At 36.1% G+C, this 72,089-nt stretch overlaps 1 long non-coding RNA gene across 1 annotated transcript; it reads right to left on the bottom strand.

The window, feature by feature from the left end:
* Window positions 1–28,442: 28,442 nt before the first annotated feature.
* Window positions 28,443–48,757, bottom strand: LOC116565905. Its single transcript, XR_004275649.1, has 3 exons — window positions 47,707–48,757; window positions 31,086–31,091; window positions 28,443–28,454 (listed from the first exon to the last, which is right to left on the bottom strand). It is a non-coding gene; the product is annotated as an uncharacterized LOC116565905 (long non-coding RNA).
* Between the last annotated feature and the right edge of the window lie 23,332 nt (window positions 48,758–72,089).

Here is a 72,089-nt window from a genome sequence, read left to right as displayed (position 1 = left end):
GAAGTTCAGAAAGCAATAACCCCATTAAAGCACTCTTTTTTATTCTTCTCTACCCTATTTACTGATACAGTTCCAGCTATCTGATTAACTTTTATTAAAATTTAAAAATATTATTGCCATAAAATTATCATAGGTTTTTATTTTAAACATCTCTCTCTCTCTGTGGACTGTAGAGAAGAGATTTCTGGGGAGATGGCCTAAAAAAGATTTGTTATATCTCTATATTTAAATCTGCCTTTTCTTAAGACAGTGGGCTGCAAGTGATACCTTGAGTGGTGCAAAGTTCTCAACAATGAGAATCAGGATAGGAGAGGCTGGACACCAGCATTGAGAGTCTTAGTTCTCACCTTATTGATTTGGAATATGTAGGGTTTGAAAGAACTATCTTTATGGGAGTAGGTGAATTTTTTGTTAGGAAGAGAGTTTTTAACCAGCAATATTGAAATACATGCTAGATTAAAAGCTCAGAGAACACATGAAAATATTTTAAATGGAAAATTAAAATAGAATTTCCAAATTATCAAGAGAAAATTTCAAATTAATAGCAACTTAATAAATCACCAAAAACTAAGAAACTGCAGATCATTCCAAGATGGCCAAATAGGAACAGCTCCAGTCTACAGATCTCAGTGAGACCAATGCAGAAAGCAGGGGATTTACTTCTTCATTTCCAACGGAGGTACGTAGTTCATCTCATTGGGACTGGTTAGACAGTGGGTGCAGCCCACAGAGGGCGAGCAGAAGCAGGGTGGGATATCACCTCACCCAGGAAGTGCAGGGGGGCCAGGAAACTCTCTCCCCTAGCAAAGAGAAGCCCTAAGGAACTGTGCTATCTAGCCCAGATACTACACTTTTCCCATGGTTTTTGCAACCTACAGACCAGGGGATTCCTCCTTATGCCTACACCACCAGGGCCCTGGGCTTCAAGAACAAAACAAGGCAGCTATTTAGATAGACACCAAGCTAGATGCAGGAGTTGTTTTTTGTTTTTTGTTTTTTTTCTATCCCAGTGGTGCCTGGAACCCTAGTGAGTCAGAACCATTCACTTCCCTGGAAAAGGGCCTAAATTTAGGAAGCCAAGTGGTTTTGCTCAGCAGATCCCACCACCATGGAACCCAGCAAGCTAAGATCTATTGGCTTGAAATTCTAACTGCCAGTGCAGCAGTCTGAAGTCGACCTGGGACACTCAAGATTGTAGGGGAGGGGCCATTACTAAGGCTTGAGTAAGCAATTTTCCCCCCACAATGTAAACAAGCCACCTGGAAGTTTGGACTGAGCGGAACCCACCACAGCATGGCAAAGAGTCTGTAGCCAGACTGCCTCCTAGATTCCTCCTCACTGGACAGGGCATCTCTGAAAGAAAGACAGGAGTCCCCATCAGGAGCTTATAGATTAAACTCCCATCTCCCTGGGACAGAGCAACCAGGGGAAGGGGCAGCTGTAAGCACAGTTTCAACAGACTTAAACATTCCTGCCTGCCAGCTCTGAAGAGAGCAGAGGATCTCTGAGCACAGCGCTCCAGCTCTAGTAAGATACAGACTGTCTCCTAAAGTGGGTCCCTGACCATTGTGCCTCATGACTGGGAGACATCTCCCAATAGGGGTCAACAGACACTCATACAGGAGAGCTCCAGCTGACATCTGGTGGATACCCCTCTGGGATGACGCTTCCAGAGGAAGGGGCAGGCAGCAATCTTTGCTGTTCTACCCACTGGTGATAGAGGGTCTAGAGTGGACCTCCAGCAAACTCTGGCAGACCTGCAGCAGATGGGCCTGATTGTTAGAAGGAAAACTAACAAACAGAAAGTAGTAACATCAACATCAACAAAAAGGGTGCCCACAAAAAAACCCATCCAAACGTCATCAGCATCAATGACAAAAGAAGATAAATCCAGCTGGGCATGGTGGCTGACACCTGTAATCCCAGCACTTTGGGAGGCCGAGGCAGGCGGATCACGAGATCAAGAGATTGAGACCATCCTGGTCAACATGGTGAAACTCCGTCTCTACTAAAAATACAAAAATTAGCTGGGCATGGTAGCACACACCTGTAGTCCCAGCTACTCGGGAGGCTGAGGCAGGAGAATTGCTTCTACCCAGGAGGCAGAGGTTGCAGTAAGCCAAGATCACACCACTGCACTCCACCCTGGTGCCTGGCAACAGAGTGAGACTCTGTCTCAAAAAAAGCAAATGTAGATAAATCCATAAAGAAGATGAAAAACCAGTGTGAAAATGCTGAAAATTCCAAAAAAAAACAGAACGTCTCTGCTCCTCCAAAGTGTCACAACTCCTCATGAGCAAGGGAACAAAACTGGATGGTGAATGAGTTTGATGAATTGACAGAAGTAGGCTTCCAAAGGTAGTAACAAACTCCTCCAAGCTAAAGGAGCGTGTTCTAACCCAATGCAGGGAAGCTAGGAACCTTGATAAAAGGTTACAAGAACTGCTAACTAGAATAAACAGTTTGGAGAAGAACATAAACGGCCTGGTGGAGCTGAAAAACACAGCATGAGAACTTTGTGAAGCATATACAAGTATCAATACCAAATCAATTAAGCAGATGAAAGGATAACAGACATTGAAGATCAACTTAATGAAGAAAAGTGTGAAGTCAATATTAGAAAAACAAGAATGAAGAGGAATGAACAAAGCCTCCAAGAAACACGTAACTATTTTCAAACTAATTGTAGGTTTGGAAAAGACCAAACCTATAATTGATTACTGTACCTCAAAGTGACAGGAAGAATGGAACCAAGCTGAAAAACACACTTCAGGATATTATCCAGGAAACCTTCCCCAACCTAGCCAGACAGGCCAACATCAAATTCAGGAAATACAGATACTCCTTGAGAAGAGCAACACCAAGACACAAAATTATCAGATTCACCAAGGTTAAAATGAAGAAAAAAATGGTAAGGGCACCCAGAGAGACAGGTCAGGTTAATTACAAAGGGCAATCAGACTAACATCAGATCTCTCTACAGAAAGTGTACAGGCCAGAAGAGAGTAGGGGCCAGTATTCACCATTCATAAAGAAAAGAATTTTCAACCTAGAATTTCATATCCAGCCAAACCTAGCTTCATCAGTGAAGGAGAAATAAACTTTACAGATAGGCAAATGCTGAGGGATTTCATCACCTCCAGGCCTGCCTTACAAGAGCTCTTGAAGGAACACTAAATATGGAAAGAAAAGACCAGTACCAGCCACTGCAAAAACATACCAAAATATAAAAACCAACGACATTATGAAAAAACTGCAGCAATGAATGTGCAAAATAACCAGCTAGCATCATGATGGCAAGGTCAAAAATTCACACATAAAAATATTAACCTTAAATGTAAATCAGCTAAATGCCCCAATTAAAAGACACAGACTGGCAAATTGGATAGCATCAAGACCTACTGATGTGCTATATTCAGGAGATCCATCTGGTGTGCAAAGACACACATAGGCTCAAAGTAAAGGGATGAAGGAATATTTACCAAGCAAATAGAAAGAAAAAGAAAAAGCAGTTGTTGCAATCTTAGTCTCTGATAAAACAGACTTTAAACCAATAAAGATCAAAAAAGACAAAGAAGGTCATTACATAACAGTAAAGGGATCAGTGTAACAAGAAGACCTAACTAATCTAAATATATATGCACTCCATACAGGAGCACCCAGATTCATAAAGCAAGTTTTTAGAGACCTACAAAGAGACTTACACCCAACACAGTAATAGTGGGAGATTTTAACACCCCACTGTCAACATTAGACAGATTAACAAAACAGAAAATTAACAGGTTATTCAGGACTTGAACTCAACTCTGGACCAAGCAAACATGATAAATGTCTACAGAACTCTTTACCCCACGTCAACAGAATATACAGTCTTCTTAGCACCACAAAGCACTTATTTTAAAATTGACCATATAATTGGAAGTAAAACACACTTCAGCAAATACAAAAGAACAGAAATCATAAAAACAGTCTCTTATACCACAGTGTAAACAAATTAGAATTCAGGATTAAGAGACTCACTCAAAACTGCACAATTACATGGAAACTGAACAACCTGCTCCTGAATGACTACGGAGGTAAATAATGAAATGAAGGCAGAAATAAGTAAGTTCTTTGAAACCAATGAGAACAAAGACCCAACATACAAGAATCTCTGGGACACAGCTAAAGCAGTGTTTAGAGGGAAATTTATAGCACTAATTGCCCAAAGGAGAATCAGGAAAGATCTAAAATTGATATCCTAACATCACAATTAAAAGAACTAGAGAAGCAAGAGAAAATAAATTCAAAAGCTACCAGAAAAGAATAAATAATTAATTTCTGAGCAGAACTAAAGGAGATAGAGACACAAAAAATTCTCCAAAACAATCAATAAATACAAGAGCTGTTTTTTTGAAAAGATTAACAACACAGATAGACCGCTAACACACTAATAAAGAAGAGAAGAGACAAGAATCAAATAGACACAAGAAAAATGACAATAAAAATGATAAAGAGGATATCACCACTGACCCCACAGAAATACAAACTACCATCACAGAATACTATAAATACCTTTATGCAAATAAACTAGAAAATCTAGAAGAAATGAACATAAATCTGGACAAATACACCCTCCCAAGACTAAACCAGGAAGAAGTTAAATCCCTAAATAGACCAATAACGAGCTCTGAAATTGAGGCAGTAATAGCCTACGAACCAAGAAAAGCCCAAGTCCAGACAGATACATAGCCCAATTCTACCAGTGGTACAAAGAGGAGTGGTGCAATTCCTTCTGCAACTACAGAAAAAGAACGACTCCTCCCTAGCTCGTTGTATGAGGCCATAATCATCTTGATACTAAAATCTGGCAGAGACACAGCACAAAAAGAAAATTTCAGGTCAATATCCCTGAAGAACATAGATGCAAAAATCCTCAATAAAATATGGCAAACCAAATCCTGCAACACATCACAATCAAGTAGGCTTCATCACTGGGATGCAAGGCTGGTTTAACATACATAAATTAATAAATGTAATCTATCACATAAACAGAACCAATAACAAAAACCACATGATGATCTCAATAGATGCAGAAAAAGCCTTCAATAAAATTCAACACCCCTTCACGTTAAAAATAATAAACTAGGTATTGATGGAACATATTTCAAAATAGTAAGAGCTATTTATGATATATCCACAGCCAACATCATACTGAACAGGCAAAAGCTGGAAGCACTGCCTTTGAAAATCAGCACAAGACAAAGATACCATCTCTCACCACTCCTCTTCAACATAGTATTGGAAGTTCTGACCAGGCCAATCAGGCAAGAGAAAGAAACAAAGGGTATTCAAATAGGAAGAGAGGAAGTCAAAGTGTTTTGGTTTGCAGATGACATGACTGTGTATTTAGAAAAGCCCATAGTCTCAGCCCAAAATCTTCTTAAGCTAATAAGCAACTTCCGTAAAGTCTCAGGATTAAAAAGCTAATGTGCAAAAATCACAAGCATTCCTATATACCAAAAAGAGACAAACAGAAAGCCAAATCATGAGTGAACTGCCATTCTCAACTGCTGCACAGAGACTAAAATACCTAGTAATATAACTTACAAGAGACGTGAGGAACGTCTTCAAGGATAACTACAAATCGCTGCTCAAGGAAATGAGAGGACACAAACAAGTGGAAAAACATTCCATGCTCATGGATAGGAAGAATCAATATTGTAAAAATGGCCATACTACCCAAAGTAATTTATAGATCCAATACTATTTCCATCAAGCCAACATGCCTTTCTTCACAGAATTAGAAAAAACTACTTGAAATTTCGAATGGAACTAAAAAAGAGCCTGTATAGCCAGGACAATCCTAAGCAAAAAGAACAAAGCTGGAGGCATCATGCTACCTGACTTCAAACTATACTACAAGGCTACAGTAACAAAAACAGCATGGCACTGGTACCAAAACAGATATATAGACTAATAGAACAGAACAGGGGCCTCAGAAACACCACTTATCTAGAACCATCTGATCTTTGACAAACCTGACAAAAACAAGCAATGGGTAAGGATATATTATTTAATAAATGGTGTTGGGAAAACTGGCTAGCCATATTCAGAAAACTGAAACTGGACTCCTTCCCTACACCTTATATAAAAATTAACTCAATATGGATTAAAGGCTTAAATGTAAGACCTAAAACCATGAAAATCCTGGAAGAAAACCTAGCAACACCATTTAGAACATAGGCATGGGCAAAGACTTCATGATTAAAACACCAAAAGCAATTGCAACAAAAACCAAAATTGACAAAACAGGATCTAATTAAACTAACGAGCTTTCATACAGCAAAAGTAACTATCATCAGAGTGAACAGGTAACCTACAGAATGGAAGAAAACTTTTACAATCTATCCATCTGACAAAGTCTAATATCCAGAATCTACAAAAAAAACTTAAACAAATTTACAAACAAAACAAAACCCAATCAAAAAGTGGGCAAAGGATATGAACAGACCCTTCTCAAAAGAAGACATTTACGCAGTCAACAAACTTATGAAAAAAAGCTCATCGTCACTGGTCATTAGAGAAATGCAAATCAAAATCACAATGAGATACCATCTCAAGCCTGTTAAAATGGCAGTCATTAAAAAGTCAGTAGACAACAGATGCTGGAGAGGATGGGGAGAAATAGGAATGCTTTTACACTGTTGGTAGGAGTGTAAATTAGTTCAACCATTGTGGAAGACAATGTGGCCTTCCTCAAGGATCCAGAACCAGATATACCATTTGACCCAGAAATCCCTCTACTTCATATATGCCCAAAGGATTATAAATCATTCTACTATAAAGATATATGCACACGTATGTTTACTGCCCCACTATTTACAATGGCAAAGACTTGGAACCAACCCAAATGTCCATCAATGATCGACTGGATAAAGAAAATGTGGCTTATATACACAACGGATTACTATGCAGCCATAAAAAAGGATGAGTTCATGTCCTTTGCAGGAAGATGAAGCTGGAAACCATCGTTCTCAGAAAACTAACACAGGAACAGAAAACCAAACACCGCATGTTCTCGCTCATAAATGGGAGTTGAACCATGAGAATGCCTGGACACAGGGAGGGGAGCATCACACACCAGGGCCTGTTAAGGGGTGGGGGGCTAGGGGAAGGAGAGCATTAGGACAGTTACCTAATAAATACGAGCCTTAAGACCTAGATGGCAGGTTGATGGGTGCAGCAAACCACCATGGCATATTATACCTATGTAACAAACCTGCAAGCTCTGCACGTGTATCCCAGAACTTAAAAGAATAATAACAAAAAAAAGAAATTATAAAAGAAACTGTGTGGGATTGCGATCCAAGATGGCCGTTTAGGAAGAGCTCAGGATCGCAGCTCCCAGTGAAAGCGCAGAGGGTGAGTGGACGCCGCGTTTTTATTGCCCACAGACTAGGAAATTCCCAGGCAGAGGTGCTCCACGGTCGCCAGCGCGGCTGTGCCAGCCAGCGCCGCCGCTCTGCCCCGCGCGGCTGCTTTGTCGGCGCCCCGGAGCCGCGCTTCTCCGTACAAAATACACTGGTCCGGGGACCCTTTAGGCTGGCGATTGGAGCCACGGGAAGTCGCCCGTACGCCGGCTCAAAAAGGGGACTGAGCAGAGAACCAGGACAGTAGATTCCAGGGGAAAAAACAAAAGCAGGCGCCACAAACCTCAGTGCCGCTGTTTAAGCCAGCACAGTGAGTGGCCTCAGGGGAAAACAAACAGACCCCGGCGCCTCTTCAACAGGCGACTGGAACACCAACTTAAAAAAGGCTCTGAGGCAGGGAGCCAGGTGATCAGGCTCGGCTGGCTCCACCCCCACAGACTAACAGCAATCAGAAACTCTCTGGATTGAGAGTTTCACAGCAAGCGCAGCTGAACCCGGGACGGTCCAGCTCTGTGGGGGAGGGGCGTCCGCCATTACCGAGGCAGCCCACCGTTGCCAAGGCAACCCGCCATTGCTGAGGCAGCCCGCCGTTGCCAAGGCAACCCGCCACAGCAGACACTCCGCCCCAACAGAGGCGGGCCACCATCGCCAAAGCAGTTCTAACTACACCCATATAAACAGGACTGCAGGGAAGTTCACTCGGCAGCTGGGCGGAGCCCACAGCAGCTCAGCAAAGCTGCTATAGGCCGACAGTGACTAGGCTACCTCCTTGCTGGGCTGGGCAGGTCTGAAGGAGAATAAAAAAAAAAGAAGGCGGCAGCATAACGGAAACTCATAAATAAAGCCCTAAATCCCTGGGACAGAGCACCTGGGAACAAAAAGCAGTTTATGAGTTCTGCTGCAGCAGACCTAAAAGTACCTGCCCAGCAGCTCTGAATGAACAACAACAGAGCTCACAACTCACCATTTGAGCTCCTATAAAGAAAAGACCGTCTCCTCAAGCAGCTCCCTGACCCCTATATATCCAAAAAGACACCTCATAAAAGAGAGATCAGATTGACACTAGGCGGGTATCCTTCTGGGACAAAGATAGCAGAAGAAGAAAACTGGTAACAACCCTTGCTGTTCAGCAGCTGCTGCAGGTGAACCCCAGGCAAGCAGGGCCTGGAGTGAACCTCAGCAGACCTATAGCAGAGGGGCCAGACTGTCAGAAGGAAACCAAGAAACAGAAATAACCTCATCATCAACAAACAGACCGTCAATCTGAAAGATTTGAGACCCAATCTGAAAGCCAACAACCACAAAGTCGACAGGTGGATAAATCCTTAAAGATGGGAAGAAACCAGCGAAAAAAGGATGAAAACACCCGAAACCAGAACACCTCTCCTCCTAAAAGGGATCACAACTCCTCACCAGCAAGGGAACAAAGTTGGAGGGAGAACGAGTGTGATGAAATGACAGAATCAGACTTCAGAAGGTGGGTAGTAAGAAACTTCTGTGAACTTAAAGAACATGTTCTAACCAAATGCAAAGAAACTAAGAACCTTGAAAAAAGATTTGACGAAATGCTAACAAGAATGGACAAAATAGAAAGGAATATAAGTGAATTGATGGAGCTGAAAACTGCAACACGAGAACTTCGTGAAGCATGCACAAGTATCAACAGCCGAATTGACCAAGCAGAAGAAAGGATATCAGAGGTCGAAGATCAACTCAATGAAATAAAACGGGAAGGCAAGACTGGAGAAAAAAGGGTAAAAAGGAATGAACAAAGTCTCCAAGAAATGTGGGACTATGTGAAAAGACCTAATCTACGTTTGATAGGCATGCCCGAATGCGACGAAGAGAATGAATCCAAGCTGGAAAATACTCTTCAGGATATTATACAGGAAAACTTCCCCAACCTAGCAAGGCAGGCAAACATTCAAGTCCAGGAAATACAGAGAACACCACAAAGATATTCGTCAAGAAGAGCAACCCCAAGGCACATAATCGTCAGATTCACCAGGGTCGAAATGAAGGAGAAAATACTAAGGGCAGCCAGAGAGAAAGGTTGGGTTACCCATAAAGGGAAGCCCATCAGACTCACAGCAGATCTCTCAGCAGAAACCCTACAAGCCAGAAGAGAATGGGGGCCAATATTCAACATCCTTAAAGAAAAGAACTTTCAACCCAGAATCTCCTATCCAGCCAAACTAAGCTTCATAAGTGAAGGAAAAATAAAATCCTTTGGGAACATGCAAGTACTCAGAGACTTCGTCACCACCAGGCCAGCTCTGCAAGAGCTCCTGAAAGAGGCTCTACACATATAAAGGAACAACAAGTACCAGCTCAACTAAAGGGCAAGAAACTGTGTGAAATAAATGATGGAGCATAACTGAATAAGTAAAATTAACAATTTAAGTCATTAGAGTAAATGTGTATAAATTGAATTTTCCCATTAAGATTCAAACCCCAGCTTTAAGACTTTTTTTTTTTTGAAATTTATGAGAAGTAAAAGTTAAAAATAAAGGTGCACAGAAATACCTGGTAAATATAGCAAAAAAAAATCAATCCTAAACAAGATGGAATTTAAAGTAAAAACCACTAAATAGATTAAAAAAGCAATACCATATAATTATACCATATAATGATAACAGGGTACAATATACTTTTAACAGGAACATTATAAACCTCTAGGCACTAGCACTAAAAATTTTTTTTAAAAAAAAAGCAGCAACAAGCTATATAGAGATAAAGCTTTTGAAATTCGAGGTAAGTATTTCTGACAAAAATGATAAGCCAGACACACTTATTCTCTTGCCAAGAATGATTAAAAAGGAGAGAACAATGAGAAAAAAAATTTTTAATTTTAATTAACTAGAAAAAAACACAGAAGCCAAAAGCTAAGTGAACTTAAGAATTCAAATAGATAAACAGAGCACAAAAATGCCTTTCACTTTGATAAAATTTGCTTTACTAGTGAAGTTGAGCTTTCAAACTGATGGGAAATATGTTTAGGGACAGGAGACAAATCTTAGAACATATTTCCAGTGAAGAACCAAATAGATTTTCCCATCTACAGATAAAAGTGAAATCCTATGGCTGAAAGTATAATGGTGAACTGGAAACTTCAATGTGCATGCATGCATGCGCTAAGAAAATCACCTCTCTCAACAGCACATGGTTGATGGAAAAACAAAATATTTCATAAAAATATGTAACTATCTTCTAGTCTTTATGGGTTTTCAGCCCAAACTAACACTACCTACATAGTTTGAAAATAATTTCAAGCCAGTAACTTTTATTGAATCTCTACAAGTTGGTGATGCCCTAAGACCTGGGTGATATATTATCTTTGGAAATTGCTTTTACAGGGAGAAACAAAGAATAATGACAACTACAGCCACAAAATATTAAAACTTGCACACACAAAAAAAGGCACCAATAGTAAAGACAAACAGGAATCACAAAAAAAACACAGTAATATTCTTAATGACTTCAAATATTAAAATTATCAAACACATAAAGTAGGTGTGCTTTCTGGCTTTCTGTTCACAATAGCAAAGACTTGGAACCAACCCAAATGCCCATCATTGATTGACTGGATAAAGAAAATGTGACACATAGAATACTCTGCAGCCATAAAATAGGATGAGTTCATGTCCTTTGCAGGGACATGGATGAAGCTTGAAACCATCATTCTCAGCAAATTAACACAAGAACAGAAAACCAAGCACTGCATGTTTTCACTCATAAGTGGGTGTTGAGCAATGAGAACACATGGACACTAGGAAGGGAATATCACACACAGGGACCTAGTGGGGGTGAGGGCTGGGGGCATATAGAAAGGGGTGAGGGGATAACATTAGGAGAAATACCTAATGTAGATGATAGGATGATGGATGCAGCAAATCACCATGGCACATGTATACCTATGTAACGAACCTGCACATTTTGTACCTGTACTCCAGAACTTAAAGTATAATAAAAAGTACGTGTGCCTTATTATGTTTAAAATTTTAATACACTGAGAAAATGAATAAGCAGGAGACTATTTTAAATGATCAATTAAATTTGAAAATAAAGAAATAGGTATTAGGGGTAGCAATTTATTTATACATATATACATAAACACACACATAAATACAGAAACTTCATAGTAATATAGAACAAAGACAAATATACAACCTTAAAATCATCAAAAGTAATAAAAAAATTATCTCAAATAAAAGTTGAGAATTCAATTTTCAAAGGAAACAACGGAAAGTCATTGAATTGCATTTTTTAAATTGAGAGTCAAATTAAAAATTAATGTCAAAAAATCGTTTGTCGCCAACAGATCTTTACTAAAGAAAAATTTAAGTGATAAATTTCTAACTAGAATAAAGGGATTCCGTTGCATAAAGTAATACGCGGAAAAGAGAAGTGCTTAAGGAAAATGGTAAATATATAAATGAATATAAATATTGACTATATATACAACAAAAAATTTGTGGGACTAAAAAGAAGCAAAAGGTAGAATTAAAATATATAAAAGCAATAGAATAATAGGAAGAAAAAAGTTGCAAGCAGCAATGTTTTAAGGTCATTGTGTTGTTATACATGAGTTACACATGCAAATTTTAAACCACAAGTAGAATAGTAATTCACTGTACAAGTTCCAAACTCTAGCACAGACTTAAGGACTCTGTTATCAGATAAATACAATTATATTATGAAATTTTAGCTTATCTTTCTCAGTATTTCATAGAACAATTCGACAAATTACCTCAGGATATAAAAGATGAGAATAATAAAATTAATAGTCAACACTGACCCAAACCATCATAGAATATACATTGTCCCTAATCACAAGAAATATCCCTGAAATTTGACATTATCTGGGCTAAAAAGCAAACCTAATATCATACAGGTCATGTTTTCTGACTAAAATGCAATTATATTAAAAATCAAAAACCAAAAGGTAATTATAATAAAATATTTTGCCACAATTAAGAAATATACTTCCAATAAGTATATGAAATATACTTTGTATATTGAAATATGCTTCCAATAAGTATATGACATAAGTCATGAAAGATCAAGGAAGAAGCTACAATGAAAGATATAAGGTATTTAAAACTCAGTAATAAAATGTTTACACAAAAACCTATTTGATGCAAATAAATTATTAATAGTAAATACAGGAAAACTTATACCCTTAAATGTTTATATTAGTAAAGATGAAATTCTAAAGTTTATCATCTAGGCATTCCACTCGTGAAGGTAGAAAATAGCAGGACAAACTCAGAGAAACTGAAAGCCATTCATTAATATCAGAATAGACAAGCCTTCTTGACAATAAAGAGTAAGTTCTGTGTGTTGGGTTGGTTGGGGGATATTCTTCCAGGTACTAAGTTTTGTTAAAAACTACAGTATCTCATTCTATGTAAGGCACATAATTAAATATGCAGAGATAGATTCATCTTCTTGAACTGGAACATTATCTTGTATATATTTCAAATTCTGCCCCAATTGATCTACAGCTTCAATTCAATTCTAATCAAAATTACTTCAATTCTATTTTGTAAAATTTAATGAGCTGATTCTAAAATTTACATGGAAGAAAAAAAATCTACAAAAAAAAAACATTTAAATAAAACAAGGTGAGAGGATTTTTGTTTCCAGAAATGAAAAATTATTTTAAATCTGTAAGAATTAAAACAATGTTGCACAGACATACAGATTGAAAAATGATGCCAGCAAAACAAACTGCATAGAGCACAAACAAACCACACACAGAGAGAAACATGATTTATTGAAGGGTTGGCAATAAAGATCAATGGGAAAAGGATAAACAGTTTAACAAATTATGCAAGGGTAATTAGTTATCCACATGGGAAAAAGCAAACATACCTCTCCCATTAGGCCATATATAAAAATCAATTACAAGTGGGTCTTAGAAATGAAAGAGAAGAAAGCTACTTTAGCTGAGTATATAAAAAAAATTTCCCTATAATCTGAAGGTAAAGAAGGATTTCTTAAAATAAGGCACCAAAAATGTGTAACAATTTTAAAAAGATAAATGAGACAAAAATGCATTCGTTAAGAATTTTAATACCATAAAGAAAGAAGAGAAGCCAAGAATGGAAAAAGATATATACATATATATATACACACACATATATACATATATACATATACATATACATACACGTATACACACACACACACACACCCCCCAAAGATAAAGGATTACTACGCAGAGTATTTTTAATTCATATAAATCAATAAGAATAAGACAAAATGACCTATGGAAAACTATGCAAAACACATATATTTCTCAGAAGTAGAAATAAATGGCCAGTAAATGTATGGAAGTGTGTTGATTACTAATTAGAGAAATACAAAATAAAACCACAATGAGACACTGTTTTTCACCTGCTTTCTTCAAACGTCAAGACACCTGGCATAGTTCTAGCCGGTGACATAGGTAGTTACGTAAATTTTTACAGGCATAATTAATGGATTGCATGGAGATAAAGTCGTTCATAAATGTGAGATTCTTCTCCAGCCTAACTTTGACTTCCATTTTCTTATCTTATAATCTTGTCCTAACACATCCTCAGGCATCCTCCACAGAAGGAAGAGAGAAAATTGCAGTGGTAACCAAAAGACCTGGATTCCAGTCTGATCACTGTCACAAATGGAAAGATTTCAGTCAAATCCCCTAAGATCTTTGGGTTTTAGTTCCCACTTGTGAAATGAGAAGAGCTAGTTTTACCTCAGAAATTTTAAACTGGTAGCACTTGAAACCTGAAAATCTGCTTTGTTTGGCATGCACCATGCCTTTCTGAATGTTTCCAATGTAAATGTCAATACCTGAAGATTGCATGCTCTGAGACTTCACGGTCTCCCTCATTCCATACTGTGTTACATCCTAACTGCTTAATTGATATGATTACCCACTTGTCATGGAAGCAGTGGTGGTGACTTCTGTTAGATAATATCTGAATTTCCTTTCTGAAGCTCAAAACACATGTACAGTAGGCTCATATCCAAAAATGTACTTTCTTAAAATAAACAAGGCAAAGTAGGATGTTCAGTTCACATGTGTGTTTCACTTTGAGGGTAGTTTCATTTAGCTTTCCTAGGCAGGAGTTGTTTGTACTAGATGTCTCTCCAGCATTCTCATGTAGCACACCTGCTTACCTACCAGTACCTTCACAGCATTGCCACTTTCATGATCTGTTTCCAATCCAGACTGTTTGATACACCAGGATAGAAAGTTTATCTTGTTGATGCTGTTGCTACGTAGCTATTCCTGCTACATAGGCATCAAAAAATATTAATTGAATGCAAAAGGGTATAGATGAAGGAAGGAAAATGATTTAGCTCCAATTTCATCTGTGTCTAGCACAGGGGTCAGCCAGTCTTTCTGTATAGGACCAGAAAGTAAGTATTTTCAGCTTTGTAGGCCACACATTCTCTGCTGTAATTATTCAAATCTGCTGTTGTAATGTAAAAGAAATTCGCTCACACAATTGTGGAGGCTGGCAAGTCTAAAATCCATAGGGTAAGTCAGCAGGCCAGAAATTCTGGTAGTTAATGCTACAGTCTGAAGGCAGAATCTTTTTTCTAGAAAACCTCAGCTTTTCTTCAAAGGCCTTCGACTGATTGAGTGAGTCCCATCCACATTAATAAAGATAATCTCCTTTACTTAAAGTCAGTTCTTTCAAGATGTTAACCACATCAATAAAATATCTTCACAGCAACACCTAGGTTGGTGCATGATTAAATTACTAAGTACTAGAGTATAGCAGAGTGGACCTGTGAAGCTAACTATTGCATAATGTCAAGCAACCAGGAGCAATATGTAAATGAATGGACGTGGCTATATTTAATTTGAATATCATATACTTTTCATTTATCACAAAACATTATCCTTTTGATTTTTTTCCCAAACATCTCAAAATGTGAAAACTATTCTTAGCTCATGGGTGGGGCATGCAAAACCAGGTGGTGGCCGTATTTGGCCCAATGGCCATTGTTTGCTCACCCCTGCTCTAGCATAACATTATGCATGTTTTATTTATAGACATTATAAATGCATTACGCTTACTTATATAGCACTTATTTACATATACACTTATAAAGGGCTTTAAACCGGTGCTCATGACACCTATTCTCAAAACGGGGCTTAAAAGTAATTTAAGTTATTGTGGTTCTGAGGGTGGCGAAGTGAAAGGGAAATTGCAAAAATTCAGTTTTAGAGTTTTTTAATGATATTACACCTATTATTTTCTAGAAATGATTTTCTGTAATGTTTTCTGAGGAAAGAAGGATGCAATAGACGATCTACCGAGGTCTTGCAAGGTCTTTAATTCCAGACAGCAGTGGCCAGCAGTAAAATGATGATGAAATATCTAGATAAAAGGGAGGTGGAATGTAACACTTTCCTAATGTATAAGCCACCACTTTTCATACTAACTAATCCTCAGCACCAGCTTCTGAACATGTGTATATGTGCACACACGCACACACACTTTATTCTATATTACGTGCATTACTAATGTTATTACTACATGTCAGGCTTTTAAACAAGCACTGGTAATTTAAAGATCAATGAGACAGGTTTCCTTTTTTATTATTATACTTTAAGTTCTGGGATACATGTGCAGATCATGCAGGTTTGTTAGGTAGGTATACACATGGCAATGTGGTTTGCTGCCTCCGTCCCCACATCATCTACATTAGGTATTTCTCCTAATGTTATTCCTCCCGAAGACAGGTTTCTTTAAGAGTTCACAGGATTTGGCAGGAAAAAAAAAATTGTTGGGTATCCCCATTTTCAGAGCTGTCAGCTAAATTAACTGCTTTAATGCCCAAAACTGCTCAAGGTGCAGTTGTCAGATAAAAATACAAGACCAATTAAATCTGAATCTCACATGAGCAGCAAATCACTTTTTTTTTTAGCATAATATACCTCATACAATATTTGGGACATATGTTTACTAAAAAGCAACTGAAACATACTTATTTTTAAAAATTATCTGAACTTCACACTTGTATTTTTATTTGTTAAATATTGCAACCCTAGTTCAATGAGATGTAGGCCTTATTGAACCCAGTTTATCTCTAAGTAAGGAGATGATCAGAACGATTTAGTTTTTTAAGTCCCTAAATCTAGAATTCCATGCAAATTTTCTTTGAGCTAAAACCAGATAGGGAGACAAAATGTAAGGAAATGGAGTACCACTTAGGTATATTGGCAAGGCAAAAAGGATGAAATTAATTTCATCTGTGGAACTTCAGATAGTTAAATGTTTGAGTGAAGACTGAAGTGATTAAATGTAAATAAAAATAAGAAAAGAGGAAACAAATTTGGACTACTTAAATGATTATTTCATCTGAAAACAATTATCATTTTTTCAAAATTCTCTTTACAGTTAACATCGCCATCTCATTAGTATATGTTACAGATATATTTTCAATAGATAATCACATTTTCTTGCTCTTTTCAGAATATGCAAATAATTTTGAAGATGCTAATTCCAGTTAACATCAACATTAAAAAGAAGTTCAAAACATGTTATCATTTGTTAAAAAAAAAAAAAGAAAAAAAAAAAAAAAACTCTTAAACACAGAAAGCCAGTGAAATTTTAAAAGAAAATTTGTCTAGTTACTTTCTTATAAGGAGTTCATGGTAGATCAAAGGAAGAAAGCTAAAGAAGCTAAAAGTTATTTCATATATGGAGTCCTTAATGAAACAAGAATATCTATTGCTTCCTGGTTTCTTCTCTCTAGAAGATCACGATAATTGTAACTAACAGTTGAATTCTGATTACATGCAGTGTGTAATTAGTTCTTACTATTCTTGTTTAGGTGGGAAAGATTCTTCATTCCCCCAAACTGTATAACTGCACATTAATATAAACCTCTGCAAAAATTGTTATAAAATATTTTTTCTTTTATTTAAATTATTTAATTCTAAAACATTTCCCTTTTCCTTGTATTTAACCATTTAGTAATTTTAAGTTTGTATTTCAAATGTTTTTCAACACAAAGACAGACACTAAATCTCACCAGTAACCATCATGATTTCTCTAAAATACATACACAATTTAATTTTAACATGGTAACTTAAGAATTAAGCTGTTTTTATTTTCTTTTTATTTCTTATGACATCATTAGAAGGTTTAAAGGTATGAGATTTAAGAAAAGAGATTCTTCACTGTGCAATTTCTATATACCACAGATGAGACAGAAACAAGGCACAAAGTATGAATAAAAATTTTAAAGGTAAGAAGGGAGATTAAAAAGCACCAAGTACAAATGCACACTTTGATCCAAAAATGTAAAACTTGAAGCAGAAGCTAAAAAGGCGTGGCAAAAAATATCTTCATATCCAGGCAGAGTTTAGTCAGGTGGTTCATCTATAGACCAGATTTTCTTTAAATTATCACAGAATTACTGTTGCATAATTTCAGAGGGAAAACAACTACACGTTCGTCAGCCTCATTTGCTGACTTACTCAAAAGTGTCATGAAAAGAAGTGTGTGTGCTCCTCACCCCCATGAGTGGGAGGGGGATAAGAAAACGGTACAGTTAAGCACTCTGTAAGGAAAGCAGTCACTTACTATATCCATCTTCATACATTTAGTCACTGTTGCTATTCAGTTTTAAAACATAACTTAGGTTGGATGTGCCCATATTTAAAACACAGCCAAAGCTGAACTGTAAGAGTCCTTTTTGCCACTTCCAGTTTTCTTCATCTGAGAGAACCAATACCTAATAAGGGGTAGAGAGAGGAAAAAATGATCTACCTCTGACTACACAGCTTTGCTTCTGTTTAGTTGCTTTCAGTGCAGGACAGAAAGATGTCAAATTTGTTTCTGTTTACAAGAGGCCTCAAGTGATTTTCTAGTACAAGTCTTGGTCCTAGTGATATTCTTTTAAGGGGTCCAAAAAGTACAAAGCAAAGAAAAAGGAAGATATATAGAAATTGCTGTCCAAAAATATGAAGAGGTGCTGGAGGCTGAATTATACTCTCACTTTGCACAAAAGTTTTGAACATCTGCTGTGGTAATAAATTCATTAAAATTTATCCAAAATGTTTTAATCTTATTAATATAATGAAGAGGTTGCAAAATAATTCTCCCAGATATTGTGTATTACATTTGTCTCCCACATTACTTTCTTTAAACATGATTTTGATTGCCTTCCAAAATCAGAAATGTGTGTGTGTGTGTTTGTGTGTGTGTGTGTGTGTGGTGTGTGTGTGTATTGTAACATACATGTAAGTCTGTATACCCACAATCATCCAGGTTTCTGGCCTTTCCTGGAAAGCCACAAAATCAGAAACCTCACATGCACATTCACATGTGACAGCCCTTGGTAGGAATCGCTGCCCTATGCAAGAGGCTTGGGTGCTCTTCTCTGTAATAATCCAACATCTGCTTTGCTTTACTCATTTAAGTAACCTTCTTGGGCCTGAGAAGTATGTGATTATTTTAGCCTGATGGTTATTACCTGATATCACAAGGATACTTTTTAGCCAGGTTTTGTGAAAAGAGCCTTACATGAGTCTAGGGCCAGCCCTATCAATTTTTTAACTTTCTCATCTAAAATGAAAATGCTATGACTGTCAACTTTCCACATTTAGTAAGGATTAGACAAAATGTGTATTAAATGAAAAGCAATCTGGCATGTAGTAGCTCTCTGACAGGTTGTTTCCACAAAGATGATGGTAAGGATGGCAATATGATATTGACCATAAAGTCACTCAAGCTTTGAAAACCAGTTTTTTCCACGGAAAAGGAAAATGAATTTTATCACAACAGAGCCCTTTGGCACTTAACATCTCCAATATAGGATATCACACCTGCTCCTTTTGATTTTAAATTTCTATAAACTTCCAAGTCTTCATATTGTTTTTAAAGCAGGTTTATAGTAGGACAGTAGCCTTTCAATGTCTATAATAAAACTCAGCTTAAATAAAGTATGGTTAATTTGTCATTCACTCGTTGTAGAAAAAGCAGATGGACTAAGAATTGCTGTGAAATTCTGAGTTTTTCAAGAATATGACTTGTGACTTAGAGGAGAATTATATCTTTAAATAAAACAGGATGGAAAAATAATCTTAAGTGAATACAGTATCTTCTCTCTAATAAAGCTTTGTTATTTAGTTAATAGTGATGGTCAATATGTAGCTGACTATGGATTAGAAGTTAAATTACTTTCAGAACATTAAAAATGTCTTAACGTACTGGTGGGCAATGATTTAAAATACATAGTTGTTTCAGTCCATTTGACTGCTATTGAGGGAATGTGTTCTTTTACTGGGTCCATGAGGGGGCGTAGTTTCTAGGGCAAAAACTTGCCAGTGCCATATTTTCTCCTCCTCGCATTGGTCTTCATCCGGGAAATTTAAGGGTTTAAGTTTCACAGGTGCAGGAAGAAACTAAGAGTCAATCACACCAGCAGAAGTTTAAAGGAACTCCTTTCATTGACCAGAGGAACTTGAGGAGATGGAAATTTCTCCCAGGAAAAATTCCCCTGCTCCTTCGCCCACACTGGATTTCCAGCTCTCTGGAATTCCTTCCCACATAGTGGGAGCTCTCTTTCCCCTCCTGGATTTCCCATCTGGGGTCCCCCTTCCACCCAATGTGGAAGCTTTCTTTCCTCTCCTGGATTCCATCTTTCTGGATTCTCTTTTTTTTTTGAGACGGAGTTTCGCTCTTCTTACCCAGGCTGGAGTGCAATGGCACGATCTCAGCTCACCGCAACCTCCGCCTCCTGGGTTCAGGCAATTCTCCTGCCTCAGCCTCCTGAGTAGCTGGGATTACAGGCACGTGCCACCATGCCCAGCTAATGTTTTGTATGTTTAGTAGAGACGGGGTTTCACCATGTTGACCAGGATGGTCTCGATCTCCTGACCTCGTGATCCACCCGCCTCGGCCTCCCAAAGTGCTGGGATTACAGGCGTGAGCCACCGCGCCTGGCCTCTGGATTCTCTCACTCAGTGTGAGAGGAGTTTTCCTCCCCTGGTTTTCTCCCTCTGGGAACCCTTCTCACTCAGTGTGAGAGTGGCTTTTCTTTCTCTCATTCAATGTGAGAGCTAGCTCTTTCTTTCTCTCTCCTCCTCTTTTTCTCTCTGCCTAAATAAATCACTTTTCTGCAACACTTTTGGGATCTGGTATTTATTTCATGAGTGCACTGCACCTGGTCTCCTCTCTCACTCTTGAGAGAGTGACAGAGCAAGAACCTGGAGAAACGTCCTCTCAGGGGAACTGAGGGCTCCCCTGAACCCCAGAATCCGGAAACACTATGACATATTTATTACTTATTTCTCACATTTTGGGGAGCCTGACAAGTTCAAGAGCTAGGTACTGGCAGATTTGTTGCCTAGTGAAGGCCTACTATCTGGCTTATATATGGTGGCTTCTCACTGTCCTCACATGCTAGCCAGCATTCTAGAGCCTCTTTTATAAGGGCACAGATCTCATTCATGAAGACTCCACGCCCATAATTTAATCACCTGCCAGAGACTACCCCACCCCCATCTAATACCATTGTGTTGATGATTAGATTTTCAACCTACGGATTTGGGGGGAAAAACATCATCTGGACCATAGTAATGTTAGTCACAGACAATAACAAATTGCCTTGAACATGAATAAACGCTTACTGATGGACATAAATCTTATATTTCAAAATAAAAAATAAAATTATTCTCTAATCAGATTTATGAAATCATTTCAGATTTCACAACTGATTTGTGAAATCAGTTTAGATTTGTGAAATCAGAACAAGTACCAAAAGGCAATTTTCTATTTTCTAGCTAATATTTTCTGCGTCTTTTGATAGTTTACTTCTATTCAAGTAGTTTCAAGTGTTAGCCTTCCAGAAGAGAAAACGTGTAAGATGCCAGTAGTTCAAAGACTTTTTTTTTTGCATAATGGTGACTTTTTATTAAAATAGAGTTCAAAGAAGCCAGAAAACTAAGTGGCTTTATGGAGGAGCTCAGAGTTTTTTTCTGCTTACAGAAGTGAAGTGGGTATTTAACATGCTAGCCTTTTGCTACCTCAATGGATGGTATACCTACTTTGCTTTTGAAAAAGAAGAAAACTTTCAAGTAACATTTTATTATTATGTAGAAGGCAAATGGTTAGGTAGCTTTTTTGATCGAAGAACTAGAAGATTCATTTACTCATGTAGTATTTAATCAAGTCTCCATTACATTCAAGGCACTTTGGGATATTGTGGTGAGAAACACGGACAAGACACTTGCCCACATGTGGCTTATATTCTAACACAAGAGACAGGCACTAAGGAGCCAATGGCACAACAACCCAGTGCTGACAAGTGCCATGGAAGACAATAAAGCTGAGAGATGATAGACCCCAGGAACAGGACAAACAGGAGAGACACTGTGAGGGGAGTTTTATTTTAAGTGAGGTAGTCAGGGTCATTTCCTACAACTGTGCAATGAAATAAAAGCCCTGATCTAAGATGGGAATATTTTGCTAACAACTAACATGTATAAAGCTCAAGAAATTAAAATTTAAAATTGTGGTACCAAATTTTTAAAAAAGAAAAGAAGTGTTTTCCCACAAATTAAAGGGATATATATTCTTACAGGTAAAATTCAAGAGAGGAGACATGCCACACAAAAAGGAAAATTTTAGGAAATCAGGCATTGGTTTTGAAGGCTGTAAAATTTTATTAAGTTTTATGACCCACAACTGTTTCGGTCATCCATATAAAATAATTCTGGAAAACAAGGTGAAAACTTTGCATTTCCCTTTAGTTAAAAAATAAGTGTTTTTATAGTTTTTACATTTCAATATTTGAAATATTAAAAATTATGCTAGCCTGTATAATCTGAGTTTGTAAGTCATGTTTCACAAACAAACACTGTTATGATAAACTTTGTTTCTTCAATAGTCTGCTAATATTATTAAACAGTATTGAGTGTCCTCAATTTTCCTTCCTTTTTCCATTCAAATACAAATATTTTTGACTGCCTGACATGTGCCATGTCCTGTGTTAAGTGCCAGGAATACAGTGGTAAATGAGGTAAAGTCCTTACCTTACAGAATGTCCACTCTATTACTTGGACAGGCTGTGATAGAGAAGGGCACATACATGAGCAGGGCACTAATCTAGCTAGAAGATCAGATCTTATTATTCCATTCTCAGGCTGCTAATGAAGACATACTTGAGACTGGGTAATTTATAAAGAAAAGAGGTTCAACTGACTGACAGCTCAGGATGGCTGGAGAAGCCTCAGGAAACTTACAATCATGGTGGAAGGGGAGGCAAACATGGTCCTTCTTCACATAGTGACAGGAGGGAGAAGAATGAGTGCTCAAAGAAGGGGGAAGCCCCTTAAAAAACCATCAGATCTTGTGAGAACTGACTCACTATCACAGAGAACAAGATGGGGGAAACCACCCCCATGATGCAATTATTTCCACTTGGCCCTTCTGGTGACATGTGGGGATGATGAGAACTACAATTCAAGGTAAGATCTGGGTAGGGACACAAAGTGAAACTATAAAAACATCCCTGCAAAAGTGCTGTGTCAGCAAAAGCCTAAAGGATGCCTGAGAGGCAGCCAGAAACAGGAAAGAGGATAAACAGGAGTAGGATAGAAGGAAGGCACAGCGAAGTGTGTACCAGTCAGTGGCACAGCTGGTGTGAAATCTCAGGAGCACAGTGAGTAGCAAAGAAGTGAATTGAGAATGGCAGGAGCTTAGAGCAGAAGTGCTAAGGCTGAAGAGGTAGACAGCAACCCCAATGGGAAGATTTTTTCCTTGAAGTTAAGCGGAAGCTTGGGATGCATTAAGAGAAGCAGGACGTGTTCACTGATGGCAGTGGATCACTGAAGTAGCAGAGACAAGATAAATGACTTTTATTTTAAAATGAACAAAATAATGATATGTTTATATGCTGATGAAAATGGTACAGCAGAAACAACAACAAATATGAAAGAATGAAAAGAGAATGGAGGAGTGATGCCCTTGAGTGTGTTAAAGCAATGAACTCTAACACCATGCCCATGTGTTGGCCTTCCAGAGGAACACAGACGCCTCACCTCTGGTTGTTTGTGGTGTGACTTGTGGGAATTCTCCTTAAGGCTACACTTTTCTCAGTGAAGAGGAAGGTGATATAATTTTGAGGAAACAACAAGCATAAACTAGCCATCTGGGTGATTGGAAATGAATGGGTTAGAGAATAGTGTAATTGTAGGAGTGATTCTATATGATGATTTCACATGGGGATAAAAATTTGAAAAGTAGTCAATAAAAAACAGAAAATTGCTGTATGTCTAAAGCAAAATAGATATAATTAGAAACATTTTAAAGAAAAGCAAATTTTTTATTTCACACTATAATTCTGCATGGTTTTTTACATTAACATTAAATTACTGTGTTAGTGAAAATGAGTATTTAATACTGAAGGACGTCGTGAGTCTTCCTCAACCAGCAAGTGAAAGAATGATTGAATGACACATGTACAACCATAAATAGAAATAGACAGACAAAAATTAAATTCTGCCAGATCAGAAGTAACATCATAGAAGCCTTTTGCCTTTTTCAAGTGATTGAGAACATTTCTAACAAAACTGAATTGCTTGCAAAATCTGTGACCTATTTAGCAGCTAATTTTCTAACCCTTAGAAAAGTCTGCCATTTAACGTAAGTTGAATATTACAATCTTTGCAGAAGCGACAAGTAATTGCTTTTTTTATCCTATCTACAGGATTTTTGAGATAAAAACACATCTTTTTTAGTGGACTGGAATGCTACCATTTATTCTGTTAGTGGTAATTTTCTGATAATTAAGTAATCTAATGAAATGTTATATGTTTCCTCAGGCTTTGTGAAAATGTAATGTGCATCTTGTTTTCAAAGGTGATTCATTTGCATTACTCCACCAGAAATGTAATAAAGTAAGAAAAGTTAATAAATATTCATTGTGTGTTTATAAATAATAATTGCAGTTACTGTAATTTTGGAAAACAAAAATAGAGAATATATTTTGGCTTTTATTCTGCTACAGGGATTTCTGATTGGCATGCATGAATATATCCAGGACAAAACATTTTTAATAATGAATAATCATTATAGACTACATAATTTACTTTTATTATTTATTAAATAGTATAGGGCAAGGGCTGAAAAACTACCTATCAGGTACTGGGCTTCCTACCTGGGTGATGAGATCAACAGCACCCTAAACCTCAGCATCACTCAATACACCAATGTGACAAATCTGCACACGTATCCTCAAATCTAAAATAAAACTTGAAATAAAAACAACAACAACAAAAAGATTACACAGCCCATTAGGGCAAAGATATTTTTTGGAATCTTTTCTGATACCTGCAATACCCAACTGAATGTTACATTTTCAGTAAATACTTGTAGAGTTCTCTTATTAAGATGAGGTCTGTGCATGTTCTCATTTATAAGCTAGAGCTAAACAGTGGGTAAACATAGACATAAAGATGGCAACAACAGACCTGGAACTACCAAAAGGGGTACAATGGGAGGGGATGTGGTTGAAAAACTACATGTTGGGTAGTATGCTCACTACTGAGGTGATAAGATCATTTATCCCCCAAACCTCAGTGATAAGCATTTTACCCATGTAACAAACCTGCATGTGTACCCCAAGCCTAAATAAAAGTCAAAAAAAAAAAGAAAATGAGGTTTAAACCTAATCTTTTGGCCTATTTTGATTGGTGTTAGAACTATGACTATTTGTGAATAAGTAATAATTTTGCCCTTAGTTGTTCAATACAAGGGAAGATTTCACATGTATGGAACATATGCATTCGTGACAAGTTTCCTGCAATGTATAAAACTTTATTTTAAACTCTAAGATATCTTGTCCTTTGGGGAATAGGGGGGCATAATGTGCCACTTTAACATTGTTAACAAGGGAAAATATTAATCCAATTATTTTTTCCAATCGATAGTATTCTGGGTATTTTAATGGATCAAAAGTGTTATTAATAGAAAAGGCTTGAACCACTTTAGATTTATTCGAACCCATCTCATTTCTCCCCAGTACTTTATCCAATATTTTTATGCATTCATTTTGTTTTATCTCAAGCCTCAGATTTGATAACGCCTTCCTAGTGTGTTATCTGTATACAATTTGGAAAATAATTTTCTTCTGTCCACTTCCCACTTCATTCACGTATTTATCAATTTTATAGTGCATTCCCTCTTTGAACATGCTTAATTCACTGTCTGCAATGTGCAAAGTAGACAAAAATCCTAGCTCTCATAAAGACTTTGTTTTCCTAATCTGTCCTCAATGCCTTCAGAATCAGTTCCTAAGCTCCAGTGCCAATTTCTGCCTAAAACACAAGTGTAAATGAAGTCTATAGGAATAAAAAACAGGTCATTAATAACAATTAGCACTCTGAAAGCATAGAATTAAAAATTTTATAACAATTCACTTGGCACCAATGATATTTTATAAACACTGAAATGTACCTTTTTTCATTTAATTAATCACTAATTCAACATTTTTGGAAATGTGTGAATATCAATCTAGAATTTTATGGGAGATAACAAGCTCATAGTTTTATATCTTAAATCTCATCACACAGTTGATATTTTGCTTATTTCAAAACTCCAAAAGTTAGTTTGGTGGTTTATACTGTGATTTAAAACTGGCATTTTAGGTCTTTTTAAAAGTGTAATTTCTTGAGTCTTATGCTCTACCAGTTTTAGTGTGGAAGTAGCCCAAGGTAGTTTTATAGCAATAAGGGATGTCTTATTGAAGAAGCCTGCAAGTATTTTATGTTTTATTCTTATATTTCTTACTCCAAAACAATTGAAAAAGTACAAACTGTACCCAAGGGAACTAGCTCTCAAGTATTATCTGAAACTATTTGGACATACATTCTTTAGTTTTTAAATAAAATAATATGCATTCCATTCTTGCACTAGAAAAATTATTGAGTTGGTTTTAAATGAATCAATATACCATACCGGAGGCTTTGGATTGCTTTTTAATGCCAAGGAGATGTCTAGTAAGTCTAAAAGCTGACTATTACAAGTTTATTGCCACACTATGGGTACAATTTCAAATTACAAAGCAAGCAGAAAACTAAGAAAAAAAAAGCCAACATTCTTGCCTAGAGAGGCAATTGTGAACTTGCTTGAAGGCCAAACTTGGTTTATAAATTTTGGTCTCCTGGTAATAATGATTTAATATTATTTTAAGAGCATGAGCAAAGAACTACTGGTGTCAGGAGTAAGGGATTATATATTACTTACATAACTTTTTTATTATTGGTGCTTTTCTTTTGCTGCGTTTAAAGTGCTTTTTAAATATCCTCCTGACAATGCTAAAAACTCCTTTGTTCGCCATGTCAATTCCTTCCTTCAGAGTAGGAAAGTGAATTCAAAGTGTGTTATGGGCCAAAGGTCACATCTCTGATTCCTAGTAAGAGTAAGGGGATGATGCTCAGACACAGTGCTAACGTCTGTCATCCCCCTCTTTTCAATCTGTAGAGTTAAGCATATAGGCTCTAGCCATGATATATGTAAACTCATTAATGTGATTTACTACATAATGATTGGTCACCATGTATTTAAGCAACCCAAACTAATTCCACTCAGGTAGAAAAGTACAGAGTCAGGAGCAATTTAGATAAAACAAGGACTCTGTTGTCTTCATATCACTAAACCAAAGAAATGGCCTGGTACAGGTTAAATTCAAAGATGATTAGCTCCAGATCTGAAAACATCATCAAAATACCTTTTTATTCAGGATCCTTAATTTTGTTTTTATCTGCTGGTTATCTTCTTTTATCTAGGTAGATAGCAATGCAACCAGAAAACGAAATTAGATGGGCTTCCTAGTAAAATACACATCCACATTCACACTAAAGTAACTGTTTCAGAAAAAAATTAACAGCTGGAAAACTTATACCGTGTGTCACTCCTTTCATAGCATTGGTTTTTATTCCAAGGAAGAAAGACAAACCTAGGGAAGAATACTGATTGGCTAGGTTTGAGTCACATGCTTACTGCCATTGGCCAATGATTCTGCTACTTCAATTAACCAGCCACATAACAGCCACATGGAACCAAGGGTTGGAGTAAATGGAATACAGTAAAAGGAGAATTAAGTAGTCTGTCCTAAGGATGTGAGAGTTTAATATCGCCCCCAAAAGGGGAAAAGCTTCTGGACAGATAAAACATAGACAATCACTGAAATTATAAAGTGAAACTTCTACCACTAAAGACTTAATTGCCTCTAAAGTATCAGAGAAATCACGTTATGCCTGAGAGAAACAACAAAGCATGGAAAATTAAATAGATGTAGCAAGCGTGAATCATAGGAGATGAAACCACACAGGGCTCTTACAGCACCTGTCATAGTAGTATTTCATAAACATAAGTCTCAGTAAACATTATTTGATGAGGATAACCAAAAATTATCTAGGTGATTAGCAGTGCAATCAGCAAACTAAATTAAATGGACTTCCTAGAAAAATATGTCATGCATATTCATATGAAAGTAATTAATTCAGGGGTTAATGACATTTCACAAAGGGAGAACTAATTAGAAGAATAATTTAAAATATAATCTCATTAATGCTGATTAGCTTTATAATAGTTTATAAAGGAAGACTAAAGAAATCAAATAGTAAGAGAAATGGTGAAAATCATCTAACAAAGTAAGAAAAATATGTGAAATTGTCTCATTTAAAAGAAACAAATTAGCTTTCCTTCTGAAAGCGAATAGAAAACAAAAAAAAAACAAAAATGAGAAAAAATGGATGTTTTCTGGAAGTCAATAATTTCTATTAACTGTTTTATATATTAATTACAGTTGTTATAGAATACTTCAATAATTATGAACAAAATATACAGTTTTGCTTTCTTTCAGGGATAAAATTACCAAATCATGTAAATTATGAATAATTTAAAGTAAATTATTTGTAAAATCTATTCTTCATAATTTGATTTCAATTAAAATATCATTAATAGTGTAGCCACAACAACAAATAATAATGGAGGGAGAATTTTCAAACTATTACATCTTTCATATCAGATTATGAGGAATTTTATTTTTAACTCAACTTTGCCATAAAGTTAAATGGACAATATACTGAAAGCCTACGTTTATTTATGTAATCTTTTTCAATAATGGTCCTTAAAATATAAATTTCTTTCTACATAAAAATGTAACAGTAAACTTTAAACTCAATTTTAAAGCACTTTAAAAATTGAACAACAAATTAGATATTAGAAACAAACTGACTTTGAGAGGTATTTTCTTAAGAAAAATTAGCATCATATTTAAAGGCACCCACTTCCTCAGTTAGAGAATTCAGAAGTTTATTTTCCATGGTAAAAATCCATATTTTTAAAAATTTGAATGAAAAAGGATTGTTTTCATTATTCTCCAAAATAAAAATGAGTGAATCAGATTCCAAATTTCAAAACAAAACTTCCCACATATTTAGTACATACATAAACACACACAATCATGTGATATGTTAAAATTTATTCTTCTGTTATGCAAATGGTATCTTGATATCAAAAAGCTTATCAAATTATTTTTATCTTAAAGAGCCACAGAACTATTTGAAATTAGTTGAAATACTCAAATTGCCTTTTTTCTGGCCTTTCTGTTCCCACCCTTTACTTCCTTTTGTCTCTTCTCCAGCAAGAAGTCAAAATCCAATATATGTAATTCATATAATACTTTTTGGCTTGAAGCACTGCTGGGGTTCTCCCTTTTATTCAGAGTAAAAAATGAAATTCTTGCACAGTCCTCTACGCCCTGCCTTATCTGGTGTCCCCTTTCTGATCCCATTCCTCCCATCCCCACTGGACCATACTATTCCTGCCACACTTGCTTCCTACTGATTTGCCAACAACAAGGGACTGTGTGCCAACTGCCTTTACTCTAATGTCACCTTCTCAGTGAGGCCAAACCTCACCATCATATTTAAAACTGAATCTCACCACCCAAACATTCCTTATCATCTCTTACGTGCTCAATTTTTCCCATGGCACTTATCTTCTACTATGGGATATAAGTTATTTATATGTTTTATTTATTGCCTTTCTCCCTCTGCCAGAATGCAAACTCCAAAAAAGGCAAGAATGTCTGTCTGTTTTCTTCCCTGATATATCCCCCATTTTAGGTCCTCTTAGTTTTAGGTCTTCTGGAGATCTAGTCTCTGGGGATTTGGGCTCTTATACTAGCCACAGTTGCTATTGGAATAACCAAGTTTGTATGTCTAACTTCACAGGGTACAACCTGACAACACCTTACCTCATGCCCATCCTGTGCTCGTCTTACCTGCTACTCCCTGGGCTTCCCCACTGAAACTGATCCAGTGAGATGCTCCAGTGTTCTTTATGCTCTGGCATATGCAATTCAGAAATGTAGGGAAACTAACAATCTCGCTATAAAGAGACAGAAGCTAGTGAATAAATTATTTCCCCTTATCAGACTATCTGGAGAAGAAATTATTTACATATGCTCTCACGAAGCAGCACATAAAATGAAGCAAAAATTTATCCTTGACACTCAGCAGTAGCCAGATTATGCAGCCCTGCATTGGTTTTCTCTCCATTCCTTCTTTACTGCTGTATTCCCTCACCTCTGCTCCCTGGGATTCTATTTCCTGAAAAGGATAGAAGCACACTAGCTTTTGTCTGAGGCTTTGCTTTCTGGAGAACCTAGGTTAGGACAGCAGATACTAAATAAGTACTTATTTATTGAATAAATCAATGAAAATTAATAATACCAAATGGAGGCATAGAAATTTTGAGTGAGTTACATTTATGTCAGTATACATACCAAAGAATCAGACATTATATCAAGCCTGAAGAGAAAATACTTATCCAGGAGTAAATTTATAACAAGAAAACTAACATAAATGCACAATATGATCTAAATTTGTTTCTTTACACATGGGAAGAAAATAAATCTTATACTGTAAAACATAAAAAAATCCCTCAGTACCTTAAATGCAGTATTTTTGCGGTGGGTATTTCTAACAACTTTGCAAAGATAACCATCTTTGTCTACTAGTTTTAGAAAAAAAAAAACAACCCTCAAAAATCCAACATGAGTTCTTATGGACTCATGATTATGTGATTTATATATCCACTAGATATTTTACCTTTTTTTCTTAAGCAATTTTATCATCCATCTAAAAAATATGATCAAGACAGGCATTGAGATAATAGAATAAATTATTATATGTATTTTAGTGAGTTATTATCTTCATTTTAATTTAAGACAGAAGCCTTTTACAATAAATAATTGACTGAGATTTGTTAAACATACATTTCATGAGACATATCTCATTGTCTTCAACATCTTTTTATTTATATTGTATAAATTATCCTAATTGTTTCACAGAGTAAATGCCTTCATTATAAAAATGATTGCAATATTTTAGTCTAGGGTTATCTTTTACATATGAATGAAATGATTTTCTCTCTATATAACTTTAAATTTTTAATTTTAGAGCTTTAGATTAAAAAATTATAGTATCTTTAGTGATGATAAAAAGATATTACATTTTGAAATTTAAGAATTACTGTCATAAGTAACATTCCTCAAAGTAATACAATTTTGATACTCAACAAAAATATTTATTTAACAAGCAAGTGAGCAATTGAAAAGAAATTTATTCCTCTAAATTACATTTTACTTCTAGCATATGCCTAGAAATTTGGCAAAAATAGAGACAAGAAATTCATCTACATCTTTAGGAAGTTAAAAACTATCTTCCAGAGAGAAATTTTTGCACTTTCAGCTGAATAATGAGACTTTGCTTTTATTGGTCAGATATTTTATCTAAAGACATACAAACTTATTAATAAGGATAAATAAAAATAGATAGATTTGACTATTTTAGATGCCCCATGTAAGTATAATCATGCGGTATTTTTCCTGTGACTGGCTTATTTCACTTTGGCATATAGTCCTCTAGGTTCACCTATGTTGTCATAATGGCAAGATTTCCTTCCTTATTATGGCAAAATAATGCTTCATCATGTTTATAAACCACATTTTCTTTATCCATTCATCTACTGATGAACATTCAAGTAGTTTGCATCTGCTGTTGAGCATAATTTCATAATATTGGAATGCAGATATCTCTTTCAGATCTTTAATTTTTCTATTGTAGTTTAATATATCAAGATACACTGAGATGAAAATATTCTACATAAAAATTTTACCTCTCATTAGAGATTTTCTATTTTCACACATTTATGTAAAAGTAAGTATCTAGCAACAAAGTGAAATGACTAATCAAACCCCATTTTTTAAGTAAAAGTTCCCATTAAGGTATCAAACATAAAGGCTTAAAAGGATGAGTAAACAGATTTTTGGTATTGCCACTAAAAAATAAGTCCATGTGGCCTTTACAAAAATCCATCCTTACCACTTAAAATTCTGAACTGCAGCTAACATGGGGGATAAATGGGAAATGGGTGGAGAGAGGGAGAGAATCAAACAGTTTCAGTTTGTTTCAGTTTAAAGTTTTCACATGAAACACTGAAAGGACAATAAACTCCTGAACTCCAAGGACTGATTCCTACCAGCCTCTGGACCACTCAGGTCATTGTACTATGACAGGGCAAGTGATGTGTTAACATCCTCTAAATGAATGTCAATACTACTGAACTTTTTCCCACAGAGTTCTTTTGTATTCATATACTAGATAGCTTTCATAACTTTAGTTTTTTGGCTTAATCATATCCCATGGTCACTATCATGGTTTAAGTATTAAACATAATGGTAGGTGTTATAAGAACTTTACAGATATGAAGTCATTTAATTTTCATTAACTGTATCTTTATGAGTTAGCTGCTATATTCAAATTCCATTGGTGGTCAGAAGAATACTCAAGGCTATGGGTTCCTGTCATGGTAGGAACTACATGGAATGTATCTGTGTAGTGTCCCTGCTGCTCACCATACCTAGTACCTGGGACATACCAGATATTCCATGTTGGTCCCTTGAATAAAGCAGCAGTCCCCGACCTTTTTGACACCAGGGACTGGTTTCGGGAAAGGCAATTTTCCCTGAGCAGCAGGGTGAAGTGGAGGAGACTGGTTTCGAGATTAAACAAGCTCAGATCATTAGGCATCGGATTCTTGTAAGGAGCTTGCAACCTAGATCCCTTGGATACGCAGTTCACAATAGGGTTCGCATTCCTATGAGACTCTAATGTCACCACTGGTCTGAAACTAAAAGCATAGATATGATTCTAGATTCGACTTAAAAAACATCTCAGTTATGGTTCTTTTTTATTTTTTATTATACTTTAAGTTCTGAGGCACCTGTGCAGATCGTGCAGGATTGTTACACAGGTACACAGTTATGATTCTTTATTCCAGGGGTTCCCAATCCCTGAGCCAGCTCTGGTCCGTGACCTCTTAGGAAATGAGCCACACAGCAGGAGGTGAGCAGTGGGTGAGTGAGCATTGTTGCCTGAGATCTTGATTGTATTTATTTTTAATAATATACCCAGAAGTGAGACTGCAGTGTTGTAAGGTAGTTATGTTTTTAATTTTTTCAGGAACCACCGTACTGTTTTCCATAGCAGCTGCCCCACTTTATATTCCCACCTGCAGTGTTGATTTCACTCACATGCGGCATCTAAAATTGTCTGACTCACAGAAACAAAGAATAGAATGCTGGTTTCCAGGGTCTAGGGGCACGGGAAAGTTGGGGTTTCTGGTCAATGTGTATAAAGTTTCAGTTATATAAGACATACAAGCTTTAGAGATCTGCTGTATAAAATTATGGCTATAATTATACTGTATTTTACAATTAACAATAGAAGAGATCTCAAGTTGTGTTCTTACCAGAATTTAAAAAAAAAAAAAAGATGATAAAGAAAATAAGGTACAATAGTTTAATTGTGCATGCATTTTTTCTGGAGTGATATCCACACTCTGCAGAGATCAGGAAAGACTACTGAAAAGGTTGATAGGTGTATGTTAGAGACATCTATTGATTATTCTGCCATCCCTCTTCTTAAAACCTATTCTAATTTTCATTCAAGTATAGACCCTTAACCTCTGACCGAAGAATAGGTCCTAGTTTCTCTGGAGCCATCAGCACATTTCATTCCACCTTCCTGAAGAAAGGCTCAGAGTGAGTATGTGACCACCCTACCCACAAGCAGTGTGACTCTCAGACTTCTCAATATAAACACTGGAAAAGTGATAGACTGGCTGTGCATACCAGATGTGGTTCAGTAGCTTTCTTGCTTAAGGGTAATCAACCCTTATAAAAAGTCAACAGATAGAGAAGGAAAATTCTCAGAAATGATAGACAAATAAACCCTACTCCCTGATAAAACCCATCTAAAACTTTTTCTATCTGTGGAGACTGTTAACCTGAGACAATAATTCCTGTTATTACTTAGGCAAATTTGAGTTGGGTATTCTGTTATATGCAGTGGAAGAATCTGTTATATAGATAATAATTATTCAATATTATATTTTCAAGGATTTCTTTTGTTTCAAAATCTTGCTTTATCTAAGAATTTCTCAATGTTACTTTAAAAGTAAGTACATTCTAGTTCAATCAGTAAAAGCTAGGTTTGATTTATCAGTAAAGCATAGATATGGCTATAATTGAAATGTATTTACACACTTATTCAACCAACTCATTCATTTTAAGAATCCAACAGACAGCCTAAGGAACCTGAATGCAAGATTGTTATGACATTACATGTCAACTACTCCAGGCATTATTCTAAACTAAAAATGTTTTAAGGGTCCACAGATCCCTGTAAGATGTTTTACTGTCTTTATATTCCACTTACTTACTTTCCATATATAGATGTATAAATTCAGAGAAACAATCAAGAGTATAGATATTACCAAAATTATGATTTGAATAATTTTAAACAAATTCAATAACTAAACTAATAGTATCATAAAATCATGTCTAATGTTAGATACACAATTAAAAGAGAAATGTCATTTGTATCATAAAGTAGTGGGCAGGTTTTCCCTGCCATTCTAAACCTATGAAGGAATAAATTTATTCACAAGCAACATAGTAAGCAAAAGAAGAAAAGGTGTTCAGGGGCAATGGCTTAAAAGGGTCAAATCACAGCCCGAACTGCCGAAAGTAAGCACAGTGCCTTTATACTCCAGTGCGTCAGGATGTCATACCTATCCTGCCTTCCTCTCAACAGAGTGATTTTTTTAAAAGATGAGAAAAAGTTGGGATAAAAAAGGGAAAAATGAATATGAAAGTACTATGTGAAATGCTTCATAAAAATGAGATTACCTTTATTATTTTTATTATCATGTATTCGTGTGGGTTGACCTACGCAATTTTAAAAGATGTGTTGAAGTACTAATTCCTGCTATCTGTAAATGTGAACATATTTATAAACAAGGTCTTTGCAGATGTAAGAAAGTATAGAAAATGTCATACTAGTTTCAATAACTAGTGCTGCTATAAAGAGAGATTTGATACAGACAGAAACACACACAGAGAGATGACAAGGCAGAAATTACAAGGCAGCGATGCAACCAAGAAGCGTGAGAGAGAGATTGCCGGTAGCCACTGGGGGCTAGGAGGAAGCAAGAAAGAATCCTTTGCTAGAGCCTTCAGGAGGAGGATGGCCTTGGCGATGCCTTCATTGTAGACTTTTAGCCTCTGACTATGAGACAATACATTTCTGTTATTTTCATAACATAATGTTATTTGTTACCACACTTTGTGATAATAAGTTACCGCAGCCATAAAAAATACATTTATCTGAAGAAAAACAAGTTGCTCTGGAAATAGATACATTCTGTTTTGAACCCCTGCTTTTTCACTAGGCTATGTTTTCTGAATCAAGATTTTTTATTTTGTGTTAGTGGCTATTTATTCTAACTCTAGAAAAGGCAGTAAATGGTTTTTCTTTTTTCAGAGTGGGACAATGCAGAAAAGCAAACCTAGTGATGTTCAGAGCAGACGAGATCAGCACCTGCCTCTCCCAGCTCTTCGCATTGCAGCCCACTAATTGCCTACCTAAAATCTCAGCCTGGCCATACTTCAAAGACAACCCCAATATAAGGTGTATAGTATTGAAACCTCATCAGTCTGCATTGGTTGCACTAGTTATTTATCCAAGCTAGGGGTTAAAATACCTGGTGTTAATCATCAGCTTCTGCATTATGCTTAAATTCCTTCCTCCTTTCAGTTATGCCCAGCCTCCAGTGGCCTAAGGCTCACTCCCATGCAGGTTACATTCCATTTGCATCCCCATCTCCACTTTCCACCTTTCTCTACCATGTTTCTGTAGGAGAAGGCTGAGCTATCTGTCTACTTAGCAGGCTCCTGTGGGCCGACTTTTGTTTGGGTTGAGCAATGAAAAGCCAAGCAGGACATAAGAAAGAGGGAGGAGAATGAGATGGGTTATTTTCTTGTATTGGCTTTTGCCATGAGAAGTCATTACGGGCTAACACCTTAAGCAAAGGTCTCCATCCAACTATCTCCATCTGGGCTTCAGCAACACCCCCCCTCCTTTCCTGACTCAGGACTCTCTGCTGAAGCTCCTCCTGTTTACTAGCCCCAGCTTACTCTATCTTCATGATTTCTTTATATCTTGAGTATAGTTTTGTCAATAATCCTTTTTATTAAAAAAAAAAAAAAATCCTCCTCAAATCGTTCAATTTGGGTATGTCACTGATTTCCTGTTGGAATTTATTAATAACACCCCTCTCAGTCTCAGCCTTCCCTGTCCTTGTGTATCTCTGATCATGGATCAGGCCTTCTGCTACCTCCTGGTTTTTTTTTTTTTTTCCTTATCAATATCCACATGCCTGATTCTAAGCCCCCACTGAATCAGTGGGAAACTTCTCTAAGTTAACCAACTAAATGAGAATAATATCATTTGTTCATTTGTCAATATTTACTGAGTAACACCTCTGAAGTAGAAACTATCCTAAGTGCCAGGAAAACACTGATGAACAAGGTCAAGATCTTTACTATTATGGAACTCACAAATCTAAGGAGAGTAATAATTGATACACAACACCAAAATAAATTTTAGATAAAACTTTGCATATTCAAACTTTTTGAAGAATTTCTTCCTGGAATTACAGAAATGTTGAATTTTCTTATTTTCTCTGAATCATGTTTTAGCCTGCTGATTTTTACCTTGAAATTTTAACACAAGTATCTAAAAGTATAATTTGCTTTTTTAACAGCAGAATTCAAGTAAAACTGACATAGCATGAATTTTACTCATTTTAAGTAAATTTACTACCTTGTGCAAATATCACTACAATCTAATTTTAGAAAATTCCCATCTCCCCAAGAAGTCCCTTTTCGCCCACCTGCATCCACTCCTCATTGTCACCCCTAATCCCAAATCCTCATCAATCCACTTTGATGATCATAAGTTTTCCTTCCCTGCATATTTCATAAAATCGAAGTGTACAATATGCGGTCTTTCATATCTGGCTTTTTATTTTTACTTAGCATAATGTTTTTACTGATACTACTTTTTATTGATTTACAAGTTGGTGGACCTTTGGATTGTTTCAAATTTTTAGCTATTATTAAAAATGCTGCTATGAACATTTACATACTGACTTTATTTCACTTGCATAGATACCTAGGAGTAGAAGCTCTGGTTTGTATTGTGAACTTATGTTTAACTTTTTAGGAATTTGCCCAGCTGTTTTCCAAAATGACTGCCACCATTGTGCATTCTATAAGCAATATAATGAGTGTTCCCACTTCTCTACATTCTTATCTACGCTTATTATTATCTGGCTTTTGAGTTATGGCAGCAGTAATGAGTAGAAAGTATATCTTATTTTGTTTTTTTCTAATGACAAATGATGTTAAATATCTTTTAATGTACATCATGCCACTCATATATTGCTTTTGTTGTAATGTCTTATCAAATGTTTTCCTTATTTTTATTAGATTCTTGGTTTTTTTTATAAATTTAGGATTAAAATTATTTGTTAATGCAAGATTTGCAAATATTTTATCTCAGGCTATTGCTTATCTTTTCATTTCACTAATCTATCTTTTATATATGTGTGCATACATATATATACACATATATATAGTCAAATATGTGTGCATGTGCACGTGTGTGTTTGTGTGCATGTATGTGCCCTTTGGACTTTGTGCATTACCTGTAAGTCTGAAAGTCAGAGTCAGCCAGATTCTGAATCTTTTCTTGTAACCTGCCCTGAATTTGAATGAACAGTTTTAGATCTTTGGGACCTCAGGAGACACAGAATGTATACCTGTTTGCCATAAATAAACTCATGAGCTAAATTTGAAAGGAAAAAAAGCCAAGTGATGCCACTATTCTGAATATTGGCACTGTCATATTTGTGTTGTGAAAAGTTCATATCATTTTACTCTCATGAACTTAAATATCAGTAATCCATCATCACCATCACAATCCTTATTGTCTGACATTAAAAGAGCTCAAGATGCAAAAAGTCCATGTGGAAAACATGTATGTATAGTTTAATTTCATATCATAGGCACCATTTGACACACCAGAAACAGCTAAATAAATATATCTTAATCATTCCTTGTGGTATAATTTTCTTATTTAGGAGCATGACTTGCTACAAAATTTGCAGAACCATTAACTGAAAGTACAAGAAGATTTAGGCTATCTAAATGAAATATTTCTCACTTCCTCTATCAAAGTATTTTGGATCAGCCAGCAGGACATCTTCTACTGCTCATATAATTTTAGAAACTTAAAAAAAAACCTATTTGTGTACACATGGTGGGAAATCTAAATGAAGCTCTGTTATTTTATAAAATGCGATTCTACAACTTTAGCAAAATTTTTATGACATTGTGAGTTAAAAAGGAATATCACATTACTGTGTCCAGGAAATATGCCACTAAATTAAAGCATAATATTATGCAACTATGAGATTTTTAAGATACACTATCATTAGCTACTTTTACAGAAAAGGAGGTAAACTGGGATTCGTTACTATAAGCCCTATGATCTGTTCCCCAATTAGTTTTTGTAATTCGCTCTCAAAGTAGAATAAAAGAACATAAACGTTTTCTTTGTTTTGTTGCTATTGATCATGTCTTGCCAGAATGCTTTATTAGCACTAGCTTTGCCCTGGCCCTGCACACAGCTGATTTGGAGATACCCTCCTTTGTTCAAATTGGCAGGTTAATCCCTTCAGGATGGCAGAGTGCAAATTCTAGACCTGGACAGGCCCCAGCTATATCCTTCTGTATTTCTCCTACTCTCTCCAGATAATTTTGCTACAGACTATAAAATATCCTAATGATTGAAGTCTAAAGATTGTAAATGTAATTTATGAGCTGTATTTGATTAAATGTGTGACTGCTGTAAGGGACATAGACATTTCTTCCTATTAGTGGAAGCCCAGTGCAAATCACTTGAACCTAACCTGGCAGGTTGGAAGCAACTCCTTTAAAAAGTTGAGTCAAAATTGCAAGCTATGGGAATACTCATAAAGGAATGTAAGTAGCAGTCATACCACCAAATGTGTTTTAGGTGGACAATTACTGTTTTATCATTATTAAACATTAACTATGATCTATATTTATCACCTGATCAAACTTGTACCATTTAGCATTGTAGCAACTTGAGTATTTAAAGGGCAAAGTTTTTTTTGATGAAAGAAGCAACCGAAATGAATGATCACTACATTTGCCTCCCAACATTAAGATGCTATGAAAGATTCAGCATTAGCACCTGTGATAACAAAAATAATACACTCAGTTAATGCAGGTATTTTGGGAGCCAGTTTGGCTGACTGAATCTGGAGGAATAGAGGAGGAAACATCTTATTTGATAGAAATTCCATTCATTGTGATGGTTTATTAGTTAGTCACTATCTTTTCCTACTTTCAGAATTAGGCATAAATGCCTATATAAGCATTGCTTTTATTCTTCTGAAATCCATACATCTCCAATAATGAAAGGTAATATGTTACATAAGCACTCAAATACCTAACATAATTGAAGTCCTGAAAAACCCTTATGAAGTCCATGATTTTTGGTCTGATGGAGTCATATTAGTGGGAATCATCTTTAAAGCATTAAACAACCAGTTAAACTGTGAGTTCAAAGTCCTTGCCAATGCCTGTGAAAGCCCCAGAGAACTGCTTAGCAAACTCAAACAATCATCATGGAAAGTATGAAGTAAGTATAAATCATAGCTGAGGACATCATCTATGCTTTGTCTTTGTAATTACATAATAGTCAAGCTCTGAAGTATACATTTTCTGATTTCTAATCCACCTACAGAATTAGAAATCATATCAAAGTAAATATGAAGACTTTTACATTGTTAATATACATCATTTTAACAAAGACGATCTTAAAGTTTCCATTGAAAACTATTGTTATTTAATACATTACACTTACACAAATAAAATCTTATTAAAATTATAGATTAATTACAAATTAAAATTATAAATTTTAACACTGTAATTACTATATTATATTGGAATTACTATATTAGCCTGACAATTTGAAGCATTCTCTCTATTCTGCTTTGTTTTTATGAAAGATTGTAGTACAAATTTCTTTTCAAATAGACACTCTGCTTTTTTAGTTTTAACAGGTTTATTGAGGTATAATTGATGTAAAAACAACTGCACATATTTGATATGTGCACTTTTATGACCCTACTTATAGTCAGCCATTAACATAATTGCCTAAAAAATAACTCACTAAATTCATTCGTCATTTTTACTAGGAATGTGCACAAACCTTGTCCTGGGTATATCATAATTTTATTTAAGTTTCATTGGTTTCATTTAACTCAGAGAGTGAAAAATGCAAAAAATGCTTAACACAGGGGAAAATAAAATCAAAGATCCATATCAATACATGCAGTACTTCAGAGGATTTCTTGTAGAAATAATTGCTAATCTTTCTATTTAGTAGAATTATTTTGTCTGCTTAAATATAGTCAATTGACTTCAATATAATGATAAGGCAGAGGATTAGGACCAACAATTTTCCTTTTTAGTCATTCAGCAAATTAAAATGTAATTTCTTTCACTTAATTTCTGAAGTGAGGTCCTGCAAAAGCCTGATGTCCATGTTTCTTGGACTGACTCGGTGTTATTAATGGGAAATCATAAATGAAGCATTAAACAACCTGTAAATCTGACAAAGCTTAAGGGTCTCATTGATACATGTAGAAATCCTGCCACCAACTTAAAACCAAAGTATCACTTGTGAACAATATCAACATGGTGGCTGTTTAGCTTTTAGTGTAGTGCAAAGGAGATATTACTAAACAATTGTAATAGCATGAGCAACAACAGAAAAGAGAGCTAGAGGAGCAAGATCCAAAAAACACAAAACCTAGCAGAAGACAAGAAGTAACTAAGATTAGAGCAGAACTGAAGGAAATACACACAAAAAAAAAAACTTTCAAAAAAACAATAAATTCAGGAGCTGATTTTTTAAAAAGATTAACAAAATAGACAGACCACTAGACAGATTAATAAAAAAGAAGAGAGAGAAGAACCAAATAGACGCAATAAAAAATGATAAAGGGGATATCACCACAGATTCCACAGAAATACAAACTACCATCAGAGATTACTACAAACAACTCTACTGTACATAAACCAATAAACCTGGAAGAAATGGATAAATTCCTGGACACTTACATCCTCACAAGCCTAAACCAGGAAGAAGTAGAAACCCTGAATAGACCAATAAGAAGGGCTTAAGTTGAGGCAGCAATTAATACCTACCAACCAAAAAAGTCCAAGTCCACATGAATTCACAGCCGAATTCTACCAGACATACAAAGAGGAGCTGGTACCACTCCTTCTGAAACTATTCCAAACAATACAAAAAGAGGAAATCCTTCCCAAATCATTTTGAGAGACCAACATCATCCTGATACCAAAACTCGGCAGAAACTCAACAAAAAAAGAAAACTTCAGGCCAATATCCATGATGAACACAGATGCAAAAATCTTCAATAAAATACTGGCAAACTGATTGCAATAGCACATCAAAAAGCTTATCCACCATGATCAAGTAGGTTTCATCCCAGGGATGCAAGGCTGGTTCAACATACGCAAGTCTGTAAATGTAGTTCACCACATAAACAGAACCAAAGACAAAAACCATGATTCTCTCAATAAATGCAGAGAAGGCCTCTGACAAAATTCAACAACGCTTTATGCTAAAAACTCTCAATAAACTAGGTATTGATGGAACGTATCTCAAAATAATAAAAGCTATTTATGACAAACCAACAGCCAATATCATACTGAATGGGCAAAAACTGGAAGCATTCCCTTTGAAATCTGGCACTAGACAAGGATGCCCTCTCTCACCACTCCTATTCAATATAGTATTGGAATTTCTAGCCAGAGCAATCAGGCAAGAAAAAGAAATAAAGTGTATTCAATTAGGAAAGGAGGAAGTCAAATTGTCTTTATTTGCAGAAGACATGATTGTATATTTAGAAGGCCCCATCGTATCAACCCAAAATGTCCTGAAACTGATAAGCAACTTCAGCAAAGTCTCAGGATACAAAATCAATGTGCAAAAATCACAAGCATTCCTATACACCAATAACAGACTTAAAGACAGCCAAATCAAGAACGAACTGCCATTCACAATTGCTACAAAGAGAATAAAATACCTAGGAATACAACTAACAAAGGATGTAACGGACCTCTTCAAGGAGAACTACAAACCACTGCTCAATGAAATAAGAGAGGACACAAACAGATGGAGAAACATTCCATGCCCATGATTACGAAGAATCAATATTGTGAAAAATGGCCATACTGCCCAAAGTGATTTACAGATTCAATGCTATCCCCATCAAGCTACCAATGACCTTCTTCACAGAGCTGGAAGCAACCACCTTAACCTTCATATGGAACCAAAAGAGAGCCTGCATAGCCAAGTCAATTCTAAGCAAAAAGAACAAAGGGGGAGGCATCACACTACCGGACTTCAAACTATACACCACAAGGCTACAGTAATCAAAACAGCATGATACTGGTACAAAAACAGAGATACAGACCAATGGAACAGAACAGAGTCCTTGGAGGCAACGCCACACATCTACAACCATCTGATCATTGACAATCCTGACAAAAAACAAGCAATGGGGAAAAGATCTCCTGTTTAATAAATGGTGTTGGGAAAACTGGCTAGCCATGTGCATAAAGCAGAAACTGGACCCCTTCCTGACACCTTACACTAAAATTAACTCCCTGATGAATTAAAGACAAACATAAGATTTAACGCCACAAAAACTCTAGAAGAAAATCTAGGCAAAACCATTCAGGACATAGGCATAGGCAAGGACTTCACAACTAAAACACCGAAAGCATTGGCAACAAAAGCCAAGACACACAAATGGGACTTAATTAAACTCCATAGCTTCTGCACAGCAAAAGAAACAATCATTACAGTGAATCAGCAATCAACAGAATGGGGAAAAATTTTTGCAATCTACCCATCTGACAAAGGGCTAATATCCGGAATCTACAAAGAACTAAAACAGATTTAAAAATAAAAAACAAACAAGCCCATTCAAAAGTAGGCAAAGAATGTAAACAGACATTTTACAAAAGAAGACATATATGAGGCCAACAAACATGAAAAAATGCTCATCATCACTGTTTGTTAGAGTAATGCAAATCAAAACTATACTGAGATACCATCTCACAACAGTTAGAATGGCGATCATTAAAAAATCTGGAGACAACAGATGCTGGAGAGGATGTGGAGAAGCGGGAACACTTTTAACGGTTGGTGGGAGTGTAAATTAGTTCAACCATTGTCTCTGTGGCGATTCCTCAAGGACATATAAATAGAAATGCCATTTGACCCAGCAATCCCATTACTGGGCATATAGCCAAAGGATTATAAATCATTCTGTTATAAGGACACGTGCACACAAATGTTCACTGCAGCACTGTTTACAATAGCAAAGACTTGGAACCAACCCAAATGCCCATTGATGATAGACTGGACAGGGAAAATGTGGTACATATACACCATGGAATACTATGCAGCCATAAAAACGATGAGTTAGTGTCCTTTGTAGGGACGTGGATGAACCTGGAAACCATCATTCTCAGCAAACTGACACAAGAGCAGAAAATCAAACACCACATGTTCTCACTCATAGGCAGATGTTGAACAATGAGAACATATGGACACAGGGAGGGGAGCATCACACACTGAGGTCTGTCGGGGGGAACCAGTAGAGGGACAGCCGGGGGTGAGGAGTTAGGGAGGGATAACATGGGGAGAAATGCCAGATACAGGTGATGGGGAGGAATGCAGCAAAACACATTGCCATGTATGTACCTATGCAACCTTCCTGCATGTTCTTCACATGTACCCCAAAACCTAAAATGCAATTATATGTGTGTGTGTGTGTGTGTGTGTGTGTGTGTGTGTGTGTATATATATATATATATATATATATATATATATATATATATATATATGCATTAGTATTTCCTCAGTTACACCATAAGGTGTTCCTTTTCAACAAATATTATAATTTTTAGAGGGATGTCAGTGGTCAAGATCTAAATCCAACAATTTTTGTAATTTTTTTCCAAGAAATTATTTATGTTCAAGTAAGAAGTATTTTAAGCAAAGGTATAAAAGTATATTTTATCAATGTAGTCTCATTCTTAAAGCAGTTAAAAAAAAAACAAAACTCTGTGCTGGGATAAATTAGAGTTAAATATTGCCCTATAGCAGTTAAGAAGTGGAGAAAACAGTGGTTATTTTCCAGGATGCTTAGAAAGATTTCATTTCAATCGCCGCATTTGAGAGGTTGCCTGCAGATACATCAAGATAAACACTTAGTTTACTTTACACATTTTCTGATGCTTCAAAAGATTAAGAGTCAACACCTAGGAATAACACATTTTTCCAAACTGGAAAACAAAATCAACCCCACAATTTAAAATCTTCCTTCGACATTTGTAGAAAAAACAATGTGTCTTTTTCTTATGTGACTAGCATCTTATAAACTAGTTCAGGATTCCGTCTGAAATAGTCTTTCATGTCTGCTTCTTTCCCCTAGCTTCCCAGCCTCTAACAGCTGTTTGCCATCACTTGAAAGTTAAAATGGATTCCAAAGTAGAAACGCATGTATCAACAGAAATTTTTCAAATCTCACATGTTTTTCCTAAAGTACCAGATAAAATTTTTAAAAATTGCCTTATAGAAAGATTGGCCTTAAGTCCCACACACAAAATATGATTTTGTTATGCAATTATTAATATTTACTCCCAATTATACATGACATTATTCACACAATAGCTGAACAGTTATCATTCCTTTTTTCTAGAAAACTCTTAGAAAAACTCAAAGCACAAATTGTGCTATAGTATAAAAACGTATGCAATTAGGTAATTACATATTGACCAAGGCAAAAAATAATTAAGTAAAGACTATGTAGATTAGATTTACTTTCTTTTAGGTGTGATAAAATGTCAGAATATTGGCAAAAAATATTCATCTTTTATTTTAGCTTTGATTGTCTTTCTGAACACTTTTGGAATTTAAAAAAATAAATAAATGAAAGAACTTTTTAAGAAGACTTTCCTGCCTAGCTGAGCTGAAGATAAATGGAAATGTAATGAACAAGAAAAGGTATTGCCTTTTTGTTCATAGAGCATGTGGTCCAGGGAAGATGGCGGAAATTCATCAATAACCACAGAAATGTTTTATAAGTGTCATTTTATGAATTAGACGTATCTGTGTTCTGCCTGAAAAGGGATGTGCATGAATCTTCACAGATTCTTTCCTGACTAGTTTCTCATGTACCCCTTCAAGTAGTTGGAAGGGAGTTACACTAACAAAAGCACACTTTCTTTATCTTCCCTAGAGGGCTGCAATCTCCATGTAGGTAGAGCAAGAGGGTACAGGGTTTAAGGGAATTTCTCCCCTAAACAAATTTCCACAAACCAAAATATATTGGGTTTAACAAACAAGCAAAACTTAAAAAGAATATAAAAGACGTAAATGTAATATTCACATAAACATTAATTGTAAACTTTTCCTGATAATGGATCTAGAAATTACAGCAAATGGGGAAATCCTTGAATAATATCAGTATCTTACAACCAGCAGGTCTCCACCTATATACAGAGATCATCTGAGTCCCTTCTTATTGGTTTGTAGAAACAAGCCCTGCATAGGTGTTTCTATAATTCCACTTTAAAGTCATTATATAATGAAACAATCTTTAAAGAATTGTTCATTTTGTATTTAACAAAGTATCATGAAAAACAGTCACTTTCAGTGACATTATGTCCAGTGTTTGCTGGCATTCAAAATCATAGGTGCCTTTTACCCTCTTTCAAATTTAATATAAAACATACTTCAGGTACTTCTTCAAAAAGATTACTTCACACAAGAAATAATCGTGTGTTGTAAATGACCTTGCATTAATGCAATTATTAAGACATCATTCCCGAGATATACCATTTGTATTTTGTTGTGGGACATCTTAATTCATTACCTCATTAAAGCAGCTTTTCACAATGTATCTTGATTAGATGTGGTCAATCAGCTCCTTAAATAGCTATTATTTATGTATCTTCACAGATGGTCTGTCACTTCACCCAGCAGTACACAAGTGTACACTATGGAAACATGTTGTTTCTTTATCTCTTCTGCTAAGAACTTTTTAAAATGCTTGTGCTGTATTTTCAGCAGTTTTTCTCTAAGGGATTGGGAGAATATTGATATAAAATTGGTATTTCAAGTAATATGTTTTGTGCCAATTCATTAAGGTGATTGTACATTTAGTAATGTATCTCTCTTATACAGATTTTTTTAAAGAAATGAATAAAATCATTTATAATGATATTCTCTGAGGCCTGCAGGGCTTCGTTTTAGTCCCCAGGATACCTGGACTGTGAACTAGCATGTGCCTTTCTTGGCAATGGAACAGCAGTCCTGGAATCATTCACACAAACATGTGTATATAGTTTCCAAAGAAGTCCATTACTAAAATCTGGGAGTGGACCCCAAGAGAAAATGCAATCCTAAGAATTCTTTCATCAACCAGTACACAGGCTGTGTATTTGGCAGGTGCACACGCCTCCTTTTAAGAATGTATTCTATCAAGTAGCTGCACATATAATATCCTTTATTCTTAAACAGCGCATGGCCAAAAAGATAGAGATGCATTAAAGTGGAAAATGCCTGCACTGAAAATATAAAAATTAAGTTCAAATTTAAACTACTTCAACGAATTCAGCAGAGGGCCCCAAGTTCAGGCGGCTAGTGTAACCGCTGTTTTTTTGAGACTGGTTTTAGCTATATCTTGAAGAAACAATTATACTCCTTCAGAGGAAGCTGTATATACACAAAGACTAAATACAAGTGAATTTTACTTTCATGTCCCCAGGAATGCTTTAACTGGTTAAATATTAAAATCAATTTGGTGTTCAATAGGAAGTCAATATAATTTCTTTAGAAAAATGATACACTCCGTTCATGAGAATTAATAACCTAACTTGAACATTTCATGCAATTCAATCCAGTGGTTCAATTTTCAGGAAAATAATATCGTATGTGTTACTGTAATCTAATAAATGTGCTTATGAATTTTTTAGGTACTGTTCAATTTGAAATGATTGTTTCTGTGTCCCAAAAGTCATTAGAAAATAATACCATAAATCTATTTTTAAATGGATTTTTTTTTTTTTTTTACCAGCAATCACAATTGTTCAGTGGACAATGACTGGAGGTCATTTTTCACCTATACAAACCATACAAGATGTGTTTGGATCACTGGGCTGGCAACTTGGTTTTACCATTTCACAACTCTGGGGCCTTTAGTAAGTGAGCTGTTTGTACCTCAGTTTTATTATTTGTAAAAAGAATAATAATAAGACCTACTTTATTTTTGTTCAGACTTACTTAATACAAAAAAATAAACACTATTATTATTCTGAACAAAAGGAAACCTATAACAAGCCTAGCATTAAGGCTGGCCTTTAGAACTTGAAAGCTTTAACCAAGTGTATCTCTAAGGAGCTCCTATTTCCTGCTATACCAAACATTCCTGGGGTCGTAGATATCCTGTAATATAGAAAGAAGGGCCACAGAATAAGAGAAAATTTCTTAAATGGAAAAAAATGTATAGGATAGTTGGTTGACAGTTAAAATACAATCAGCTTCCCTATGTGTGGGTTTCACATCAACCCGAATTGAAAATATTCAGAAAACACTGGGTGGTTTCTTCTGTGCTAAATATGTATAGACTTTTTTCTTGTCATTTTTCTCTACACAATACAGTATAATAACTATTCACCCAGCATTTACATTATATTAGGTATTATAAATAATCCAGAGATGATGTAATGTATATGGGAGGATGCACATAGGTTGTATGCAAATACTGTACCGTTTTATATCAAGGACTTAAACATCCAGGGATTTGGGGACTTGTGGGGATTTCGGAGCACATAGATGGCAATGAACAACTCTATATACTACTGCATTGTTATTATAGTTACCAGTTTAAATCCATCTACACAACACACAGAAGATCAACTTTTGCTCATTGATTTGTCCACAACACCCAATGTTATTCTTGCCTATAGTAGGTGTTCACTAAATATTTGTTGAATAAATGGTATGACAGGCTGAATTAATGAATGAATTAACCCTAAGCAAAGCCTTCTCTTCTTCAGGTATTATAGTGCAAAACATAGCAGAATCACATCAGGGTGATGTTGTTGTGGTTAGCAAGTGAGTATTAAGATCCTCAAGAAAGCTATAATTATTGACATTTGATAGATGACTTAAATGAGTAGAAGGAAAAAGGGGTGAAGAAGTGAATAAATTAACAGACAAATATAATTGGGGACAATGATTGTTCAGGTAAAAGGCAGTAAAGAGTGAGATTGAGTTAGTGACAGAAGTGCTTACAAGAGAGATTCTTTTGTAAATGTTAATTTTATTCAATGAGCAGGAGAGAGTGAGAAAGAAAAGAGAGAGAGAGAGGTAGTCTCATTAACTCAATGCATATAGCTGATAATCTTCCAGCTCACCATTGCAGGTATTTAGGTAGCCACCTGAACAAGTATGTTTGTGAACAATTTAGTTTTCTTCATAGGGTTTTTTTCTCAACATTAAATAACACTTTGCTTAATCAAAAATATCTCTTTTACATGAAAAAAACAGAAGTTTCAGTTACATTCCGTCATCAAGGTATTCATTAATTCAGCAATGTAGGTTAAGGTTTCCACACTAAAGTTGTTGACTTCTGCACATTTGCAGGCTTAACATCACACCAAGGCTTGGGGCTTACACCTTCTGAAGCCATGGCCCAAGCTCTATGTAGACCCCTTTCTGCCACAGCTGGCGCAGCTGGGACGCACGGCACCGAGTCCCCAGGAGGCCCACAGCATGGGGACCCTGGGCCTAGCCCATGAAACCATTTTCTCCTAGGCCTCCAAGCCTGTGATGAAAGGGCTGTGGTGAAGACCTCTGACATGCCCTGGAGACATTTTCCCCATTCTCTTGGGGATTAACATTCAGCTCATTACTTATGCAAATTTCCTTGTTACTTATGCAAATTTATTCAATTTCCCCTCAGAAAATGGGTTATTCTTTTCTATCACAGTATCAGGCTGCTAATTTTCTAAACTTTGATGCTCTGCTTCCCTTATAAAACGGAATGCTTTTAACAGCACCCATCTCACCTCTTGAATGCTTTGCTGCTTAGAAATTTCTTCTGCCAGTTACCCTGAATCATCTCTCTCAAGTTCAAAGTTCCACAAATGTCTAAGGCAGGGGCAAAATGACACTGGTCTGTTTGCTAAAACATAACAAGAGTAACCTCTGCTCCAGTTCTAAACAAGTTTGTCATCTCCATCTGAGACCACCTCAGCCTGGACCTTATTGTCTGTATCACTAACAGGATTTTGGCCAAAGCCATTCAACAAGTCTCTAGGAACTTCCACACTTTCCCATGTTTTTCTCTCTTCTTCTGAGCCCTCCAAACTGTTCCAACCTCTGCCTGTTACCCAGTTCCAAAGTTGCTTTGACATTTTCAGGTATCTTTTCAGCAATACCCCATTTCTGGCACCAATTTATTGTATTACTTCCTTTTCATATTGCTCACAACGATATACTCGAGACTGGGAACAAAAAGTGATTTAATTGAACTTACAGTTCCACATGGCTGAGGAGGCCTCAGAATCATGGCGGGAGGTGAAAGGCACTTCTTACATTGTGGTAGCAAGAGAAAATGAGGAAGATGCAAGAACAGAAACCCCTGCTAAAACCATCAGATCTCGTGAGACTTATTCATTACCATGAGAACAGTAAGTGGAAACCACCCCCATGATGCAAAATTATCTCCCACCAGGTCCCTCCCACAACGGTGGGAATTATATACAATTCAAGTACAATTCAAGATGAGATCTGGGTAGGGACAGAGGCAAATCATTCACACACACACACACACACACACACACACACACACACACGTACCATATATATATATATATATATATATAGTGACAGTGGAGAATGTGTGGAACTCCCCCACAAAACCCTTCAGCTACCTCTGGGGATGATGACATAGGCTCAAACATATCATTCATACACACACACATACACACACACACACACACACACACACACACACACACACACACACACACACACACACACACACACTGAATAATCCATACTACTTCCCCCTTTACCTAGAAAAGGAAGCTTCTAGGCTACCTCCTCCCCAGCACACTCCTCAATCTCCTCCTCCTCAGCTGTGGCATCTTGGTATTGCTGATATTCTGACACCAGGTCATTATTATATATACTATATATATAGTACTAAATATACATATATATATATATGTATATTTAGTACGTGTGTGTGTGTATATATGTGTGTATGTGTATGTGTGTGTGTGTGTGTGTGTGTGTATATATGTATATATAAATGATATGTTTAAGCCTATGTCATCATCCCCAGAGGTAGCTGAATGGTTTTGTGGGGAGTTCCACATGTTCTCCACTGTCACTTTTTTTTATCCTGAGGGGATTAGGGTGTGGCCAGTAAGGTGAGTAAGACACACAAAATTTAAGGAGATACCATGAAACTCAGTAATCAAGATAAATATTATTGTAATACAATATAATACTTTAAAAATCAAAATTAATCCAACAATCCATGATGAATAAAATACACAAATTTTAAATAAAGGATCAGACGTTACACAACTTCACTTGCCTTATACTAAACCAGAACCTGACATTTCAACCCTTCCTTTTTCCAAATAGCAAGGAGGCAACTGGTAAAGTTTACATGATACCGTTCCTAGGGTTATATTAGTATGTCACAAAAAAAAAAAATCTCTAATTACATATTGTCAGACCAACATTGTGAAGCTCAGCCTTTCTACTGACCCCTTAAACTACCCCAATGCATGTGCCTCTTAACTTTGCTTGAAAGCAGAGTTGGGCCCATAGAGGCTGGTGCAGAAAAACAGGCACCGATTTCACAAATCACAATGGACCCATGGCTGCAGAGGACTGTTCACTTTTTAATCAGTCACACAAGGCATATTTTACAAAAAAAAAAAAAAAAAAAAAAAAATCTGTGCTGCTATGCTGTGCTGGTTGGAAATGATCACACACTTTTCGTATGCTGATGATAAATTATGTCTCAGTCAGTGTTTCTAATAATAAGCTATTGCTTCAAATTGTATATTAGATACAGTATAACACTAAATCCTGTGTATTTATTCATCTTTTTCTCCAGGGCTAGCCCAAAGCAAAATTGTAAAGCAGGTTAAGTTTATCCTTCACAGACCACCTCTTAGTAATGCAGGCAGATGCTGATTCTCCTCGACTCCCCAAAGGGTTTACTGACCTGCCCATCACACCCTGTCAGTCCTTTAGAAAGCACACCAAACTTTTGCCCATTCTTATTATGGAAATATGCCTGCTAGTTTTACAATCCCTCAGGACCTCAAATTAGGTGGCTGTGATTGAAAACAAGCTCAAAATACTTCACCTGGAGGTGTAATATCCAATAATATTATCATGTGTTGTCAGGGTTAGAATATTATTTTTAATAGAGACTGGAAGGAAACACACACACACACACACACACACACACACACACACATCATAGCCTATCTCTACTTAGAACACACAATTTTGTATATGGTATACAAATAGCTATAAAATTCATAGTATGACCGTAAGAAAATAGGCTGATTTTTAAATTGTTTTCTTTAAGTAATGGGATAAATGAGGTGTTTCTGCATTTTCTATTTTCTTATAAAAAGCACATATTATGTTTATTGTCAAATATTTTATTCACATAAACAAAGCATAGAAGATAATGAATGTCAAGTAGCTACCCTCCCATTTTATCAAATTTCTAAACTTTGCCATATTTAAAATGTATGTTAAATAAAACATAAAAGAAAAAGCTGAAAGTCCCTGTAAGGCAATTTTCAAATCATCTTTCCTGGAGGTAACCGTTACTATGCATAAATTTTGGTGTTTATTATTACTTTATAAGTTATACTATTCGAACAAATACCTATCTAAAAAAGTATTATTTTGCAGTTTGCAAGTATTATATAAATCCCATCATACTGTATATATCTTTGGATAATCTGGCTTCCTTAGGTCCACAATTTTTAAAATTTGTTCATTTTTGAATCTTGCAGCTCTTGTTCATTCATTTTAAGTTATTTATATGCTTTCCACTTGTTTGTATTTTCCTCTTACAAGCAATGCTGCAAAAATAAAAACTTTTCTAATGGTCTCCTTGTGCACATGTGTAAAGATTTTTCTAACATGTATACCTAGAAGTAAAACTGTTGTGTCAAAGTGTATAAGCATCTGTGACAATATTAGATAATTCTAAATCGCTCTTCATAGTAGCTTGTACTCCCTCCTATAAAGTGTGACAGTCCTTGTGTCTACACATCATCACCAGCACTTGATACTGTCTGATTTTATTTTTATTTAAGGAATGTAAAAATGTACTTCACAGTTGTTTTAACCTGTCTTGCTTTCCCTAACAACTTATGAAGTTGAAAATATATCCGTTTATGAATTATCCATTTAGTTTTCCTTTTCTGATCATTACCTGTTATTATTACAGTCTATATTTTATAGTTATAAAAATAATGTATTCCAATGAAAACAGAATGTGACTCTTCAGTTAATAAGAAAATTAATGGTGAAGATGTTGGGCTAGGGGCTTTCCATATTCCTTAAATACGTCTAGTTCTGCTTTCCTTGTGTTTCAAAGACTAATTCTGATTGCCTCGGTCATTGTTTATTGTGGTCTCCAAAATATGATACATTTATAAACATAAGTATCAATGTTTCTAGGTTCAAATTCTCATCTTTCCCTCTTTATGTGTGACTGTGGACAAGAAACTTAACATCTCAGTGGCTCACTATCCTTATTTTAAAATGAGATAGTAACTCCAATCTCTAAATTCCAAATAGAATAGAGTCGTTGGGAGTATACAATGATAACTGGTAATGGGTGTAAAGTTGTTAAATTGGTACCTGGCAAAGAGCAGGTATTATTATTAGGCATTCTACACTTACAGTATATTATAAATCACTTGACATATTAAGCACATTGAGATGTGAGATAAAGCTTTGTAACCACATTTTAGTTTTCGTAATGTGTTTCTTCCTACACAGTATACGATTTTTAAACCATTGTTTTTTCCTCATCTCCATAGGTATTGTTACCACTGTCCTGTTAAGCTACTTTTATTCTCTATTTCAGAGAAATTTTCTCTCTACTTACATATATAGCATTGTAAACCTTAATGAATGCCATAAAAATTATTTGAAACTTTTTAGTGAAAGATATTGTGAAAAACTGCAATGTTTTTTCTTTTCAGATAACTCAGAAAGGTGACTCTCCAGATGCAAAATCATAGCCTTTTCCAAAGTCTTAGCAAGAAATGACAATCTTAGAATATGGCTATAACTGGAAATGTCATTTGATTGCAATGGAACAAAATAATATCCTTGACCCTGCCTCTAAAAGCTAGGTTAAAAGCTTCAGAACCAGAGATATCCCTTGTAATTGACTGTGAAGCCCCTAAACTACTAAAAATTGAGGGATCAGGATAGAAAATTATAGAAGCAGTAAGGTATAGTTGATGCCTGAGAGCGCTAAAATCTAATCACAAAACCGAACACAAGACAGATGCAACCACATTCTAAAATAACCTCTAATATTTCTTCTCTGTGACCTATTCATGGCTCATGAGTCTCTCTTTGCTATTAATCAAGAGAAAATACCCAAAGTGATTAAGACAATGAACTTTCAAATTTGTTATCACTCTTCTTTCTCATGATCTAAACATATTTGGAAACCATTATTTTTACAACTTGTCCAGCACTAATTCCTGTCTTCTTTCCAGTCCTCTTATTTCTCATGCCCTAAAATTGTATTTGAATTTTAACGAGCAGACATACTTTTTATTTTTTTATTCAAAAAATTTCCTTGGATTTCTAGTAAACAAGATAATTTTAAAATCGAAACAAAGCACATTGTTTAAAACCCTGACTGTATTGAACTTGTGAATTGCACAACAAATATCCCTAAGGAGGAGAGTTAATCATTCAGCTTTAAGAAAAGCAGTGCTCAAAGAACAAAGCAGAGGCTCAGAAATGTCTGAAACAGTGATCTTGTTAATAAATATAATGAAAATATAGGAAAAAGTGCCATTTGAATCTATATTTTAAATTACAATTCTATTTGCTTCCTATAATAAAATCAAATAATACAGTATGTCTGATGTTAAAACTGAGTTCCTCATTCTTCTCCAGAGTTGCCTCCACATATCACTGCTTCTACAGTTTTGCTTTTGTATTTTCAACCTTGTTTTAAGTATAAGAAAGTATGTAATCATATCAGTATTTTAAAATGATGATATATACTTATATAAATATACATGCATGAAAACGTATATATCCACTGTAATTTCTTTTCACCTAAGTTTATATCATGGATAACTTTAACATAAACATTCTTTAAACTATCTCATTATTTTTAAACGAAGCAGAGTATTTCAGTATATCATTGCATCATATTGTATTTATCCATCCCTCTAGACATTTGTATGTCTCTATTTCTTATTGAAAAGTATGAATATGATTACACAAAAATATCTGTATACCAAAGCAAAAATATACCTATGTTATGTAAGAATATTTGCCCAAAATGTAATTACTTGGTTATTGGATATAACCATTTTAAGTGTACATAGATCCAAAGAAACTTCCAAATACATTGTGCCAATTGGTATTCCTATAAAAAGTATCATGACGACAAGTTCCTCATAAAATTGTTAATAGTTGAAATAATCTAGCCTTTCTAAGGTGCGTCAATCTGAACAGATTAAAAAATGGTATACTTTTAAACTTTCATCTTGCATTTTCTTGACACCTAATGAGAGGGTCTCAAACTCCTGGCCCCAAGCAATTCTCCTTCCTTGGCCTCCCAAAGTGCTGGTATTATAGGCATGAGCTACTGGGCCCGGCCAAGGTTGAGGATTTTTTAATATGTTCAATGTTTACATATACCTTTCTACATATTTTGGGGGGTGTGTGTGTGTGTGTGTGTGTGTGTATTTATATATATTATGTGTCTGTGGCTCTTATGATGTATTTTATAGTATGAAAGTTTTCACTTTTTATGTAATCAAATCTGAAAATGGAAATTTGGTAATACCTTTACTTAAACATTTTATTCTCTCAAATATCATCTCCTAAAAATATTTCACAGTACATTTTACTACACCATTAGAAAGAATGCTTGAATATGTCAGAAACTCAAATTCTAGTCTAATTGTTTCTTACATCAGCTGTGTAATTTTTTTAAGACCTGATAACCACATGCAATTCATCTAAAGACATCCAGCAATCTTGAAATCCTTGAAGGAACAATTTGTAAGGATCCCCATCTGCTACCTTCATTAAGGCCTAAAATCTCTAAAACTTCAAAACAGATCAGTATCCTTAATGTAGATTTCTTTTCAGCCCTTTACAATGGCTTCTCAAACATAATGTGCTTAAGAATCATCTGGAGATCTGGTAAAACTGCAGGTTCTAATTCACTAGGTGTAGGGTAGGGCCCGAGATTCCACATTTCCGACAAATTCCCAGGAGATGCTAAAACTGCAGCTCTGAGCCGGGCGCGGTGGCTCAAGCCTGTAATCCCAGCACTTTGGGAGGCCGAGGCAGGTGGATCACGAGGTCAAGAGAGCGAGACCATCCTGGTCAACATGGTGAAACCCCGTCTCTACTAAAAATACAAAACATTAGCTGGGCATGGTGGTGCGTGCCTGTAATCCCAGCTACTCAGGAGGCTGAGGCAGGAGAATTGCCTGAACCCAGGAGGCGGAGGTTGCGGTGAGCCGAGATCGCGCCATTGCACTCCAGCCTGAGTAACAAGAGTGAAACTCCGTCTCAAAAAAAAAAAAAAGAAAAAAAAAAAAAAAAAGCAGCTCTGTAGACCACACTTTGAGTCCTAGGCCCTAGAATCATTCTTTACATGAGAGGAACTGCAGGATAGTTCCAATTATGAAAACAATTACTATTAACAGTAATGGTGACTATGAAATTGTTCTCATTTATATGGCATTTCAAGTTGACAGAGCACTTTGACATTTGTTAACTCCTTCTGATATTCACAATAACCCGCTACCCCCATGAAGGCAGGGCATTAATTTTTCAGAGAAGGAACTGAAGGACTGTTAACTTTCATGCTCAATGTCACACAGCTAATAAGAGACAAGGTGATCTGTGAGGTTAACTCGGACGTAGAGACAATGTAACACAATGGCTAAGAGAACAGGCTTTAAAGTCAGAAAAATATGAATATTGTCTCCTTCACATTTTAATTGTGTGCATTGTATAAGTTGCTTAACCTCTCTATTTTACTTTCCTCATTTATAAACTGGACGTGCCTATTTCTTATACTTGTTAGGCTTAACAACCTCTGAAGTGCTTGGTGTAAATGCCTATCACATGTTAGTCCCTAAATAACTGCTGCTGTTGTGTGTTGTCGTCCTTATTATCCCAGAAAATTCTGCTGAATTGTTGTAGATACTTCCTATCCTCCCAAAATCTTAGTGCCCATCTAAGAGAATATTTAACTTTCCTGTAGCACTTGGCCACCACGGTCTCTACATAAAATACATGACAGGATTAGACACTTGGTGTGAGCCTCTGTTCATTGAGTCTCCATTTACCTGGTTATGGGGGAGGATTTGCAGTGTAGCTGCCTATTGATGTGTTTTTATGTATGCAAAGAACTTCTGCCTGCAGAGTTTCTGCTGTGGCTCCTTTCACAAGCCCACAAATGCATCCTCGTTTTTTTCCCAAGTGTAGAGTAGGAGTTACTTTTGATAGTGGGATACTAGTGGACTATTATACTTGGCTACGCTTCAGATGATTTCACCAGTTGTGATTGCTGCAAAAAGTAACTAAGCAGTGCCACTAGAAAAAGCTGAAAAATGATATCTGTGTCAGGGATAGATAAATGAGAAAAGCAAAACAAAGGAAAATGCTGTACCATATTGATAGTGTATGGGGTATCACTTAGGAAATTGTCTCAATTATTAAATATGGATTTTTTGTCATTTATGAATACTAACCTCAAAGCTAGAGCAATTTACTCTTTTTAAATGTCTTAAAAATTTTCATCTTCTCACAGATTAGTTACTGCATCAAAGAAAATAAAATTGCAATATTTTTCCTATTTGAAATGTAACACTTTTTTCTGTAGCATTTCTCAGGTCTGTGGTTGGAAAGTTCATAGTTCAAGTTATTTTAACTTCTAATCATTTTCCATCTAACTGAATTGCTATTACCATGAGTTTTGCTGCAATAATATTTTTCAGAGATCCCTGGTACACAAGAAAAATAGAAACAAAGGAACAAAGTATAGGACAAAGATAAAGACGTAAGATAAATTTTAGGGTAAAAAATACAAGATTATAATTTTATAGGACTGTCACTAAGGCAAACAGTTGGTCAGCTCAGACACTTCGCTGTTATTTTGCTTGAATATTTGATTGATTCACTGTGAGCAACTTAACTATTGATGTGTGAGATGAAATTTAAGCAACATTTCTCATCATAGGGGAGTGGGCTCCTGGATCAGGGAACAGATAAAATGCCTATTCTCTTTGTGTAATAAGAAATAATAAGGAATGTGTACTACATAACAAGAAAGAGAGCTAGTAGGTGAGGTGAAGTCAAGAAATTATTTGCACTTTCACCAAGCTGCTTAAAAAATAGGTCAACAAGAATGTCTAATTTAACAAAACTTAGCAATGATATTTAATGTAAAAAGGATAGAAAATTTTACTTGCTGTAATGTATCAATAATTTCAAAATGTATCCGTATACATATATAGAAAATGAGATGAAATACAACAAAATTTCAGCTGGGTTTAGACTATGAGATGATTTTTCTTTCTGAGTGTATTCTATATTTTTCAGTGTTCAAACAGTTCACAAATTACTTCACCAAAAACATGATATACGAAAAAAAAAAACAAACCCATAAGTAAGAAACAACATTTTAAACCTAAAGGAAAACAGATGGTCTTTGAAGTCACTTTGGCCTAGGTATTTTTGCATTCTGCCTGTCAGTTTAGTCTATAATATGCTATGGTATCAAGCAACCCCAACGTCTCATTGGTTTAACAAAACAAAAGTTTATTTTTCATACATGCAAGGTCCACTGTGGCTGCAAGGAAACTGCACTCCCTCTGGTAACTAAACCTGCTAGACTAATTTGCTCTTATGGCTCCTCTGCAGAAACACATGCTTCTACAATCTACCTGGCACAGGCAAAGAGGGCTGGAGAGCTGAGCATCAGCAATTAAGCACTTTTCAGTTAAAAAGTGGCTTTCATCATTGCAGCCCACATTTTATTGCCAAGATCAGTCACATGACTAGTAAAAGTATAGTCCCCCTTGTTCTGAAAATACAGGAGAGACAGATAAAGCGTTGGTAAACTTTAGAATTGTCTAACGTAGCCACTACCCTCCTGGCAGGTCATTAAGCAACGGACTTCTCCCATCTATCTAATAGCCTGATTTAATGGTCACTGCCACAGTGCCTGGCATGGAGTAAGAAATTAGTAAATACTGATTGCATTCTCCCTTTGCCTACAGTGAAGCCAAATATATAAACTTTGCTCTAAGTCATCTATTATTCATTATTACTATTCCTCCTACCTTTTGAGTTATGTGACATGATATGGGGAACTACATTTTCTTTGGGTTTACAACAGAATTATTTTTGTGTTGTATTACACCTTCTAAAACAGGGTGTTCAGTGGGTCTATGTAAATTAGTGATTTATTTACAAAGCTCAATCCCCTTTTCTACAAACAATCTCATTCTCTATATGCCAGGAACAATTGATCTCCCAACAGCAGACACTAAAAAAAAAAAAGAGTAACAAAGTACTTAACTATCGCATTAGTTTCATCTGCTCCCATCAGCCCAAGTCAGCAATTTCATCTTACTCAACAGGGTCAAGTGTAGATGACTCATTGGCCTAGAAGATCCCCCCAAGCAGGCATGTGATGTGATGTGGTAGAAAATAACTGATCTTTGGCATCAGGCAAATGAGCATTCAGACCTCATCTCTACTACCTATGTGCCATTCAATCTCAGGCAACTGACCTAGCCTCACTGAACTTCACAATTTTCATCAGAAAAATGGAAATAGAAATATTTTCCCATTAGATGGTTTTTATTTTCCACATTGTGTCTCTTAGGCTAACTTCTGATTTCAGTCTTAATTCTGATAAACAACAGAGTCAGCTTCCAATGCCCCACCTCAAGGGCATGTCTCCATTTTTCTGCTTTAGGGCCATCTCCCACGGTGCCTGTTCAACTCAGTGGAGCTTAGCTGGAGTGGAGAGAAATTAACAGCCCTTGGGAACAGAAATAATCAGTAAATGTCCCAGCCTTCTATTCTTTAGACTGATTTTGAGAGGCGTGTCCTACACTTCTCAAAGTACTGGTGTTACCAAGCCTGCGTTCCCCACAGAAAAACCCTCAACTGCATACCCAGATGGGCTCTTCCTTCATCCCTTTTCCCCTGCTGCCTCAGTCCTGTGTCTGTGAGTCACATTCCATACAAACTATACTCAAGTTCTTGCCTCAGGTTCTGCTTTGGGACAACCCTAACTTAGCTTTTTAACAAATATTGGAAAACATCTATAATATTTCTTTTCAATAAGGTACAGTAAAATTTCAGGGCTAAAGTGTTCTTATGCAATGATTAATCTTACATACCCCCACACAATTCTGGTGACACATTCATATTTTGACATGACTTTTCTATATGTAACTCCTCACCATATATGAGGTGAGTGAGTACAATGGATGGTAATATTCCTGAAATTCATTCCTATATAGGGACAGCTAGAAATAAGCTAATTATACTCACAAGAAACTCATAAATACAACCCAAGAATCCAAACTAAAATGTATTTCCAACCGAACTGCCCTGAAAAAGGTCCCCACAACTGTGACCCCACAACTGTGGCCACTTCAAGAAAACTGTGACAGAGAGGATTCTGTCATGAAAAAGGAGAATGGTATCTTTTAAGTTGGAATTACACTACTTTACTTTGGAAGACGACAAAAAACACAAGGTCACGTGAACACATTGCTAGGGTCCTTCTAAGGACGCCAGAAGGGCTCAGTGTAAATTAGGAGCCCTGAAGCTTAAGCTACATGAGCTTCATGATAAATCCACCTCGTGTCATGGCTATTAATAAGTCATTATTGGATGACAGCAAGACTTGGAGAGAAAGAAGAATAAAGAGCAGATCTTCCTATGGTACTATTTTGCATTTCCTGTGAAAAATGTAGTCTGAAGTCATACAGTAAACCTTTTATTTTTTCACTCAATTATTAAAATCTTAATTTAAAAATGCATGTATAACTTTCTTACAAGAGTAAAAAGGTTTTAAATTTTAAGCATGTACTTATTCTGGAGAGTGAATTGGAAATGCAACAAGAGGATAAGTAAAGCTTTAGTCATTTGGCACTTGTGATTTTTCATATATGGGTGTGAAACTAAAGAAAGGATTTGACAAAGGATTTTAAGAAAGTAATAAAGCGGCAGAGTCTTTTCAAACATTTTACATATAATGAACATGGTAATTACACTTTTATGTTTTATTTCTAAGTGTCATGGTAGATCCACTGTTTAGTAATGCTATAGTTGTTCGATTTAAGCATTGCTTGCATTAAAAAGTCATTTCTTTCCATGTATTTTGTGTGTATTTCAGATTAGTCTTTAATTAGTGAACGTTTGTCAGTTTATAGTTAGATCATTATGTTTAAGACTGATGATACGGCTGCTCAGTGTATAATCCTAAAGCAAAAGCATAGAGAAATATGGTAGAAAAATAATTACAAGGCAAGGAACAACAATATTAGTCTAAAAGAAAAAAAAATTCTGTAAAATAATCACGCTTCTTATTCAATATAAGTTGTCACATTTTCATCCCTCAAATTTATCATCCCTTTGTGTTTATAGAATAATAATTTCTCAGGTAAAATTATATGAAACTGATATATCCAGTCACCAAAAGAAAAAGACAAGCAAACCTTTCTTTGAGATAGTTTGTTAGCTAGAGATACACAAGCATGTGCACAGGAGGACCCCTTAATGAGAAACTGAAATATTGTCAATATTACAGAAAATTTGGAAGAGCAAGCATTTTTTTCATCCATCCCTAACAGGTGGCCAGCTAGCCCCTCTTGTTCTGCATGACCTACTCACATCGAAGGACCATACATGTTTCACAGACTAAGGGAAGTTGGGCAAATGAAGCTGTCACTTCTTCCCAGACCTCCCTGGCTCTAGTGAAAGGATGCAGAATGATGAGAACATGGGGTTGGAGAAAGGACTGGGGTTTCAGTAAGCAGCAGAAACAGGTGTTCACTTCCATGCTCAGAGCTGATGGGGCAGCACACCATGTAGGAGAGCCTGGAAAACAGGAGCTGTGACTTGAGAAGTTCCAAGCAAAGTCCCAGAGTCCTAAGTTAGCATTTCAGGGATTGGGTGGCTGCCCCCAGCACTCTCCGGGCCTCACTTGTTTCGCAGCAAATTGAAGTATAGTGCATACAACAGGACCAGTAGTTACACAGAAAGATTAATGAAGCTATTTTCCTTTTGGGAGAGTTTTCTCTTTCATTCTCTAACCCAGCTAAATTACATGTTAAGTATTTATAGTCACGGCTTTGTGAAACTTACCTAGTTCTTAATCTCAAAAAGTGAAGCAACATGGTAGTATGAAGCATGAATGAAGTACGAAAAAAGTAATGTCATTTGTCTCCTAATACCTACTTTCTGGCTTGCTGTGGCATAATTCTAGACCTATAACACTCTTCAGTGAAGTGAAAAGATGTACCAGCCTGACAGATGCAGTCAAAGCTGAGGCCATACCAAACCCCAACATTAGCAATTCATTTAGCTTAATGAGTTGTTGTACATGCCTGTGAATTTCATTTCCTCAGCTGGAGACCCCTAAAATTCTTAAGTCTAACACCCTTTTGAAACCTGTTTTCATGCTTTTGATGTTAGATTAGCTAATGAGGGCTTGCAGTATAGGCAAAATACATTTCAGAAGTTAACCTACTTCAAAAGGGGATACCCTAATGACTTCCAAAAGAAAAACATGATGTAGAAATTTCCATCATAAATATCCTTTATGTTCTCTAAAGGATGGCATATAATTAAGAATAATTGACTGTATACATACAAGAAGCTCATTTTGGCTTAACTAATTATTGGCAGGGTCAAAAACATTTTGTAGAATAAAGAGACTCTGGTCCCAGACTTACATTCATGTGTCTGTGGCTGAAAGAGTGCTGACATATCTGGCTGATAAGCTGGGAACATCCATGCCAGGAGCTGGGGACAGGGTCTGGGGAAAGAGGGACCCAGTTTTCTGCCCTGTGATGCGGAAACGAAATCCCATTCATTAGTAGATATCTCCGCCTGAATCTCTCAAAGACATCTCAAATTTGAACTTATTTCCCAGAATCTGAGCCATGTATTTTAATACCTTATTTTTAATTTCACTTTTAGGTTATAGCAAAATTGAATGGAAGGTATAAAGAGTTCCTCCATACTTCTTGTTCCCCCAAACGCACAAGCTCCTCCACTAAGAATACCTCACACCACAGTCATAGATTTTTTTGAAATAAATGAACCTACATGTACACATCATCACCCAAAGTCCATAGTTTAATGTTAGTGCTTACTCTTGGTGTTACACATTCTATGGATTTGGATAAATGTAGAACGACATGCATCTACTGTTGTACTATCATACGGAGTAGTTTCACTGCCTTAAAAGTCCTCTGTGCAACGTCTATTCATCCCTCACTCCATCATCTTTTGGCAACCACTAATATTTTTACAGCCTCCGTAGCTTTCCATTTTCAGGATATCATATAGTTGGAATCTATGTATCATGTACCTTTTTCCACTTGTTTCTTTCATTTAGTGATATGCGTTTATATTTCTTCCACATCTTTTCATGTCTCACTTGTTGGCACTGAATAATATTCCATTGTTTCGATGTACCACAGTTTTTATCAATGTACCTACTAAATCCATTGATACTAGAGTGAATACCAATCCTCTTCAGAAACACGGTAGATTTCTTTCTCTTCCTTCTACATTTGATGTAACTTGTCTCCTGAACATGTCTGAAGACTTGTTGCATCTACTCCTATTGCCTTCCCCATACCACCACTACACTAATTTAGGTCCTCATCATTTCCTCATTACCTGCTTGATGTAAGGCAACCTAACAGTTTTGTCACTTCCTATCAGATTCTTCTTTTCTAACCAAACAATGTGTGCCTTCCGCTACAGATGGAATTATCATTCTGGATCCTAAGGTTGATCGTGACTCCTTTCCTTAATCTCTGATGGCCTTCTATAAACTTAGCAAACACAAGGCATTCTGTGTCCTGGTCCTGCATACCTGGCCACCTCCATTATTAACTACTTCTCCATTTCCCCTTCTGCACAGGCTACGATTCGACCTCATACTTCAGAGGCACTGCATTCTCACTGAGCTGGCCATGTTTTCTCCTTTCTCTTTCACTCTGAACGTGATACTTCAGTTTTGGGAGTTGTTTTTGCAGCCCTTTTCTGGCAAAATCAAACCCCTTTTTCAGATCTCAGCTTATAACTCACTTCTGCTTGAAAGACTTTCCTGACATATCTGACCTGTATTAAGGAGCCATATTTGTTTCCATATATACCAGACTATTTATTATACTGCACTGTAACAATTTATTTGCTGGATACTCTTCAAGTACCCAAGACCAGAAATAGGGAGGTGCTCATAGGTAACAGTCAGCATGAGGATCCCGCTTTGGTATTCAATGACCTTTTTCTCTCCACTTCAAGGACTCCTAGGCACTCACCACTTGTCTAGTCTGCTTCTCTCCTTTTTCATTTAAGGCCAGTATTAGCTAATAAAAACATTACACTTCCAGCTCAAATATGAATATATCTGATTCAAACCTTGGTTGTTAGTTTCACTGACATGCAATTTTGTTTTTGGCATGGGATTATGAGGGGAAAACTTGCCTTGGGAGTGCCAGTGAACATCTGGGTGGGGGAGAGAGTATACTGGAGACTAAATATGCAACAAGTATGCAAACTAGACTTCCAGACATAAAACGCCACTATAGAGCCAGTACTGGTTTTAAAGATCTAAACGTTTAATATTATTCTTATAGTGAAGAAAAAATTGCCCATTGTTTTATAAATTAAAATTAGGCTATAGATCACTGTAAGTGATTAAAACCAATTAGGAATGAACTGGAAATGTAGTTCTTATATGATTATATCTTATGGATTTAAATGCTTTTTTTTTTTTCAGTTTGTCTATTTCAGCTTGGAATACGGATACTACATTAAAAGGGCTTATTTTCATGCTTATTAATGATCTTCCAAGTAGTCATTTTTGTTCATTGGCAAAAATATTTTTAAAAATAGGTTGTTTTAAGTATTAACACTTCTGACACATGGTCTTTGTTTCTAGTCAATCATCTGCAGTATTAAAAGTAATCAACCTGCTTTCCAATTTAACTAAGAGCTTCTGGTAAGTGATTTCTCTCTTTTCATAGTAAAACTGCATCCTATGATCAAATACACTATATTCCTGCCAGGACAAAAGTCTTCTGGGTTGTTAGCAATTCATCATAACCATGCCAACCAACATCATTGTCTAAAACGTTTTTAAAGATGGGCACGTCTATCTATACCTAAAGAATTTCTTTAGAAATCTCTAGGTACCTCACAAGCCAATGAATAAAATACTGTGCTACCAAGAATCTTACTTAGTATAAACTAATTAAGAGACATAGCTACATTTATATCTAGGAGTTTGCCTTCTGCTAAATGAACTTAAAATGTAAATGAAAATCATAGGCCGGGCGCGGTGGCTCAAGCCTGTAATCCCAGCACTTTGGGAGGCCGAGGCGGGTGGATCACGAGGTCAAGAGATCGAGACCATCCTGGTCAACATGGTGAAGCCCCGTCTCTACTAAAAATACAAAAAAACATTAGCTGGGCATGGTGGTGCGTGCCTGTAATCCCAGCTACTCAGGAGGCTGAGGCAGGAGAATTGCCTGAACCCAGGAGGCGGAGGTTGCGGTGAGCCGAGATCGCGCCATTGCACTCCAACCTGGGTAACAAGAGCAAAACTCCGTCTCAAAAAAAAAAAAAAAAAAAAAAGAAAATCATAAAGTAACCCAATGAAATGAATCTTTAAAATGTAGTATAGTGATACATGGTAAAAGTAGTATATGAGAAAATATTACAAGGTCATAAAAACACATTTTTAAACAGATTAATAACAAGGTTATTGATAATGTTTTTGATTTTGCCTGAGTTAGGGTCCCAGTAGGAAACAGATGGCACAGTCAAATTAGGAAAATTTGAGGTTGGTTTCATAAAGGAATATTCACGACTGTATAGCCAAGAAGCAGAGAAACCATAAAGGACAGTGGGGAATGCCAAGCCTAACTGTAGAGGAGCTTTTTATTACTCCCAGGCCCTAAAAAGAGAAGACAGTTTGCAGTTGCCAAAATCTATATTAAGAGAGCCAGCTGCATAGAGAGGACTGCATGGAGAGGACCCATCACCTTCTGTATAGGAACCCAACCTAGCAGAGGACATGATGCAGGAATGAAACTGGGGGCATACACAGCCCAAACTCATTCTGCTTCTTCCCACTGATCTCTTGCTAGAGTTGCTCATTGGCTGAATTCAGTTGGTCATCGGAAGGTTAGATTACCCCATTGAAGCCATACAGGTCCACCTCCTTGGGATGAGACCCAAGTAGAAATAGATTGAGAGTACGTCTTGAGAAGCAATACAAGGTATCCACCTGAGCTACTAATATTAAACATTATATGCTGTGTGAATAAAGCACACAAGAAATTTTCAATTAAATATTCTGTGAAGCAAGAAACTAATTCAAAATCATCAGAAGCCTCAAAGCTAAGAAATAATCAAATAGGGTTTCTCATTAGGTATTTGCAGATATTAACGAAATATAATTTTGTGACCCATGGTGATTAATCAATATAAACGTCAGACAAAATAGATGGGGGGTTACTGCAGGAATAGAATATATTTTGGCCCAGATGTTGTTTTTCCTATTAATTACCTCCCCTTTTCATTCTCATTGCTATCACTATAAAACTTCCATATACTACCATTTACACTGTGTTTCAAATGCTTTTTGTTTACTGTCTATTCACTCACTTATCCATTATCTTATTTATTATTTTAATTTTTTTGAGACAAAATCTCGCTCTGTTATCCAGGCCGGAGTGCAATGGCACGATCTCGACTCACTGCAACCTCTGCCTCCCGGGTTCAAGCAGTTCTCTGCCTCAGCCTCCCAAGTAGCTGGGATTACAGATGCCTGCCACCACACCCATAGAATTTTTGTATTTTTAGTAAAGACAGGGTTTCACCATCTTGTCTTAGGCTAGTCTTGAACTCCTGACTTTGTGATCCTCCCACCTCGGCCTCGCAATGTTCTGGGATTACAGGTGTGAGCTACCACACCCAGCCTCCCATTTATTTATTTACTTATCAAATATTTAATACAGCTAACTTTGTGCCATCTCTGCTCAAACTCTTCAATGTCCATATTGATAATCTTTCTAGCACATTAGACTTCAGTAACAAAATCTTATCCTTTTTAAATGTGTGAAACATTTCAAAACTAAAATCTCAAGATCTGAAATCACTTTCTGACCATAACTACCCTGTGCCTTCCATATTCTCTTTTTTAAAAAAAGTGTTCTTAATTATAATTGTGATTTCACAGCCACCTAACTCCACCTGCTGAACATGATAATCAGCCATCTCAAGAAAGCCCTTGCTGCCACTGTAATGTATGTCTTCTTTGACTACTCCTTACATCTCCCCTTTAAAGTCCTTAGTTCAGGATACGCTCCCCATGACCACTTCCTAGTTGCCAAATTTTCTTTGGGAAATTCATGAAAATGCATATATTGGATGAACATGAATTTGGGATTCCAACTGGATTTTTATGTACTGAAGACTTTTATTCACCTCTTTGACTTTCCATAAATTTTCTTATGGTATTATGCCAAAATTATCAGCCTTCTCAACTTTTCTTTTCAGAGTTGGTATTAAAACTTACATATGCTGTCCCTGTTTTATTTCCTAAAAATCCCAACTCTCTGGGAAGGGAGTTTTATCTAGATCCTAGATAACCAGTCTATTAACCCATTTATTCCTGAAGTTGCAACTTTTTGAATTTTTGCAATCAGACCTTGGAGATATCCTTGAGCAGTAGGATATAAATAACTCCCACATGTTTAGCGCTCCAATACTGGAACACTAGGCATAAATATCTAACATTCTTCTGATTTTAATTTCTTACCTGCCAATACATTATGTTATATTTAACTCAAATAGTTTATAACTTAAAGCAGTGAGCCTCTCATTTGATGCTGTCCACATCCTTATGTGAATTTTCCACTTGTACAAGCAGACTGCTGAGTGCTATTGGAAAAATAACACAATTATGAGGACAGTTTTTATTTTCTCTAGTCAACTAGGGATTTTTTTTTTCCTTTTTCTTGGGACAGTGGTTCTAAATCAGCAACACTCTCCCAAATGCCCTATTTAATTGCCTTGCCTCTGAATTTGCAATCGAAATAGAAGCTGTAAGAAGTATACTGTCTTTGATTTTTCTCACCCCACATATATCTGTAATTATAGCTATTGTTTTACATGTCCTCTTCTCTTGAAAATGAAATGTTCTAACTCTCTCTGAAATGAATTCAGGCAAAGATAGCCTGAATTCTGAATCCCAACTCTTCCTTCTCTGTTCCTCCAAGACTTCACTGTTAAATACCCTCCTTCCCCAATACCATACTTCTTTCTCACTTCATAAATGCCCCAAATTTTTCCATCTTTATAAAATAGCTATATCAGAAACATCATTTTGAGTTTTACGTTCCCATTTAGCCATTGCTCTTTCTCTTTCTAGCCAACTTTTTAATGTGAACCCTTTCTCTTCTACTACTTACAGCTCACCTGTTTACATCTACGTCTACAACTGAAGTTCCGTTCCAGTAGACACAGAAATTGTGCTTGAATTTAGGACTGGTAAATCCAAGGGGCACTCGCTCATCTTTTTCTTGACTCATCTCTGTTTGGCTTTGACATTAATTATCATTTTTCTTTTAAGTCCTTAAAGTCACTATTCTCTCAATTACTTAATATAAAAACATCTGGCAAATTTCATCCTATATAGGCATACCTCATTTTATTGTGCTTCATAGATAGGTTTTTTTTTTAACCAAGTAAAGATTTGTGGCAACTCTGTGACTAGCAATTCTATAGGTGTCATTTTTCCGAGAGTGTGCATCCTTGTGCCAGATTTTGATAATTCTCATAATGTCTTAAACTTTTCCAGTATTATTATATGTTATGGTGATCTGTAGTCAATGACCTTTGATATTACCATTGTCATTGTTTTGGGATGTCACAAATTGCACTCACATGAGATGGCAAACTTAACTGATAAGCGTGTTGAGTGTTCTGATCGTTCTACCAGCTAGTCATTCTCCTCTCTCTTGGCCTCCCTATTTCCTGAGATACAATGATACTGTTATTAGGCCCATTCAAAATAATAACCCTATTATCATGGCCTTTAAGTATTAAAGTGAAAGAAGAGTCACACCTTTAAATCGAAAGCTGGACATGATCAAGCATAGTGAGGAAGGCATGTTGAAAGCTGAAGTAGATCAAAAGCTAGGTAGTTAGCCAGGCGCAAATGCAAAGGAAAAGATCTTGAAGAAAATTGAAAGTTCTACTTCATTGAACATACCAATGATAAGCAAGTGAAAAAGGCTTATGACTGGTACGGAGAAAGTTTGGTCTGGATAGCTCAAACCAGCCACAACATTCTCTTAAGCCAAAGAATAATCCAGATCAAGGTCCAACTCTCTTCAATTCTGTGAAGACTGAGAAAGGTGAGGAAGCTGAAGAAGAAAAGTCTGAAGCCTGCAGAAGTTGGTTCATGAGGTTTAAGAGGCTATCTCCATGCCACGGAAATGCAAGACGGAGCAACAAGTGATAATGTAGAAGCTGCAGCAAGTTGTTCAGAAGATCACTGATGAAGTTCTCTACACTAAGCAATAGATTTTCAATGGAGATTGAACAGCCTTCAACTGGAAGATGTCGTTTACAACTTTCACTAGAGTGAAATTAATTCCGGGCTTCAAAGCTTCAGAAGAAAGGCTGACTCTCTTGTTAGGGAATCATGCAGTTGGTGACTAAGTTGAAGCCAGTGCTCATTTATCATTCTAAAAAATCCTAGGACCCTAAAGAGTTATGCTAAATCTACTGTGCTTTAGAAATGGAACAAGCCTGGATGATAGCAACATGCCTTAATGACTGTTTTAAGCCCACTACTGAGACCCTGCTGCTCAGAAAAAATGATTCCTATCAAAATATTACTGCTCACTGACAATGTGTTGGTCATCCAAGAGCTCTCATGGAGATGTACAAGGAGATTAATTTTGTTTTCATTCTTGACAATACAATATTCATTCTGTAGTCACTGGATTAAGGGGTAATTTCAACTTTCAAGTCTTATTAAGAAATACATTTTTTAAGGCCATAGCTGCCATAGATAGTAATTCCTCCGATGAATCTAGGCAAAGTCAGTTGAAAACTTTCTGAAAAGAATTCACCATTCTAGATGCCATTAAGAGTATTTATGATTCATGGGAAGGGACAAAAATATCAACATTAACAGGAGTTTAGAAGAAATTGATTCCAAACCTCAAGGATGACTTTGAGGGATTTAATATTTCAGTGGAGGAATTAACTTCTGTTGTGTTGGAAATAGCAAAAGAACTGGAATTGTAAGTAGAGCCTGAAGAAGTGACTAACTTGCTGTAATCTCATGATGAAACTTTAATGGATAAGAAGATGTTCCTTAACAGTGAGCAAAGAAGGTGATTTCTTGAGAAAGAATCTACGCCTGGTGAAGATTCTGTGATCATTGTTGAAATAACAACAATGAATATAAAATATCACATAAAGTTAATTGATAAAGCAGTGGCAAGGTTTGAGAAGACTGTCTACAGTTCTGAAAGCCATTGTCCTGTGAGTAAAATGCCATCAAACAGAATCACATGCCACAGAGCAATCTTTTGTAAGTCAATCAATGTGGCCAACTTTATTGATATTTCATTTTTAAAAATCCCCATAGCCACCCCACCCTTCAGAAACCACCACGCTGACCAGCCAGCAGGTATCAACATCAAGTCAAGACCCTCCACTACCAAAAACAATCATTAGAGGCTCAGATGATCATTCGCATTTTTTAGCAATGAAGTATTTTCAAATTAAGGTACATATGCTGTTTTTAGATATAATGTTATTGCAAACGTAATATACTATGGTATAAACATAATTTTTATATGCACTGAGAAACTAAAAAAGTTGTGTGACTCATCTTGTTGTAGTGATCTGGAATTGAACCTGCAATGTCTCCAAGGTATTCCTGCACTCCTTCTTAAGGTCAGTTCCACCTACACTCAAGAAATCCCAAGTCCTATTAATCTGGTTTAAATATTGTTCACTGTTCTCCCTTCCCATTACTCTTGTTTAATTATTCTATTTTTAAATAGCTTCATATCATAGTGTTATAGTGTCTGTTTAAATCTCCTCCCACTCACCCCTGAAACCATCCCTGTTTTGATCACAGAAATATTTCTAAATAAAATTTTGATCATATGTTCAACTATCTTGATAATACCTAAATACTACAGCATAATGTTGATAGTTGTTTATGATCTGTTCTTTGTTTCTAATCACTTTTTGAACTTGAGGACCTCCCATACTGAGAAACTTGTAGTTTCCAATGTCTAACTTTGTTTTTCTGTCAAAAAGCATTCCTTCTGTTGAGAATTTCCTCTCTGTATTTTTCTGTGCCTACTATTTGAGTACCCACTTATTCTTCAGGAAATCACCACCTACTCTGTGAACCCTCCCTCAGTTCCTTAATTTAGTCTGAAGACTGAGGTATATCCCAGAGATATTGCAGGTTTTGTTCCAAAAGTCACTCCTGGTTACCCATATTGTCTTGGAGATGCTTCTAATGCAATGAAAACTTTATTTGACTTTCTGCCTTTCTTACTAGTTGTGAACATTTTGAGAACACAAAATGTATCTCACAATTATATCCATAGCACCTAGCATAGGCCCAAAAAATAGATGTTCATAGATATTTGTGAAATAAGTAAGAGACATTTATCAACTTCATGCCTTATCTGATGGAGATGTTTTTCCCTCTGTCCTTCCTTGCTCATAATCTCTCTAGACCAATATACAGAGCTCTTCACTATTGAGGCTGAATCTCAGTCTTTACTCTGAATTGTGTTGAGACACTGGGTTCTCTTTTTCTCATATTTGCTACTTTTGTCTTTAGCTTCTATTGCTTGCTTTCCTTCCATCCACTACACCAACATTCTTGATGTCTGCATTCCCACACATCTCCTTAACTATACTTCCCCGTCAGGTTGGAATTTATATATTTTTGCCCTCTAATCCATCACCAAATTTCTGAAATTATTTTCTGCATTTGTATTCATTTCTTCACCATTAGTGTATTCCCTCATCTGGGTATATATTTTCATTAGACATATTTTTTAGAGCCCTCATGCTTCATAACCTTTTTAGTATTTGCTATTATTAAAAACACGTAATTTTTTTTAATAAAAACACCTGCCTTCTTAGTCTGGAGACCTGAAATATACTGAATCATTTTTCTAACTATTTCACCAGCTTTCTTATTCTGCAGATGAAGAAATGCAGGTCACTGAAAAGGTCTGCTTCATGATTTCTATATTATTATAAAAATAACCCTTATCATTCCTTAGCTTAAAACTGGCCAGTAGCTTCTTAGTGAAGTAAAAATAAATTTTAAAACTCTTATCATAGACTACAAAGCCCAAGATGACCCTGATCCTGCTTCAATAAATCTCATACTTTGTAAGGTACCACTTTAGTTTCCCCAT

Source organism: Sapajus apella, unplaced genomic scaffold, assembly GCF_009761245.1.
Source record: "Sapajus apella isolate SASKATOON/1434 unplaced genomic scaffold, GSC_monkey_1.0 scaffold41, whole genome shotgun sequence".
In the NCBI taxonomy this organism is placed as follows: domain Eukaryota; kingdom Metazoa; phylum Chordata; class Mammalia; order Primates; family Cebidae; genus Sapajus; species Sapajus apella.
This window is presented reverse-complemented; position numbering and strand designations above follow the sequence as displayed.